This window comes from Zingiber officinale, chromosome 5B, assembly GCF_018446385.1.
Source record: "Zingiber officinale cultivar Zhangliang chromosome 5B, Zo_v1.1, whole genome shotgun sequence".
Lineage (NCBI taxonomy): Eukaryota > Viridiplantae > Streptophyta > Magnoliopsida > Zingiberales > Zingiberaceae > Zingiber > Zingiber officinale.
In genome coordinates this window covers 59,863,099-59,935,187 of record NC_055995.1, presented here as the reverse complement: position 1 = coordinate 59,935,187, position 72,089 = coordinate 59,863,099, and the positions used below count along the sequence as shown (strand labels likewise).

Genomic DNA, 72,089 nt, shown 5'->3' with positions numbered 1-72,089 from the left:
CCTCTAGGTTCAGACAACCTAGTTCTAGGTTCAGACAACCTAGATTCAGCAAAATAGTATTAGCTATTTCAGTATTTTACTTTTCAGTGGCACTGTACTGGATTAGATATCCATTGGGTTGGGCTCCCATAGTCGTCCCTAGGTTTAGCTAACCTAGTAAACCCTACTAGATTCGGAACTTGCAATCCCGAGTCTAGTTAGGGATGCGCGCACAACAAGTACAGTTGTCAGGGCCCATCAGCAGCATGTTTAGTATTTTCACTTACTATATGTATATGGTTTTCAACCTTTCACAAATTAGTTCGTGAATTCAGTACAGTCCTAGCATTAGCTCAGTATTAGCTTAGCTCAGTTTTTAGCATCAGTTTAGTTCTTCATTGATACAATGTGATTGATATCATGTTCAGCTTTAGATATGCCATGATTGTATGCTTATATGCCATGTCATGTTTAGTTTATTCAGTATACTTAGCATATCCTTTCAAACAGCATGATTTAAAATCATATTCGCATCGTATGCATGTTTTAGTGAGGTAGATGGTTTCTTACTAAGCTTTTTAGCTTACAGATACTATTTTTCTTATACTGCAGATACAGGTAAAAGGAAAATGGACTAGCAGTGGAGGCTGGAGGTCAATGCAGATCAAGATGTGTGTGGAAGGAACTGGAATAAAGATCCTAGGGATCTAGTTTTATTTTATTATGCATTAGAACGTGTTCAGTATGCATTAGTACTTATAGCAAGCGTTATCTTATGTTTCTGTTAGTTAGCATGAGAACAGTTTAAAACCTTGTTAGTTTTGGTTTCCATATGTTTACATGCCATGAATTAGTATTCTATGCCTTAATCATGCTTAGTATGTTAGCCATTACCTAGTAGAATGTTTCTCTTAGCTTTTATAGTGTTGTGTAATGACTTGGGCACGCATCAGTGCTGATATCAGGGGCCTGATACGAAATCAGAAACCCCTGATCGGTCAGCAGACCGATCAGGGAGTCTCTGATCGGTCGGTAGACCGATCAGGGACCTGGGTTCTGCGAACAGAAGCTTCTGTTCGTTCCCTGATCGATCCGTGGATCGATCAGGAGCTGGGTCGCGAAAAATGGCTCACTGATCGGTCAGCAGACCGATCAGTAAGCCACTGATCGGTCAGCAGACCGATCAGTAAGCCACTGATCGGTCTCATTGACCGATCAGGGACCAGCTGGATCGGTCGGCAGACCGATCCAGCAGCGTACAGAATTGCAGCGTAGTTTATGGATCGGTCGGTTGAACGATCCGGAGTTTCCTACCGTGCCAGTGTCAGTAGATCGGTCTGTGGATCGATCCGAGGTTTATTATCAGTTGTAAACACCTCCCCTAGCATGTGTACAACACCTAGGTACACCCAGAACACTAAGTTAAACTTTACAGCATTTAGTTCAGTAAAATTTTAAATTAGCCAGTTTTCATTCCGCATTAATAGTCCAGCACAGCATAACTGTAGCGATCGACCTCGCAGCCTAGCCAGTAGGAGGCGGGTCGTTACAGAGTGGTATCAGAGCAGTGTTCCATACTTCCTACACACACATCAGCATTGAACCTACAGCTTCCAAGTAATAATACCTCTGCTTTATTTATGTTTCTTGCTTTCTTGTTATAGCTCATGTTTATAAATAATTGATGCATGTTGGTATGTGATAGTATATAGCATGATAGCAATAGTTATACAATTATGATTATAATAGTTATTCATTTTCTGTCCTCTATGTCTTTAGCAATGGCACGAGGACGCCCTGCTAGAAGGGCACTAGCTACTGAGCCCCAGCAAGAGGTAGGCAGTTCAGTGCCTCCTCCAGACCTTACAACGTTAGTGGCTCAGTTACAGCAGCAGCTAGCTGAACAGCAACAGGAGATAGCCACCCTCAGGGCTAATCAGCAGAGTACCCCCACAGTCACCCCGGAACCGAACATGACGACTCCAGAAGTCTGTGGATCGATCCGAGGTTTATTATCAGTTGTAAACACCTCCCCTAGCATGTGTACAACACCTAGGTACACCCAGAACACTAAGTTAAACTTTACAGCATTTAGTTCAGTAAAATTTTAAATTAGCCAGTTTTCATTCCGCATTAATAGTCCAGCACAGCATAACTGTAGCGATCGACCTCGCAGCCTAGCCAGTAGGAGGCGGGTCGTTACAGAGTGGTATCAGAGCAGTGTTCCATACTTCCTACACACACATCAGCATTGAACCTACAGCTTCCAAGTAATAATACCTCTGCTTTATTTATGTTTCTTGCTTTCTTGTTATAGCTCATGTTTATAAATAATTGATGCATGTTGGTATGTGATAGTATATAGCATGATAGCAATAGTTATACAATTATGATTATAATAGTTATTCATGTTCTGTCCTCTATGTCTTTAGCAATGGCACGAGGACGCCCAGATAGAAGGGCACTAGCTACTGAGCCCCAGCAAGAGGCAGGCAGTTCAGTGCCTCCTCCAGACCTTACAGCGTTAGTGGCTCAGTTACAGCAGCAGCTAGCTGAACAGCAACAGGAGATAGCCACCCTCAGGGCTAATCAGCAGAGTACCCCCACAGTCACCCCGGAACCGAACCTGACGACTCCAGAAGTCTTAGAGGTTCCACCAGCCCAGCCTACAGCGCCAGCGCCAGCAGTCCCAGCAGCTGAGCCAAGAAAGGAAGCCTATCTGATCCAGTGGCAGCGAGTCAAGCCAGAGAACTTCTCAGGCACTAGTGAACCATGGGATGCACAAGCCTGGTTCAAAACACTGGAGAGCACGATGGAGCTTCTGGACTGGCCAGAAAACGAGAAGGTGAAGTGTGCCTCCTTCTGCCTGACAGGAGACGCACGCATGTGGTGGGAAAGAATCAGAACGAAGCGCCCAGTGAACCAGATGTCATGGGCTGACTTCGAGAAGGAATTCTTCGATGAGTTCTTTCACATATGGGTTACAAACCGCCACTACGATGAGTTCACTGAGTTTCGTCAGGGCAACCTTTCAGTTGAGGAAGCCGTGAAGAAATTCAACTGGTTGGCTCGTCTATGCCCAGAGCTAGTCAGCACAGAGAAGGAACGAATCTGGTTGATGCTCAAGATGATGAGGCCAGAGATAGCAGTGAACGTGGCTGGTGGCATACATAGGCCACAAACCATAGAGGAGTTAGTGAGCAGTGCCTTGACCACAGAGCATTACCAGAACAGCATAAAGCAGCAGAAGCAAGTCTCCTCAGAGTCCAAAGGCCAAGGAAACTCTCACACTCAAAAACAGCAAGGCCACAGCTCTAACTGGAAAGGGAACTCCAACAGCAAGCGCAAATCAGGGAGTGACCCAAAAGGAGGACCATCTAGCAAGCGACCTAGTTATCCAAAGTGTGCTACTTGTGGGAAATTCCACCCAGGGGTTTGTCGCAAGGGCACACGAGGATGCTTTGAATGTGGACAAGAAGGGCACATGGCCAAGCAGTGCCCGAACAAGACCGGTCTTCCTCAGCCACAGCAGATTCAGTATGCAGGCCAGCCAGCTCAGTTATATCAGATGCAGGCCGCTCTAGAAGGTCCACTTATCAGCCAGGGCAGATTAGAAGCCCCTCCAGCTACGGCGAATGCGATGATCTACTCACTCATCAGAGAGGACGTAGCCAATGCCTCGACAGTTGTCACAGGTCAGATTAGCATTTTACAGCATAGTGCTACTGTTCTATTTGATACTGGGGAAACTCATTCTTATATAGCCAGGATGTTCTCCGAAAAATTAAAAATACCCCCAGAGGTACTCAGTGGTCAGTTTTTGACGGCACTACCTTCAAGAGAGATCATGGCATCCACGCACTGGCTCAGAGCAGTGCCGGTCATTATAGCAGACAGAGAGCTCTTTTGTGATCTGATAGTGCTAGAGATGACCGACTATGACGTTATCTTTGGAATGGACTTTCTGATCAGATACGGTGCTACCATAGAGTGCCGTAAACAGAAAGTCATCTTCCAACCTGAAGCGGCAATGCAATTTGAATACAGCGGGGAACCAAAGAGAAAGGCCAAGAAGTTCCTCTCAGCTATGAAAGCACAGAAGCTACTGGATTCAGGATGTACAGGATTCCTAGCACACGTAGTCAACGCCAGCCAGGACAAGAACCAACAGCTAGCAGAGGTTCGAGTCGTATGTGACTACCCAGCAGTCTTCCCTGAAGAGTTACCAGGCTTAGCACCAGACAGGGAGATTGACTTTGAGATAGAGCTCATTCCCGGTACAAACCCTATCTCCAAAGCGCCTTATCGCATGGCTCCAGCAGAACTGAAGGAACTTCAGGAGCAACTACAGGAGCTGCTTGACAAGGGTTTCATACGCCCGAGGCATTCACCATGGGGAGCGCCTGTATTGTTCGTGAAGAAGAAGGATGGAAGCATGCGACGGTGCATAGACTACAGATCACTGAACCAAGTCATGATCAAGAACAGGTATCCCCTTCCCAGAATCGATGACCTTTTCGACCAGCTGAAGGGAGCAGCAGTGTTCTCCAAGATAGATCTCAGATCAGGTTATCATCAGGTAAAGGTTAAAGAAGGGGATATACCCAAGACAGCATTCAGAACCAGATACGGACACTACGAGTTCGTAGTCATGCCCTTTGGCGTGACCAATGCTCCAGCTACCTTCATGGATCTCATGAACAGAGTATTCAGGGAGTATTTAGATAAGTTTGTTATTGTGTTTATCGATGACATTCTTATCTACTCAGGAACTCAGGAAGAACACTCAGAGCACCTGAGACTAGTATTGCAGACCCTTCAGCAGAACCAGCTATACGCCAAGTTCACGAAATGTGAATTTTGGCTAGATCAGGTGTCCTTCCTGGGTCACATCATCTCAAGGGATGGTATTATGGTAGATCCCAGCAAGATAGAAGCAGTAAGTAACTGGAAGAGACCTAAGAACGCTAGCGAAATCAGGAGCTTTCTGGGATTAGCAGGATATTACAGAAAGTTTGTAGAAGACTTCTCCAGGATTGCCTCCCACCCATGCTCTTACCGTAAAGAACAGGAATGGACAGAGGACTGTGAGAACAGTCATGAGCTAAAAGAAGATTGACCGGTGCTCCCATTTTGGCTCGCCACAACACCAGCTTTGACATCTATAGTGATGCCTCTAAGTTGGGACTAGGAGCAGTACTGATGCAAAACGGCAAGGTGATCGCCTATGCCTCCAGACAACTAAAGGATTATGAGAAGAATTACCCTACTCATGACCTTGAGCTTGCAGCAGTAGTGTTCGCTCTCAAAATTTGGAGACATTACTCAGTTCAGAGTGTATATAGATCATCAGAGTCTGAAGTACTTCTTCACTCAGAAGGATCTGAACATGCGACAGCGCAGATGGCTTGAGCTGGTCAAAGACTACGATATAGACATCCTCTACCATCCGGGGAAAGCCAATAAGGTAGCCGACGCACTTAGAAGAAAATCCAGTGCTACCTTATTATCTCTTACAGCCATGTCACCGGCCCTACAGAAGGAGATCGTAGATTTCAGTCTCGAACTCATGGTTGGACATCTCTCTACTATGACCTTAAAGTCTACCTTGCTTGGTGATATTCAGTCAGCTCAGGAGCAGGACCCTGAAATTCAGAAAATCAAGCAAGGGCTAGCAGAATCAGAAAGTAGAGAATTCAGAGTGTCCGATAGCGGGGTGTTGTATTTTGGTGACAGACTCTTTCCAGATCAGGAGGAGCTATGGAGACATATTTTAGATGAGGCTCACAAGACTCCCTATGCGATGCATCCAGGTTCCACCAAAATGTATCAAGACATGAAGAACCAGTTTTGGTGGCCCGGGATGAAGCGAGACATCGCCAGATATGTTAGCATCTGCCTCACCTGTCACAGGGTCAAGGCAGAACATCAGCGACCAGGAGGAGTACTGCAGCCTATACAGATTCCAGAATGGAAATGGGAGGATATCTCTATGGATTTCATAGTGGGACTGCCCAGAACCACGAATGGTTTTGACGCCATCTGGGTAATAGTCGACAGGTTGACTAAATCAGCCCACTTCTTAGCTATCAAGATATCCTACTCCATGGAGAAGCTAGCTCAGTTGTATCTCCAGGAGATCGTCAGACTACATGGAGTCCCACGAACCATCATTTCAGACAGAGACAGCAGATTCACATCACACTTCTGGGAGTGTGTACAGTCAGCGTTAGGCACTAAGTTAAAGTTCAGCACAACATTCCATCCTCAGACAGATGGTCAGACGGAGCGAGTAAACCAGGTACTCGAAGATATGCTCCGAGCGTGTGCCCTAGACTTCAAGGGAAGTTGGTGCAAATATCTGAGCTTAGCAGAATTTGCATACAACAACAGCTATCAGGCCACTATCGGCATGGCACCTTACGAGGCTCTCTATGGGCGGAGGTGTAGATCTCCAATCTGTTGGTATGAGAGTGGTGAACAGAAAGAACTAGAACTTCAGACAGATCTAGTAGCAGATACCACAGCAGCTATACAGCAGATCCGCCAGAGGATAGAGACAGCTCAGAGCCGCCAGAAAAGCTATGCTGATACACGGCGCAGACCCTTAGAGTTTTCAGTCGGGGATACAGTGTTCCTCAGAGTAGCTCCCATGAAGGGAGTGATGCGTTTTGGGAAGAAGGGCAAACTTAGTCCCAGATATGTGGGACCATACCTTATCAGCAGAAGAGTGGGCAAGGTAGCATATGAGCTAGAGCTACGCCAGGAAATGTCAACTGTCCACAACGTATTTCATGTCTCTATGCTGAAGAAGCATACCCCAGATGTCACCCAGGTGATTGAGCCCCAGTCGGTACAGATCCGCGAGGACCTCAGCTATGATAGTCGGCCTATTCAGATAATAGACCGAGCAGTTAAGAAATTACGGAACAAGGAAGTACCATTAGTCAAAGTCATTGGGCACAGTCACACAGCAGAAGAGGCAACTTGGGAGACAGAAGCCAGCATGAGACAGAAGTACCCAGAATTGTTCTAAGTTCGAGGACGAACTTTTTATAAGGTATGGGGGATTGTAACGTCCGAAAATTCTCAAACTTGTTTTAGAATTATTCTATGATTTTTCTGGAATTTTTAGATATTTTTCTAGAATTTTTCGAGTAGCGGAAGTAGCAAAAATAATTAGAAGAATAAAAAGGCTTAAGCGGGAATCGAACCCGGGACCTCTCGGATCCGCTAAACCTTTAGTTAGCCTTAGTAACCGGTGAACCCAGCAGGGCCGTGCTGAGAGAAAGGAGAATCAAATATATTTATAATTGAGTTGGGCCAAAATACCCACTTAATATAAATAGGAAAACATAAGTTGGTTTGGTTTATTTTGGGAGTTGGGTTCGGCAACTTTCCTCTCCACCGAGACCTCACGCCGCCTCTCCTCCCTCTTCCTCTCGGTGCCCAAACAAACCACAAGGAGACCTAGGGTTCTCTCCCTAGGGCCCCAAGGACACCTTTCGGCGACAACTCCGGCACGAGGACGTTCCCCTCCGCGAGTAGAGCACGTGGACGCGAGCGAATCGTCGAGAAGTCATCTCCACCGGAATTTCTAGCGATTAGATTTGTAAGAAATCTAGCACACAAGGTAAGAAACCCCTCACCTGCAGTATAAGTAGCTCTCGCGTGTTTTCTTTTATGCATTAGATTAGTTTTATTGAATTTTGTCAGCATATAGTGTGTATTTCAACTCTTCTCACAGATTTAGGGATTAGTGAGCATCTCTAGATGGGCCGAGCACGTGTATCCTCTGTAGATAGGGGTTTAGACGCTGCTGGGTGCCTAGAGGTGGTCTCCCTGATCGCAAGGAGAGTTAGAGAGCGCCAAATGCTCGACAAAATGCCTAGCACAACCTTATGATACAGTGGGCATGTAGTTAAATGCCATAGAACATGTTAATTAGCATGATCAGTTTTATTTCAGCTTTTACGAGACTAGATGTCCCAATGGGTGGGCTCCCACAGTCGCCTCTAGGTTCAAACAACCTAGTTCTAGGTTCAGACAACCTAGATTCAGCAAAATAGTATTAGCTATTTCAGTATTTTACTTTTCAGTGGCACTGTACTGGATTAGATATCCATTGGGTTGGGCTCCCATAGTCGTCCCTAGGTTTAGCTAACCTAGTAAACCCTACTAGATTCGGAACTTGCAATCCTGGGTCTAGTTAGGGATGCGCGCAAAGCAAGTACAGTTGCCAGGGCCCATCAGCAGCATGTTTAGTATTTTCACTTACTATATGTATATGGTTTTCAACCTTTCACAAATTAGTTCGTGAATTCAGTACAGTCCTAGCAGTAGCTCAGTATTAGCTTAGCTCAGTTTTTAGCATCAGTTTAGTTCTTCATTGATACCATGTGATTGATATCATGTTCAGCTTTAGATATGCCATGATTGTATGCTTATATGCCATGTCATGTTTAGTTTATTCAGTATACTTAGCATATCCTTTCAAACAGCATGATTTAAAATCATATTTGCATCGTATGCATGTTTTAGTGAGGTAGATGGTTTCTTACTAAGCTTTTTAGCTTACAGATACTATTTTCCTTATACTGCAGATACAGGTAAAAGGAAAATGGACTAGCAGTGGAGGCTGGAGGTCAATGCAGATCAAGATGTGTGTGGAAGGAACTGGAATAAAGATCCTAGGGATCTAGTTTTATTTTATTATGCATTAGAACGTGTTCAGTATGCATTAGTACTTATAGCAAGCGTTATCTTATGTTTCTGTTAGTTAGCAAGAGAACAGTTTAAAACCTTGTTAGTTTTGGTTTCCATATGCTTACATGCCATGAATTAGTATTCTATGCCTTAATCATGTTTAGTATGTTAGCCATTACCTAGTAGAATGTTTCTCTTAGCTTTTATAGTGTTGTGTAATGACTTTGGCACGCATCAGTGCTGATATCAGGGGTCTGATACGAAATCAGAAACCCCTGATCGGTCAGCAGACCGATCAGGGAGTCTCTGATCGGTCGGTAGACCGATCAGGGACCTGGGTTCTGCGAACAGAACTTTCTGTTCGTTCCCTGATCGATCCGTGGATCGATCAGGAGCTGGGTCGCGAAAAATGGCTCACTGATCGGTCAGCAGACCGATCAGTAAGCCACTGATCGGTCTCATTGACCGATCAGGGACCAGCTGGATCGGTCGGCAGACCGATCCAGCAGCGTACAGAATTGCAGCGTAGTTTATGGATCGGTCGGTTGAACGATCCGGAGTTTCCTACCGTGCCAGTATCAGTAGATCGGTCTGTGGATCGATCCGAAGTTTATTATCAGTTGTAAACACCTCCCCTAGCATGTGTACAACTCCTAGGTACACCCAGAACACTAAGTTAAACTTTACAGCATTTAGTTCAGTAAAATTTTAAATTAGCCAGTTTTCATTCCGCATTAATAGTCCAGCACAGCATAACTGTAGCGATCGGCCTCGCAGCCTAGCCTGTAGGAGGCGGGTCGTTACATCCTCCATCACGTAGTCTAAGCTTATGGTGAAGATTTCCCACAGACGGCGCCAAATTTGATACTATCTGAGAACTTGCGGGATGAAGCGATGGGCAATGATGGGCGGTGATGAACAATAACTCTGATGTCGGCGAATAGAGGAGGATCCGAAAAAACCACAGCGGACCTCACAAGAGCCTAAATGTAGAATAATATATCCGAGATTACCAAAGTAGATTTGTGAACAATACCTCGCAAAAATGAACTCCGGTGAGGTACACCCGTGGAAAGGCGAACTCTGATGAGGAACAACATGGATCAGCGAAGGCTCAGCGATCCAATGGATGAGCTCCTCTTCCTGCGCACTATGAGACCAACCAACAAAGCATTAGCGACCTAAGACCGGAGTGGGAATCCCTAGCTAGGCCCTCCGATGCTCAAGTTAGTCTCTCGGAGAAGAAGAAGGATCATAGGAAAATGGAATTAGGGTTTGATTCTGATGCAATGCGTATGTTTGTGTACCTTTCCAGTGGAGAGGATTCCTCTTTTTATTCCACCTCATCTAACCTCCACAGTCATGAGATGCACCCCGGTTCGTTAGAGTTTGTTAGGAGATAATGTAATTCGAAACTGCAATAATAGTTTAAGGAATCTTTTTCTTACCCCAGATGTACTTTCTTTATCGTTTAGCATACTTGTGGAGACTTCTAGAAGCTATTTGCCACCAAATTAAGTTGTCATATGTGTTGGTTGGTCCTAGGAAGATCATACCGGTTCCACTGTATAAAAATTTTGTACAAGTGTCGAACCTTTCTTAAACAACCTATTGTGTTCTTAAGAAGCTAAATTAGGAATCGCAAACGAAACTTAACATTATTGATTTCAAATTTAACTTTTTTGTTCTTATTGATTTAGACTTAGATCGCAAGCAGAACTTAACACTATTGATCCAAATCAACCTATGTTATAAATTTAATTCAATATTAATTTCCAAAATTGGCTTCCAGGACTGCATGGTGAGGCACATGGCCTTCTTGGATATGGGGGCATCCACCACCGCCTAGACAAAGCCTTTTAAGGAATGCTAATATTTAATTTCCTTATATAACTCTAGGTTTAACCAAAAAGAACAATCGAATCACAAATTCAAAAAACAAAGAAAAACACAAACTCAAATTACAAATCGAAAAACTAGAATCTAATGCCTCTTTTATTTGGAATTCTTACAAAGAAAAATAACTAGTATGATGCAGAAAATAATTACTAGTTATACCTTCTTTTGTATGCAACAACCTCTTGATCTTCTACTGTATTCCTCTTCTTATCCCGGACGTTGTGTGGGCAACAATCTACCGAGATGAGAACCCCCAAAGCTCCTTCTTCTCCTTGCAAGATTCGACCACCACAAGTACTCCAAGAATAGATGAGGTTCGGCCACCACCACTAAGCTCCAGAATTTTTTTTTAATTAAAAACAATTTCCTCTTCTTAATTATAATGGTCGGCCACCTATAAGCTCTAAACAAGGAGAGTTTTAATTATCACAAGAATTAAAACTTCCTAATTTGCTTCTGAAAATTTATAAAAAAATTCTCCAATAATTTTTCCCTTCATGGTGGATTGTAAAATGAAATTTTATAAATTAAAATCTTTCTTTTAAACATGTGGATGATTTCCCAAAAAGGAAAATTTTATCTAAAATTAAAATCTCCTTTCAATCTACAAATAAGGAAAGATATCAAATCTTCTCTTAATCTTTTGTAGATACTTATGAAAGAAAATTTTTAATTTTAAAACTCTCTTTTTAAATCATGAACATGGTTACAAAAAAGGAAAGTTTTAACAAAATAAAAATCTTCTTTCAATCTACAAATAAGGAAAGATTTCAAATCCTTTCTTAATCTTTTGTAGACACTATTAAAAAGAAATATTTAAATTTTAAACTCTCTTTTATAAAATCATGTTATCCACATAAGAAAAGTTTTTAAATAAAATCCTTTTAATTTTATTAGGGTTGGCCACATCATGCTTGGGCTCCAAGCATTGGCCGACCCCTCCATCTTTGCTCAACCCTTTGCTTGGCCGGCCTAAGATTGGTCTCCAAGCTTGCTTGGCCGGCCCCTTTGGGTTGGGTAAGGAGCGGGTATGCGGTGGATATAAATCTCTATATACAAGAGGCTACGATAGGAACCGAGAGGAGGAATTGGTTTTGGTTTCCCGATGAAATTAAGCTTCCCGTGTTCGCCCCGAACACACAACTTCATCAATAATAATTCATACCACTAAAGAATTATTATTGAACTACCGCACCAACCACAAATTACATTTTGGGCTCCTTCTTATTATGAGTGTGTTAGTCTCCCTGTGTTTAAGATGTCGAATGTCCACTAATTAAATGAGTTACCGATAACTCCCTTTAATTATATCTTAGTCCAAGAGTAGTACCACTCAACCTTTTCGTCACGTCGGACTAAGTCCACCTACAAGGTTTAACATGGCAATCCTTATGAGCTCCTCTTGGGGACATTATCAACCTAGATTACTAGGACACAGTTTCCTTCTATAATCAACAAGATACACTATAAGTAATATCATATCCCAACTTATCGAGCCTTTTGATTTATCAAACTAAATCTCACCTTTTGATAAGTTAAAGAAATGAATACTAAATATATGTGCTTGTTATTATATTAGAATTAAGAGCACACACTTCCATAATAACTAAGGACTTATTCTTTTATTAAGTCAGTATAAAAAAAACTTTCCTTAAATAGTCCTGCTCAATACACTTAGAGTGTACTAGTATAATTTATTAGTCAAGATAAACTAATACTTAATTATACTATGACTATTCCAATGGTTTGTTCCTTTCCATCTTAGTCGCGAGCTACTGTTTATAATTTATAAAAAACTGATAACACGATCTCCTGTGTGTGACACCACACACCGTGTTATCTTTAATATAAACTAATTGAACGACTACACTCAGTATATATAAATGTAGATACTTGACCAATGTGATTTTTATTTTTAAATAAATGTTTATACAAAAGCTAGGCTTTTAGTATATACTCTAACAATATGATCTCATATTCTTATGGTTCACCTGTTACATACATTTGGTTAGTCACATAAGCCCATTTTGTATATATGAGGAATATCTTCTGTTGTACTAGTCTCGACCGGTATTTTATACTCGATCTGCTATTTATACCAGACCAGGATTCTACTATTATAAATATGCCAGAAATCATGTAAGGTTGCAAACCTTTATGCTTGATCGACTTTCCATGTTTGGCAAGTCTATTGTGCCCAACCGATCACACATTATCGTTTGAGATTAGCTAATCAGGCGTGTACAAACACTATTACCCGATCAACCTTCCCTCGGTCGACTGTATACTAAGGGTCATGCGAGACTAAATGCCTCTATGCTCGCCTGGTCTATTGAGCTCGGTCGATCATACATTATCGACCGAGATTAACTAATCGGGTGTGTACAGACACTATTGCTCAGTCGGCCTTCCCTCGATTGGCTGTATGCTAAGGGTCGTGTGAGACTGAATGCCTCTGTGTTTGGCCGGTCTATTTGTTGGGTTTTTCGGGCCGCAAAAATTATTTTTTTGCATTGCGAAAACCCTGAATCCCATGTCACCGGATCCGTACAAAGTTATAAAACAAAATTTTTCTACGTGTACGAGTTTCTCTAACCCAGATCTACACTAGATCTACAAAGAAAAAGAGATTACCCTTGATGCGAAGCCATTCGCAAATCTCGCTCGTCCAAGGTTCGCCGGATCTCAAGGTTGTCAAGTGTACAACCCTCTATGTGTATCCACACGAACAAATCGATGGAGAGAACCTCTAAAGATGTGCTAGCAACCTTAGAGGATCAGCAATAGTGGAGGAGAGGGAGAGAAGAAAGGTAGATAGGAAGAAGAAGGAGGTTACAAAACCAAATGAAACTCACCATTGAGTTAAAGTGATCGGCCACTTCAAGAAGGCTTTTAAACCTCCATGGGATATCAAGATTCACAACTCTTGATCTCCCGCATGAGGTGGCACACACATGTGCTAGCCTTGATGATGTGGCACATCATCATTAGTCTACTTAATGCCAACTCACAAATGAGGTGGCAATGGTCAAGTCAAACTTGACCTTTCATCTTCCTCTCAAGTCAAGTCAAACTTGACCACTTCTCTCCCATGGTTGATCAAATCTAACCATTGGTTCAAGTCAATTTTAATTTAATGAATCTCTATTCATTGAATTAAATTGGCTCAATGAGTCTAAGTCCAAATTAGACTCATTTAATTCATGAACCAAATTGAGTCCAACTCAATTAGTTTACTTTGGATTACTCTTAATCCAATTTGGTTCATCACATGAACCTAATCCTATTGGTTCATCAAATGAACCTAATCTCCATCTAATTGCCCTTTGTGTGTGACCCTATAGGTTCTTGTAACGTTGGCAATACTCCTAAACCCATTTAGAAGCATAAGTAATGAGCGGTATCTAGCAACACATCATTACTACCCAAGTTACAAGAATGTTGAGATCCAACATCACCTTGTGACTACTAATTGTGACTCTTCACAATATGTGATAATGTCCTTCTATCCTAGACATCTAGATTGATCAATGTAAGGCATAGACCGTGTCATCCTCTAATCAATCTAAATCTTGAACTCCAAGTAGACTCACTGAATCAAATGAGCTCAACATCTCATATTGACTCATTTGGCCATGGCCATGCACTTAGTGGTCTCACTCTATCAAGAATAATGATGTCACTCCCGTCATATAGGAGGGATAGATCCCATCTACATCACTCACATCCCTCCGCATAATTTGTTACATACCCAGTAATCGCATTTATAGTCCACCCAGTTACGGGTGACGTTTGACGAAGCCAAAGTATGTAACTCCTTGTGTAGGGAGCCATGGTGACTTCAGGTCCAAGGACTAATAGTCATACTAATAGCCACATGAGAAAGTATATGACACTCATATAACGATCCATGATACTTTCTCATGGCGGGTCATTCAGTATACATTCTCCAATGCATACCCATGTGTCAACTTGATATCTCTATATCCATGACTTGTGAGATCAAGTCATCGAGTTGACTTACATGCTAATCTCGTCGCATTAACATTGTCCCTGAATGTTAATACTTGACTAGAAATGATTAAGAGTAGTGTTCCCTATATCATCTCATTATCGTTTCAACCAATCGATTGATATAGGTAAGAACCTTCTACTCAAGAACGCTATTATACTTAGTTATTTGACACCAATATAAGTAAGTTTAATAACCATAAACAAATGCCCTTATATACATAAGAAATATGATACAATGAGTCCATACAACAATCATCAAATGATTGGCTCTAGGGCTCTAACTAACAATCTCTCAATAGCACTAGTGCCAATCATTATAGGCTCTAAGGCCTAATGACCTAGTGTGACCATCATGCTTCACTACAACAAAAATATTAAAAGACAATGGCTAAAAACCGTTGTCGTAGCCCTTTAAACCCGTTGTAATTGGCAGTGTTGTTAAAAGTGGGGGGCTACGACAACGGTTTTAAACCGTTGTCTTTGAATGAAAAGACAACAGTTTTGCAACGGTTTAAAACCGTTGTCTTTGAATGAAAAGACAACGGTTTAAAACCGTTGTTATTTAGAGCATTTTTCTGCCAATTACAACCGTTTTTGGGGCTACGACAACGGTTTTTAACCGTTGTCTTTGAGGGTGATAGACAACAATAGCAGTTTTAAATCGTTGTCTTTTAATTTATTATCTTTTAATACCAATATATCATATATCAATTTAAAATATAATAAAGAATCATAATCAAGAAAGAATATTTCCCACATCAATATCATTCAAAATGTTAGTTATACAAGAATTACAATCACAAAAGAAGAAACATATCTCATGTTCAAATAAAATTTATCCCAATACAAATAAATAAATAAACTCTATTTACAACTAATGAACAATAGCCAAACGACTATTTCATGATGATTTAGTCACTGCCTATTTCATGATTTGAACCACTGTGGTAAAAGTTCTTCTAGTTGAGCTGGATCTCTACCCTGCTGGTTGTTGCAGCTACAAGATGTTGATCCCCTATCAAGTGCTACCTCAGTTTGAGTACAACTCATGGTGGCCTGGCTGGAATATTCCTCTAATCCGAGAGTCTGCATGGGGTGGATGACTGAATCATCATGGTTCAATGTCAAGTGAGGTGTGGAACCATGACCATTTGGATTTTCCATCGAGGGCAGTAACCATCTCATCCAATCCTCTCGTCTTCTAATTTCCTCTGCTTGTAGATGATTGCAGGAACATGTTTTGAAGAAAAATACCAAAATGAATTATTTAAGAAACATAGCTGATAAGAGTAGAATCAAGAGGGGAAATGATGGGGGTGAAGTACCTGTATTTCAAGTTCTGTCGAATCTCTTAGAACATTCAATATCACCGCTATGCTCGTGGTCACCCTTTTGACCTGCATATATTGTGATGTGTTAGGAAGTAGAGGCAGTTAAATTTTTTGAACATGGAATTACTCCTCATATCCATAATCACATGGATTACTCACCATGTTAAAGGTAGCAATCAATGAGACGGGAACCCAACCATGATCATCCATCTTGCCACGAAGAAAAATATCCTTACAGAGATCATCCACGCTGCAGCAGAAACAATTTAATTTATTAACTGCCTGAAAAAAATACCTTACAGATATTAAGGTACCTAAAATAGTATTCAATATCTGCCGCTTCAATCTCAGTTTCTGATTGTCAACCAGACAATGAATCCTGATTGTGGAAGGATAAAATCCATTATCTTTTAACAGTTTTAAACAGTGGGAAAATTAATAATACCTTAATCCAATGATAGGCTTGCTGAACTAGTTTTTCACTTTTGTTCTAAACACCAAGAAAAGCTGGAGACTATAAATGCAAGAATAATGAAGTTTTAAAATGAAAGATTTCATTTTGGTATTTTGTTTCTCTTCTTCTAAAACCATTGGATAGCATGAACTGCTCCAACAGAAAAATCAAGCAGAAAACATTATGCCATGCAAGAGAAATCAAAAATAAAAACAAGAAATAAATTTCAGACTTAAAACTAGAAGACATTATTTCCTTTATTTATTTATGTTCTGGAGAAAAGGAAGTCACATAATATATATTACTTGTCCGGTTCTTGATCAGCCAACCATTCCCCTGCAAGAAAAATGCCCATTACACATCTAATGGGAAACTATATCCATCACATTTGGCTGCAGATTATTACCTTTAACTTATAATAATCGAGCTTGATTTGATCCATCAAAGGGGAGCATTGCAAGCTTTCCAACACAAGTTGGTAATTTTAAGATTATTATTTTGTTTTAACCTTTAATAATAGTACATTTGCACTACAACACTATAGAACTGTCTTATATTAATTATGTATTTCCCTTTTCATTGTGCTTCTTGTGCAAGTAGGTCATCAGTATTACTTCGCCCACAACTACAGAGCGTCCAATTCTTTAAGAAGAAGGCAGTTGAGCAGAATCTTAGAAGCAGTTGCAAAAGTCATGACCAATTCAAAAGTTATCAATTGGAAAGGGAAAACAAAATTTAATCCTTGTTCTAATCGATCTTGATAAAGTAAAGTAGTTGAACGAAGCATGATGATAAAAGGAAGTCACACAGTAAAGGCAGACACATCAAATACAAACTAATTACCTGACAGGGAATTAGTTTAATTTATCTTATCTTTGTTGAGCTCAAAAGCACCAAACATACATTCTTTAATTTATTAAAGTTTCTACCTTTCATTGGAGCATAGCATGGTGAAGGTAACAGAAGAGAAATATAAATCTTAGGCCAAAAATACCACAAATCTTAGGCTTAAGAATTATATAATAATAATAATAATATTATTATTATTATTATATATATATATAGCAAAATTTCAAAATAATCAATTTGCTTAATCTGCTATGCATGGAATGTATGAGCTGGGCATGAAACCAAACAAAAAAAGAGTACCTCTAAATAAAATGAATCTGAAAAACCAGACATGATGCGACAGACACTTTGAAATTCTTCAGTATCTGGATTGTAGCACGCCACGAGGAAAGGACTATACTTGAACAATGGAATCCACAAATATGAAATATCCTTGTGAAATGTCAAATGCCATGGATTTCATAAAAAATGACAGCAGAACAAAAAACTCAAAATTTGTACCATCCAACTTTTCTTCCATTTCCATGCCAAGCACTAATAAGAACAAGATCAAGACTGTCACCTATTCCTTCAACATAATCACGCTTTACCTAAAAGAAAGAAAATTAAAGAAAATTAATAAAATGATTGTCTATATAGAACAGTTAGAAACTAGGATACCTTCAGCCATGCCTCACAACGTTTTGATGCAGAATACCCAAAATCAACTAGAGTCTTCACCATAATTCCTTCACAAGAAGAATTCTGTGCTTATTCAAAGAATAAATTAGTAAAAGGGTCAAAATAAGCACAGAAGCAAAAAAAAAATAGAGTCTACAAGAAAATCTTACTCACAAATGTCCATAAAGGAAAAGAGATCAGGTATGCAATGCACAGAGGGTTTAGGGGCAACAAACTGCCTATTCTTAAGACACTGACCACAATAGAATTACACAAGCACCAAACAGTTTTCAAGCAAATGCACCGTGATCCAATACATCTGCAGCTTTACAGAACAATGTCATACAATTTTCTTTGTTGATCCAATAATCTATTACGAAACATCATTGAAAAAAAATTCAATAGAACGAAAGAAAATAGCAGGATAGAACATAGAAGACAAAAGATAGTCACACGACATGGACACATATACCAAGAAAGGAGAAGTAAAAATTTTAAGCAAGAAGTGTAAGAGAAAATTCAAGATTGACCTCAATGGACTGAAAGTTCCGATCTTGAACTCCCAATCTAACTGAATACTATGAGAAAAACTAAAGGAAAAAGAAAAAAAATCTACTCGAACAGTTTCCAGTGGAACCATCTCACAAAAACGTAGTAAAACAACCGATTTAGTAACCCTAGGTTGGAAAATACAACATAAGATCAGAAAGAGAAAGAAACGTTTACCTGCTGAAATTGAAAAGGAATCAAAGGAGCCGGGAGGAGAGTCGACAAAGATCGTAACTTTGGTACTCGTAGAAGAAACAAAGAGGAAAAAAAAATCAGTACCCGAAATCCAAAGAAACCCTAGAGACGGATGGATGTGGTGGGAGAAGAGGCCACGAGGCCCCTTGTTGTAGTAGGAAACGCCGAGGAAGGTGACATCATAGAGGAAGAGGTTGACGGGGTTGATTGTGTCACGGATGATGGACCGGGAGAAGGCAATGAGGATCCCATCCTTGATGACGCCGGCAACGTTCATAGTGAGAGAAGTGGTCTTCACGTCTAGCAAGAAGATGGTGAGGTTGAGGGTGAAGGTGTAGAAGAAGTTTGTGCCAAAGATGAGAAAATCGGAGTGGAAGTCAGTCTAACCATGGATGAGGGGCAACTCGATCAGAGACCAAGGAAGGAGGAGGAAAACAGCAAGGGTTCATTGCATGAAGAGATTTTATAAGGAAAGGGAAAGAAAAATAGGTTAGGGTTCGAGAAGGCTAAGGGGGGAAAAGATGGCGCTAAAAATTTTTGGCAGAAAGGGAAAGTAAAACACAGTTGCAATAAAAATGTGAAGGGGAAAACAATGAAAGAATAAAGTCAAAGACAACGGTTTAAAACCGTTGTCTTTGACTATATAAAACAATATAAAAACACAACGGTTTATAAAACTGTTGTCATAACCCCTAAGAAGTATTTAAAGACAACGGTTTTAAATAATCGTTGTAAAATGTGTCGTTGATTTAAAATAAAATCGCTCAACAACAACAGTTTTATCAAAACCGTTGTCTTTTATATTTTATGGGAGCTCAAAGACAACGATTTTGTCAAAAACCGTTGTCTTTTATCAAATTCACAACAGTTTCTTCCAAAACCATTGTCTTTGCAGTGTTGTCTTTTGACATTTTTGTTGTAGTGCTTTCTCTATGCCAAAGCCTTGGTCAAGGGATCTATGATGTTAGCCTCTATGGGTACTCTGTAAATCTTCACATCTCCTCTATCGATAAGCTCTCGAATGAGATGGAAGCGTCGTAGTATGTGTTTGGTCCGCTGGTGTGAGCGAGGTTCCTTAGCCTGCGCAATTGCTCCATTGTTGTCACAATAGAGCTCTATGAGATCTGCAATGCTAGGAACCACCCCAAGCTCAGTAATGAACTTGCAGATCCAAACTGCCTCCTTTGCTACTTCTGATGCAGCAATATACTCGGCCTCTGTTGTAGAATCAGCAATTGTGTCCTACTTCGAACTCTTCCAACTCACAGCACCACCATTCAAGAAAAACATGAACCCAGACTGCGATCTATAATTATCCTGGTCAGTTTGGAAGATGGCATCACTGTAACCCTTTACAGTTAGCTCATCATCGCTCCATATATCAAGAAATATTCTTTAGTCCTTCTCAAGTACTTAAGAATATTCTTGACCGCAATCCAGTGACTTTCACCTAGATCTGACTAGTATCTACTTGTCATGCTCAAAGCATACGAGGCATCAGGGCGAGTACATAGCATGGCGTACATGATAGATCCTATGGCTGAAGCATAAGGGATCTGATCCATGCGGTCTCTCTCCTCTCTAGAAGAGGGACCTTGAGTCTTCGAAAGACTCACACCATGTGATATCGGCAGAAATCCCTTCTTGGAGTTCTGCATGGAAAACCGAAGTAATACCTTGTCAATGTATGTACTCTGACTTAGGCCAAGCAATCCCTTCTTGCGGGATGCTTCACCTAAGTCCTTCATTGAGAAACAAGTCCCTAGCCAAGTCTTGACAGACTGCAGCAAAGGGATGTCTTTCCCAATGAGTAGTATGTCATCCACATACAATATAAGGAAGATAACTGTGTTTCCTACAACCTTCTTGTAGACACAAGGTTCATCTTCATTCTTGATGAAATCAAACTGTTTAATCGCATCATCGAATCGAAGATTCCAGCTCCAAGAAGCTTGCTTTAGTCCATAAATGGACCTATGCAGCTTGCATACTCTGCCAGTATGCTGTGGATCTACAAAACCCTCGTGTTGTATTATGTACACATCCTTGAGCAGGTTACCATTCAGAAACGCGGTTTTGACATCCATCTGCCAGATCTCATAATCGTGATACGCTGCAATAGCAAGCATGATCCGAATGGACTTAAACATCGCTACTAGAGAAAAGGTTTCATCATAGTCAATACCATGAATTTGCTTGAAACCTTTAGCTACCAAGCGACCCTTATAAATAAGTTCATCCATGTCAGTCTTTCTCTTAAAGACCAACTTACACCCAATGGGTTTGACCCCTTCATGTGGATCAACCAAAGTCCATACTTGGTTAGTGTACATGGATTCCATCTCGGATCTCATGGCCTCTAGCCATTTCTCGGAATCTGGTCTCATCACAGCGTCCTGATAGGAGGTAAGCTCATCCTCAATGAGCACAACGTCATCATGGTCAGACAAGAGAAATGAGTATCTCTCAGGCTGATGACGTACCCTATCAGATCTGCGAAGAGGTAGGTCTACTCGAACTGGTTGTGGTTCCTCAACTCCTTGTGAAACAACATCATCCACAAACTTTGTGGTTCCAGTTCAACTTCCATCGAGGCTTCAGTGCTATGGTCCATATCTTGAACTTCTTCAAGATCGAACGTACTCCCACTAGTCTTTCTAAAAATAAAATCCCTTTCTAGAAATACCCCAGTCTTAGCCACAACTATCTTGTGTTGACTTGGAATGTAGAAGTAATATCCCTTCGTTTCCTTGGGATATCCAATAAAATAGAACTTATTAGATTTGGGTCTCAATTTGTATGAGACTGACGTCGAACGTAAGCCTCACAACCCCAAATCCTCATAAAAGACACCTGGGCATATCTCCTAGTCCATATCCTATATGGTGTCTTTATTACAGCATTAGATGGAACTCGGTTGAGAATGAAGGCTGCTATGTCTAGAGCATAGCCCCAAAGATACATGGGAAGATCTATATGACTCATCATAGACCGTACCATATCTAATAAGGTACGATTCCTCCTTTCGGATACACCATTCCACTGTGGTGTTCCAAGAGGAGTGAGTTGAGATAGAATCCCACACTCATCTAGATAGTCATGAAACTCATGGCTAAGGTATTCACCACCTCGATCTGATCGGAGTGTCTTAATACTCTTGCTAAGCTGGTTTTGTACTTCATTCTTGAATTCTTTGAACTTTTCAAATGATTTTGACTTATGTGTCATCAGTTACACATAACCATATCTACTGAAGTCATCAGTAAATTTAATGAAGTACCTCTAACCACCGCTGGCAGCGACATTGAAAGGGCCACATACATCACTATGTATAAGTCCTAACAAGTCAGTCGCTCTCTCGCTGTGTCCACTAAAGGGAGTCTTGGTCATCTTGCCCAGTAGGCATGACTCACATGTCTCATAAGATTCAAAATCAAATGAGTCCAGCAAACCATCTTTATGGAGCTAGGATAAGCGTTTGTCATTTATATGACTTAAGCGACAGTGCCAGATATAGGTTTGGTTCATGTCGTTTGACTTGAACCTCTTGGTACTTATGCTATAGATAGGGTTTTGAAGGTCTAGAATATAGAGTCCATTCATCAGAGGTGCACTACAATAGAACATATCATTTAAATAAACTGAATAATATTATTTCTTTATTATAAATAAAAAGTCTTTCTTATCTAAACAAGAAACTGATATAATATTCTTAGTCAGAGCAGACACATAACAACAATCATCCAATTCTAGTACAAGCTTAGAGGGCAGAGATAGAGAATAAGTTCCTACAGCAATAGCAGCAACCCGTGCTCCATTGCCTACGTATAGGTCCACCTCACCCTTCGTCAATGCCCTGCTATTTCTCAGCGCCTGCACATTAGTACAAATGTGAGAAGCACATCTGGTATCTAATACACATGATGAAGAAATAGATAGATTGACTTCTATAACATATATACCTGAAGTGGAAGTCTCACTTCTCTTCTTCTTAAGATCTTCCAGGTACACTTTGCAGTTTCTCTTCCAATGCCAGTCTGACCGCTGTGGAAGCAGGTAGCATCCTTGGCAACCCCTCCTTTGGGTTTCAGTGCCTTACCTTTGCCCTTGGCTTGGGACTTTCCCTTACCTTTGGGCTTGCCCTTGCCCTTGTGTTTCTGAACCATCAGAATAGAGTTGGGCTTAACCTTCTTAAGGTTGAGCTCAGTAGTTCTTAACATGCTAAGCAGCTCGGGCAGTGGCTTTTCAATTTCGTTCATGTTGTAATTTAGAACAAATTAACTATAGCTATCTGGCAAGGATTGCAAGATCAGGTCAATGGCCAGCTCTTGGCCAAGTGGGAATCCCAACCTCTGTAGGTTTTCTATGTACCCAATCATCTTGAGTACATATGGGACTACGGGAGTCCCATCTTGCATCTTGCACTGAAACAGTGCCTTAGAGATCTCGAATCTCTCGTGCCTCGCTTGTCCTTGATATAGTTGACGAAGATGTTCAACCATATCATAAGCACCCATCAACTCATGTTGCTTCTGAAGCTCAGAGTTCATGGTCGCGAGCATTAGACAGGACACATCTAATGCGTCATCTTGATGTTTCTTGTAAGCATCTCGGTCAGCTCGTGTGGCAGTGGCAAGAGGTGCCTCAGGAATGGGCTGCTCCAGGACGTACAGTTTTCGTTCCTGTGTGAGAACGATTCTCAAGTTCCTGTACCAGCCCAGGAAGTTAGCTCCATTGAGCTTGTCTTTATCAAGGATAGAACACAGGGAGAAGGAGTTCATGTTTGACGACATGGCAATCTACAACATTAAAATGCAAAAAATAAATATCATATTCTATTAATCATTTAATTAGGTCTTTAGCTAAATGATGCTCCCATTGAATTATAGAACTTTTGTAGAATCAAGTCATGGATGTGGTCAAACCACACCTACTAGATTCTAACCAACTATAATTCGTGCGGGACAAGATCCACATCTTACTATGCCTTGTGTTAGCTTTGGCTAAATCGCCCAAGACTTAGTATGATCAGTAGGTAACTAATTACCAATTACATCTCTATCCAACTCTTGTTTATAGGATCAAGATCCGCATGTATATTAAAACTTGAGTTAGCTTTGGCTAAATCGCCCAAGAGTTAACATAAATGTGATTTTGACCTATCTACCAACCATTGGAAAATGCCTATAGTTAAACTCGATCCAATTGAGTTAACTAGTTACTCAATCTAATTGAGTTGTACTCACCCATGCGTTGATAGGCGGGACCAAGATTGTCCCTCCGCACCCTACCAAGATAATATGCGTTGCTCTTCTTTGGCAGATTCAACAATAACATGTGATCGATATAGTGATTGGTATCATGGCATGGTAGGCATTTCGGGTTGACGTGATTGAGATCTAATTTAATCGACGATGTGTATCAAGTACGCGATTTAGATCGAATCTAATCGTTAAGGCACTAATTAATTACTAATCTAGCATGCATCACATACACACACACAAGCAACTAATTAAATTTTGTAATTAGTCATGGCCCTACTACAATCTTCTCAAGTCAATGAGAAGATCGGATGGTCAACCTAGGGTCAATAGCTTCCTCAAGCTCCTCCCTTTGACCGTCATGTGTTGCTCGCACACTCCTCGTAACTCCGTCTCGAGTGGACCTTCCACCGCTCCAATTTTGTACATTACAAAAGGTGAAACTCGAGTTATATTCGAGTCTAAAAACAATTTTACAACAGGAATATAAATAGAAGGGCACGACGCGCAAGTCGCGAATCAAGTATAACACGCACAAACACATAAAATGGCACGCAGGCCATATAATGAATTACAACACATATTTACAATCAAATTGGGTTCTTTGGGCCATGACCATCATAAAATGATACATAATTCTAAATTATGTGATTTTCATAAATTTCTGTAATTTTTCTAATATTTTTATGATTTTATGAGTCGCTACTTCCCAGCGGTCCTGATTAGCGATTTTCGGGCGCAATCGCGGAACAAAGCCCCTTGCGGGGTTAGGGGCAGCACCCTTACTTGCAATATAACCATCGCGAGTGTTCCTAAGCGATCCTACAGCGCCTTAGCCCACTGTCCCAAATTATTTTGGGCCACACATTGCCGATTCGGAAGGTATTTCTCGGTAGTCGAAGCCTACAAGTGTTCAAACACTTGTTGCTTCGCTTCTACGAGAAAAATACCCATAAAATACATAAAAATCATAAATTTACAGAAAGTTACAAAACTGATATTTTTCATAAAAATACAAAAGAAACTCGTGCATGCCTCGCACGTGACTCTGATACTATTGTTGGGTTTTTCGGGCCGCAAAAATCATTTTTTGCGTTGCGGAAACCCTGAATCCCATGCCACCGGATCCGTGCGAAGTTATAAAACAAAAATTTTATACGTGTACGAGTTTTTCTAACCTAGATCTACACTAGATATACAAAGAAAAAGAGATTAACCTTGATGCGAAGCCCTTCGCAAATCTCGCTCGTCCAAGGTTCGCCGGATCTCAAGGTTGTCAAGTGTACAACCCTCTATGTGTATCCACACGAACAAATCGATGGAGAGAACCTCTAAAGATGTGCTAGAAACCTTAGAGGATCAGCAATGGTGGAGGAGAGGGAGAGAAGAAAGGTAGAGAGGAAGAAGAAGGAGGTTACCAAAACCAAATGAAACTCACCATTGAGTTAAGGTGGCCGGCCACTTCAAGAAGGGTTTTAAACCTCCATGGGATATCAAGAGTCACAACTCTTGATCTCCCTCATGAGGTGGCACACACATTTGCTAGCCTTGATGATGTGGCACATCATCATTAGTCCACTTAATGCCAACTCACAAATGAGGTGGCAATGGTTAAGTCAAACTTGACCTTTCATCTTCCTCTCAAGTCAAGTCAAACTTGACCACTTCTCTCCCATGGTTGATCAAATCTAACCATTGGTTCAAGTTAATTTTAATTTAATGAATCTCTATTCATTGAATTAAATTGGCTCAATGAGTCTAAGTCCAAATTAGACTCATTTAACTCATGAACCAAATTGAGTCCAACTCAATTAGTTTACTTTGGTTTACTCTTAATCCAATTTGGTTCATCACATGAACCTAATCCTCTTGGTTCATCAAATGAACCTAATCTCCATCTAATTGCCCTTTGTGTGAGACCCTATAGGTTCTTGTAACGTTGGTAATGCTCCTAAACCCATTTAGAAGCATAAGTAATGAGCGGTATCTAGCAACACACCATTACTACCCAAGTTACAAGAATGTTGAGATCCAACATCACCTTGTGACTACTAATTGTGACTCTTCACAATATATGACAATGTCCTTCTATCCTAGACATCTAGATTGATCAATGTGAGGCATAGACCGTGTCATCCTCTAATCAATCTAAATCTTGAACTCCAAGTAGACTCACTGAATCAAATGAGCTCAACATCTCATATTGACTCATTTGGCCATGGTCATGCACTTAGTGGTCTCACTCTATCAAGAATAATGATGTCACTCCCGTCATATAGGAGGGATAGACCCCATCTACATCACTCATATCCCTCCGCATAATTTGTTACATACCAAGTAATCATCTTTATAGTCCACCCAGTTACGGGTGACGTTTGACGAAGCCAAAGTATGTAACTCCTTATGTAGGGAGCCATGGTGACTTCAGGTCCAAGGACTAATAATCATACTAATAGCCACATGAGAAAGTATATGACACTCATATAACGATCCATGATACTTTCTCATGGCGGGTCATTCAGTATACATTCTCCAATGCATACCCATGTGTCAACTTGATATCTCTATATCCATGACTTGTGAGATCAAGTCATCGAGTTGACCTACATGCTAGTCTCGTCGCATTAACATTGTCCCTGAAAGTTAATACTTGACTAGGAATAATTAAGAGTAGTGTTCCCTATATCATCTCATTATCGTTTCAACCAATCGATTGATATAGGTAAGAACCTTCTACTCAAGAATGCTATTATACTTAGTTATTTGACACCAATACAAGTAAGTTTAATAACCATAAACAAATGCCTTTATATACATAAGAAATGTGATACAATGAGTCCATACAACAATCATCAAATGATTGGCTCTAGGGCTTTAACTAACATTATTTAGCCCAGTCGATCATACATTACTGACCGAGATTAATTAATCGATCATGTAAAAGCATTCTGGACAGCTTAAAGCTAAGTGTTTCTACATTCAGTCGGTGCCTTCCACTCAGCCGATCTTTGCCTGCCGAACTTATATGCTCGGCCGGTCTATTACGTTCGACCGATCTTTGCCTACTGAACGTGCTATGTCTTCATTCTGAATGAAGCTAAGTACTTCTTGTTGGTGCATTTAGCACTAACGGTCTAACTCAGGTTTTGATGAATGACAAATTAGGTTAAGTTACGTTTGTCGTTGTCTAACACTCTGATCGAGTGTGCAGGCGAAGTCCAGACAGGTCGACAGGTTGACCGGATGTCTAGCACGAAGCCCAGCTAGGTCAACGGGCCGACCGGATAGCTGGCGAGAAGTCCAAGAGAGTCGACGGGCTGACCGGACGCTTGGCACGAAGTCCAGCTAGGTCAACGGGTTGACCGGATAGCTGGCGAGAAGTCCAGATGGGTCGAAGGGCTGACCGGACGTCTGGCAGGTGAGTAAAGGTAAGTCACTGGAAGGGAGTGACTGTGAGGATGCATTCCCGATAAGGGAACTTAGGCGCCGATCTGACTTAGAACCATTTCGGAACTCTAAGTCGAGATCTTGACTAGATTCCGGTCTCGGAGAGACGGAATCTAAGTCATACTCCTTCTATCTAATTATAAACTGTGCTAACACTTTGTTTTGTAGGATATACATTATTTATTTGCCTCGGATTAATCTTGTCTTGCAGGAGAAGATGTTTTCTGGTGAAAGGTGGTCTTGGCGCTCGGAGGTCCGGGTGCCCGGAAGGGGTCCGGGTGCCCGGAAGGGATCCGGGCGCCCGGAGGCAAGTATTATCCTCTAACGCGACATCGACACGTGGAGCACACTGGTTGGATCAGCCACATCATGATCGAGGGGCCCTGAAGTTTCCAGGTGCCCCGAACCCTCCTATATAAGGAGGGTCAAGGCTGAAGCTTCAACAACAGCTCTGAGAAATGAAGATCTGCTCTCCTGCGCTCCTGCGACATTGCGACGCCACTCGGACAAAGCTCTGTTCCTTTCCTATTGTTTTATATTTGTCGATATTTCATTTCTAGCTTTTCTGTACTTAATTCTTGTAATCAATTATTCGAATTGCTAGTGGATTGCCCAACGAAAGCATTTGACGAGTGCGGACCTTGGAGTAGGAGTTGACACAGGCTTCGAACCAAGTAAAAAGAACCTGTGTTAGCCGTGCTCTTTTCTACTTTACTTTTCCGTTGCGTTTACTCTTCTTGAACGTTTTTCGATATTCACCCCCCCCCTCTATCGATTCATTCATGATCCAACAAGTGGTATCAGAGCAGGTACTGCTCTGATTTAGTGCAACCGCCAATCAGACAAAGGGGGGATCTATTTTAAATTTTTTTTCTCTTCTTTTCGCATTCAATTTTTCGTATAATTCTAAATTGGTATTATTACCTTTTTGGAAAAAAATTTCGTTGCAGTTAATCTAAATTGGTGCAACACCAATTTAGTTTTCTTTATTAATTCTATTCCCTCCCGCACTACTAAATCCAAGACCAAGTCTTGGAATTTTTTTGTCGCTACTCTCTTGTGTGTAGGATGTCTCAGATCGAAGGCTTTAGGATAGTGCGACCTCCCCTATTCAACGGGGATGATTTCCCGTACTGGAAGAAGCGGATGGAGGTGTATCTCAAGATGGATTTCGACCAGTGGCTTAGAGTCACAAAAGCCTACAAACCGCCAGTTGACAACTCCGAAAATTTGCTTGATCCAGAACAATGGACAGCAGACATAAAGAAGAAGGTGTCAACGGAGAACAAGGCGATCAATACATTATAATGCGGATTAACAAGAGAAGAGCTGAACCGGGTCGGACCGCATCAGAACGCTAAAGAGCTATGGGATAAATTGATCGAGCTGCACGAAGGAACTAGCGACGCTAAGGTAACAAAAAGGGATTTATTATTAAATAAAATATTTAATATAAAAATACAGGATGGAGAAACAGCGAGTCAGCTGCACGCGAGGATCAAGCATATCCTCAACGGGCTCCACGCGATAGGCCACCAGATAGACAACAGAGACCTAATCAGGTATGCATTAAACGCGTTTCCACGTAATAGTTTGTGGGCATCCATCGTGGATGCCTACAAGATTTCTAAGAATTTATCTAAGCTCAAATTAGATGAATTATTTTGTGAATTAGAGCTACATGAGCAAACTAACGCTGGAGCCGAGAAAGGTGTTGCTTTATTTGCAGGTTCCTCCAAGAAGAACAAGCCTGAACCAGAAGAAGACTCTAACCAGAGCTCTGAAGATGAAGAGCACCTGGTGAACCTGGTAAGGAAGATGTTCACCAGGAGGAAGAGGAGCTTCAGCAAGAAAGATCTACAAAAGATCAGTTCTCCAGCCAATTCGAGGAACACAACATGCTTCAGATGCAACAAAAAGGGGCAATACAAGAACGAGTTTCCAAGACTGAAGATCGACAAAACGAAGCCGACCAAAAAGAAGGCCCTTAAAGCGACGTGGGGTGACTCATCCTCAGACGAATCGGAAGCCGAAGATCAAAAACATCAGAGCCACCTCGCACTGATGGCCCGCGAAGCAGAGTCAGAAGACGAATCGGAAGACGGGTCCAAACCCGAATCGAGCCACGAGTTCGTACTCGTTTCCGAAGGTTCCGAAGAGGTATACCTAAACTTAAACCGAAAGTTTTTTAAAATTATTTCTTGCTTAAATAATAAGTTAGTTAAATTAGAAAATGAAAACAAATTGCTCCTTGAGGAAAATCAAAACATCAAGGAACAAATCATAAATAACAAACCAACTCAAGATCTAACACCTGAGGAGGAGAATTCATCATTAAAATTAGAAATTAACAATTTAAAAGGTATGTTAGAAAAATTTACTACCAGATCAAAAAATTTAGACTTAATCCTAAATAATAAAAAAGCATGTTATAATAAAACCCGACTCGGATATAAGTCAAACTCAAATAAAACTTTTAAATCATTAATAACACAATACAAACCAACGAGTAAAGCCTGGGTTCCGAAAGCATGTTTGATCACGCAAGTAGGACTTAACTAATACTATATACCTAAAGAAAAAATATATTATATAAATCCGAATAAACCAAATCAAAACCCAAAATACAAACCTAAACCAAAAAATTCAAAATTTAAATATTTTAAAACTCACCAAAACTTAGACTATCACCAAGTAAATTATAACTATAAAAGAAATAAACATAAACCTATAACTAAAAATTAAATTAACGGCCAATAATTCAAGGGGAGGTTCCAGAATTGCTGGCACATCCAAAACTAACCTACCCGGCAGGGTAATTAGGACTAGTTAAAAAGGGTTCAAGTTTAACTTGAAAAATGGTACTGATGAAGTTTTGGATGATAGTATGTTAGGGAAGCTTAGTCTATGCATGTCTAGGAAGATATGGCTTCGACCTGGTGCATTTGGCTAAGTGGAACTGACCGAAGCTACCCTTTATAGATCCTAACCAGTTAGACCAAGGTTTTGTACTAACTCCAGTGGATAGGACTATTTGGAAAACCTCGAAGGCATGGTTACTCTAATGATGTCCAAGTGACTCACCATAGCCCAGAAGTTTATCCAGAGAACGCCTATTTGTTGAACCCAAATCTAAACCTGAATCTAACACAAGTTAAAACCAAACCTTAAAATTGAATCTAACTCATCTCACAAAATAATAGGATTCCCTGATTCAAAACATAAATCGGGTGAGATAACTAAGAACTCACTTAAAATTAAAATTAAATTAAAATTAAATTAAAAATTAAATTAAAATTAAAATCAAATAAAATTAAACCTAAATTTAAAAGTTTTTTAACAATTAACTTAAATTTTTTTTAACTTAAATATTTATTTTAAAAATTAAACTTAAAATGTTTTAACTTAAAAATTTATTTTAAAAATTAACTTAATTTTTTTTTACTTAAAAAATTATTTTAAAAATTAAATTTAATTTTTTTTAACTTAAAATTTTATTTTAAAAATTAAACTTAAATTTTTTTAAAAAAAATTGTTTTAAAAATTAAACTTAAAATTTTATTTTAAAAATTAACTTAAATTTTTTTAACTTAAAAATTTATCTGAAAAAATTAACTTAAATTTTTTTTTTAACTTAAAAATTTATTTTAAAAATTAAACATAAATTTTTTTTAACTTAAAAATTTATCTTAAATATTAACTTAAATTTTATTTTAACATAAAATTTATTTTAAAAATTAAACTTAAAATGTTTTAACTTAAAAATTTATTTTAAAAATTAACTTAATTTTTTTTAATTTAAAATTTTTTTAAAAAAAATTAACTTAAATTTTTTTTAACTTAAAAATTTATTTTAAAAATTAAACTTAATTTTTTTTTAAATTAAAAATTTATCTTAAAAATTAACTATAATTTTTTTTTAACATAAAAATTTATTTTAAAAATTAAACTTAAATTTTTTAAAAATTTATTTTAAAAATTAAACTTAAAAATTTATTTAAAAAATTTACTTAAATTTTTTTTAACTTAAGAATTTATTTTAAAATTAAACTTAAATTTTTTAAAAATTTATTTTAAAAATTAAACTTAAAAAATTATTTTAAAAATTAACTTAAATTTTTAACTTAAAAATTTATTTTAAAAATTAAACTTAAAATGTTTTAACTTAAAAATTTATTTTAAAAATTAACTTAAATTTTTTTTAACTTAAAAATTTATCTTAAAAATTAAACTTATTTTTTTCTTAAGAAAAATAATTTTAAAATTAAACTTAATTTTTTTAAAAAAAAATCATTTCAAAATTAAACAAATTGTTTGACTTAAAAATTCATTTTAAAACTATACTTAATCATTTTTTAAAAATTTATACTCAAATTTTAGGTTACTCTAAAAGGACCCTTTCATAAATCCTTTTTTTGTTTACTTAAAATTCCTTTTCAAAAATTTCTTAAAAAAAAGTTTTAAAAAAAAAAGGCCGAGTCTAAAACCAGGGGCGCCCGCCCCTGGTATACTGACCCGGGGCACCCGGAAGAGATTTCGGGTGCCCGCCCCACTTGACCCCGAGCGCCCGGGAGGTACCCAGGCGCCCGGACCACTCTATATAAGAGGGACAGTGGGCGCCCCCTCCCTTTGCCCCTCATCTCTTTCAGTCTCGCCAAGTTCTAACCGAACTTCACTGTGAGAGCGATTAAATTCAAAATTTTCGTTCGGTTAACACGCTGCTGCGAATCAACCGAGGCCGTCATTTTTAAATAATATTTTGCGATGGCTCCTCGGTAAAATTCTTTCCCCTTGTCTAAATATTTAATTTGTTGCATGCTAGTTTTTGGTTACTTAAAAATATTTTTTTATAATGTAGAAAACGTTCTAGATCTGGTGTTGGGCCCTCGACTACTAGCATAGATCCTAGGTTTCCCACCGACGAACTTAGGATTAAGTTTGAGTCAACCAGTTATGTAGCCATTAGGACTAAGTGTCTAGATAACGCTTTCTTCCTACGTTCTTGTGTTCCAGTTATAGAAGTGATTAGCCACTATAACTTACAGAACCTTGTTTACTGTACTAATTCAGTAAACATAGATTTATGTGCTGAGTTCTATAATAACTTAGTAAGGGTAGATGATCTCACTTACGTTACTAGGGTAGCTGGTACAGATATGACCCTATCCCCTGCCATTATCCAGGACTTCTTAGGATTACAACCATCTACGTGTCGGTTTCAGTGTTACCCCCCTAGGGATCTACCATTTGGTAATCCCTACTCACACATCACCCTAGATACGATTTATTCATATTTTTTTGGAGAGGAGCGTGTACCCACCGTCATGATGTTTAGGTCAATTGCACTTCGAGTTCATGACTATGCACTGTATAGGGTCTTAGTTTATTGCATTTTACCACTATCCACTCGGGACATTGCGATGATGCGTCCATTCCACTCCTTTTCGTTGTACACACTTTGCCATAGACTAGATATAGATATTAGTCTACATATATTTCTGACCATTATCTACGCAGCTGGATATGTTACCAGCGCTCGGGTTCATATGTCATATTGTCATATCTTGATGGCATATTTTGCTCACTGCGAGATTAACGTCACCCGAGGTAATGTTCGGGCCATGACTGAGTTCGACGTCATAGGATCTAGGAGCTTCTCACCGTAGGAGATTAGCGGGTATCCACGTAGATGAGGATGACGGCGTCATGTCTTAGCGGAGGGGGCCACAGCACCAGCCAGACCCAGATGCCCAGGAGGTAGCAAAGCATGATGAGTTTATAGTTGCATTGTTCGGCGACGACGCTCCAGCTCCGACACCAGCTCCACCACTAGGCCGAGCACCCCGTCTTGCACAGCGCACTCTAGGAGATCGAGTTGCTGGACTTGAGTTATCCATGACGACTCTTCAACAGGAGGTCTTGGACCTGAGACGAGACGCGAGACAGGACATCTCGGACCTGCGACGAGACGTGCGACAGGATATCGTGGATCTTTGACACGATCTATCTAGTTCCCACGACGATGCCTAGACTCGTCACACTGAGTTGATTGAGATGTTCCATTCCTTCGGAACCATACCACCCGGATCACACCCATCCTCTTCTTCGTGATAGACATCCCGACCATTATGTATAGTTTATCATTGTATCTTGACCTTGAGTTATGGCATTTTGGAATTCACCCTTATCTCCTAATATAATTGATTCTAACTTATCTTATAGACTAGGAATTTTAAAACTATTTTCAAAATGGTTATTTTCAAATTCTAAGGCTAAATACTTTTATGTTTTCAAAATTTCCTATTTTTAGAATTTCAAAAAGGTTTTTAGCCTTAGACTAGAAATATTCCCTAGAAATCATGTTCCCCTAGGACTAGTACTTGAGCATCTCACCAACACCCTAGGTTTACCTTGCTTGTGATTGACAAACATAGAAAGGGGTGAGATGCATAGGCCAGTTGCCTGGAGTTAAGATGCTTATGTCAATGCATCGATATAAGTCTAGGTGTTAAATACAAAACAGACATTGATCAAGTTAAGTTATTCAGTTTAGTCAAACACTAACTGATTACAATGCACTTAACTTGACTAACCAAGTGAAAGTTGCTATCTTCTGATAGTTAGTAAGTACCTAATTGGTTAGACAGTTATTTTGAATGTCAGGTTTAGGGGGAGGATTAAATCAACTTATTTTCACACTTAACACCAAAATTATTTTCTCCGCCTTAAAAATAATGTCTTCTCTTAAAATTTCTTTTTAAAATCTGATCTTTGAAAATCTAATTTGATATATCCATTTTTGAAAACTAGCTTTTATAAAACTAAGCTTTAAAATTGGATTTTATAAACTAAGTTTTTGAAAATTGAATCTTTTGCAAACTTAGTTTTAATTAGTTTTGAAAAGTAGATTTTTCAAACTTAGTTTTGAAACTTTGGTTTTGAAAACTCTTGTTTGTAAAGTGTTTCAAAGTTGAAACTTATTTTGAAAATTTAAAAAAATTTTGATCTTGAAATTTGGAACTTAAACACTTATGTTTGAAAATTAGACTATCTAAACTTAGCCTTCCTAAACTTATACTTGAAAATTAGCTTTTAAAAAAAAATTCTTGAATTTGAAAATTCATTTAATTTTGCAAAAAAATTATCTTTCAAAATTACTCAAAATGTACTAAATACTAAGTTATGTTGCTAAATTAGTTATTGTTCAAAACTTAGTTATTTTACAAAAGTTAAGAAATAAAAGCTAAAATACTATGTATTAAAATTTAAACTCCCCCAAGTTAACTTAACATCATTTCTTACAACTTTTACTTTGTCTGTATTCTGTATTACTGATTGCTTGACTTATATCATTATTTGATGAATGACAAAGGGGGAGGGATAGGTGGTTAAGTTAGAGCAACAAAATGTCAAATTTAAGAAAACTAACTTAAACCTTAAAAACCATGCTTGTTTTTTTTACTTCCATATTTTTTTACTACCTTAACCAGGTTGTCATTCTATCAAAAAAGGGGAGATTGTTGGTGCGGTTAGCACTAACGGTCTAACTCAGGTTTTGATGAATGATAACTTAGGTTAAGTTAAGTTTGTTGTTGTCTAACACTCTGATTGAGTGTGCAGGCGAACTCTAGACAGGTCGACGGGCTGACCGGATATCTGGCACGAAACCCAACTAGGTCAACGGGTCGACTGGATAACTGGCGAGAAGTCCAAGTGGGTCGACGGGCTGACCGGACGCTTGGCACGAAGTCCAGCTAGGTCGACGGGCTGACTGGATAGATGGCGAGAAGTCCAAACGGGTCGAAGGGTTGACCAGACGTCTGGCAGGTGAGTAAAGGTAAGTCACTAGAAGGGAGTGACTGTGAGGACGCATTCTTGGGAAGGGAACTTAGGCGCCAATCTGACTTAGAACCATTTCGGAACTCTAAGTCGAGATCTTGACTAGATTCTGGTCTCGGAGAGACGGAATCTAAGTCATACTCCTTCTGTCTAATTATAAACTGTGCTAACACTTTGTTTTGCAGGATATACATTATTTATTTACCTCGGACTAACTTTGTCTTGCAGGAGAAGATGTTTTCTAGAGAAAGGTGATCCGGGCGCTCGGAGGGGATCCGGGCGCCCGGAGGGAATCAAGGCGCCCGGAGGCAAGTATTATCCTCTAACGCGACGTCGATACGTGGAGCACGCTGGTTGGGTCAGCCACGTCATGATCGAGGCGCCCTGAAGGTTCCAAGCGCCCCGAACCCTCCTATATAAGGAGGGTCAAGGCTGAAGCTTCAACAACAACTCTGAGAATTGACGATCTGCTCTCCTGCGCTCTTGCAACGTTGCGACGCTACTCCGACAAAGCTCTGTTCCTTTCCTATTGTTTTATATTTATCGGTATTTCATTTCTAGCTTTTCTGTACTTAATTCTTGTAATAAATTATTCGAATTACTAGTGGATTGCCCAACGAAAGCACTCAACGAGTGCGGACCTTGGAGTAGGAGTCGACACAGGCTCCGAACCAAGTAAAAAGAACCTGTGTTAGTCGTGCTCTTTTCTACTTTACTTTTCCGCTGCGTTTACTCTTCTCGAACGTTTTTCGATATTCACCCCCCCCCTCTATCGATTCATTCATGATCCAACAATTCTATACTCGGTCGACTATTTATACTTGACTGATCTCTGTCCGTCGAACTTATACGCTCGGCCAGTCTATTACGCTCGACCGGTCTTTGCCTGCCAAACGTGTAGCAACTCTCTTACCTGGTGAAACCTTTTTCGAGCGGCCTACTATATCCTTATCCCGCTCTTTTCAACCTTTCCTGTCCTTATTGCCCCATTTTCTCTCCTTATTGCCCCCTTTTCAACCCGTATCAGCTATGATGAAGAGGGAGCATCAAAATATGATGTAAGTTAGGTACTTGCCTTATCTCCTAAAAAGTTATTTAAATTTATTAAGATTTTTTCCAAGGATTTAGTAAAATTAGAAAAAAAAATATATAGACTTAAAAAGATAATTAGCTAATGCATGCCCCTTAGATTTGTTTGATAATTTAAAATTAGAAAATAATAAATTAAAAATGTAAATTGAAAGTTTGAAAAATGAACATGCATGTTTGAAAATGAATAACTTTCAAAAACCAAAATTTAGAAAGTATGGAAGGCTAAACTAGTACATTAGAAGACACCATGGATAAATTAGAAAAGTCCCCAAAAGTTATGTCCCTCCCAAATTTTTAATGAATCTAGTAAATAGGAACCTGTACTGGGTTCCAAAATCATTTTTGGGTTAACTATTTTTCTGGACATAGGGCTACTCAGAAAGAAGATTAAATGTTTAAATTCTTTTAAAGTCTTTGTCTAGAAGTGGTTGATGATCCAATAACTAAGAAGGCCTAGTGTCTCACCATAGTCTGGAAGTCAATTACTGAATTGAATATTTAATTGACTTACTATGAAGCATTCAACTAATGCTTCAAATTCTTTTGTTAGAACAATTTATTTAAAAAGGGTCTAATCTGTTGGGTTTTTCGGGCCGCGAAAACCGCTTTTCGCGTCGCGGAAACCCCGAATCACCCAAGGCCAACGGATCCGTGCAAGGAAAAACAAAAATAAATACGAGTACGAGTTTAAAAAACCTTTTAGATCTACTCCTAGATCTACATGTTAAGAACTTTACCCTTGTTGCGTGCCTTTCGCGTTCCCGCTCGTCCAAGGAGTTGCCGGATCTCTAGACCGTCAAGTGTCGGTCCTCTAGAAGTATCCACACGGACACGTAGGTGGAGAAAACCTTACACAAAGGTGTGCTAGCACCTTGGTAAGATTCGGCCAAGGCAAGGAGGAGAGGGAGAGGAAGAGCTTATTGAGGAAGAAGAAGAAGATACACCACTTGAAAAATGAAATCCACTCTAATCACAAAGTGGCCGGCCACTCTACCTTGTGAAAACTCCCAAAGTAATTGCATTAATTGCAATTAATATGAAGTTATTATGAAAATGGCTTTGTAACTTCCATGAGGTGGCACCCATGATGATGTGGAACATCATTATTGGTCCACCTAATGCCAACTCACCAATGAGGTGGCAAAAAGTCAAGTCAAAATTGACCTTTGGTCTTCCTTCTCAAGTTAAGTCAAACTTGAACCAATCTCTACCATGGTTGATCTAATCTAACCATTTGATTCGAGCCAACTTAATATAATGAATCTAATTCATTAAATTAAATTGATTCAATGAGTCAAAATCTAAATTAGACTCATTGAACACATGAATCAACTTGAGTCGAACTCAAGTTAGCCCAATTAGGATTACTCTTAATCCAATTTGATTCATCAAATGAATCTAATCCTCTTGGTTCATCATATGAACCTAATCTCCATCTAATTGTCCTAAGTGTGTGACCCTATAGGTTCTTGTAACGTTGGCAATGCCCTAAACCCATTTAGGAGCATAAGTAATGAGCGATATCTAGCAACACATCATTACTACCCAAGTTACAAGAATGTTAACATCCAACATCACCTTGTGACTACTAATTGTGACTCCTCACAATATATGACAAGTGTCCTTTTATCCTAGACATCTAGATTGATCAATGTGAGGCATAGACCATGTCATCCTCTGACCAATCTAAATATTGAACTCTAAGTAGACTCACTCGATCAAATGAGCTCAACATCTAATGTTGACTCATTTGGGCATGGCCATGCACTTAGTGGTCTCACTCTATCAAGAATACCGATGTCACTCCCGTCATATGGGAGGGATAGATCCCATCTACATCACTCACATCCCTCTACATAATTCGTTATATACCCAGTAATCGCCTTTATAGTCCACCCAGTTACGGGTGACGTTTGACGAAACCAAAGTACATAACTCCTTATGTAGGGATCCATGGTGACTTCAGGTCAAAGGACTAATAGTCATACTAATAGCCACATGAGAAAGTATATGACACTCATATAACGATCCATGATACTTTCTCATGGCGGGTCATTCAGTATACATTCTCCAATGTATACCCATGTGTCAGCTTGATATCTCTATATCCATGACTTGTGAGATCAAGGATTCAGATTTATGTGTCATCAAATACACATAACCATATCTACTAAAGTCATCAGTAAATGTGATGAAGTATCTATAACCGCCTCTAGCAGCAACATTGAAAGGGCCACATACATCACTATGTATGAGTCCTAACAAATCAGTTGCTCTCTCGCTATGCCCACTAAAGGGGGTCTTGGTCATCTTGCCTCGTAGGCATGACTCGCATATCTCATATGATTCTAAATCAAATGAGTCCAGCAAACCATCCTTATGGAGCTGGGATAAGCGCTTGTCATTTATATGACCTAAGTGACAGTGCCAAAGGTAGATTTGGTTCATGTCATTTGACTTGAACCTCTTGGTACTAATGTTATAGATATAGCTCTCAAGGTCTAGAATATAGAGTCCGTTTATTAGTGGTGCACTACAATAGAACATATCTTTCAAATAAACAGAACAACTTTTGTCTTTTATTATAAAAGAGTATCCTTTCTTATCTAAACAAGAAACTGAAACTATGTTCTTAGTAAGAGCAGGCACATAACAACAATCATCTAAATCTAGTACAAGCCCAGAGGGCAGAGATAGCTGATAAGTTCCTACAGCAACAGCAGCAACCCGTGCTCCATTGCCTACTCGTAGGTCCACCTCGCCCTTTGCCAATGCTCTGCTATTTCTCAGCCTGCACATCAAGACAAATGTGAGAAGCACATCCAGATCTAATACCCATGATGTAGAAATAGATAGATTGACTTTATAACATATATACCTGAAGTGGAAGTCTCACTCGCTTCTTCTTAAGATCCTCCAAGTATACCTGCAGCCCTCTTCCAGGTCTTGGCCCCGACCACGGTGGAAGGTGTAGCATCCTTGGTGACCCTCCTTTAGGCTTCAAGTGCCTTGCCTTGCCCTAGGTTTGGGACTTTCCCTTACCTTGGGCTTGCCCTTGCCCTTGTGCTTCGGACCATCGAATGGGCTTAACCTTCTTAAGGTTAATCTCAGTAGTTCGTAACATACTAAGTAGCTCGGCAGTGACTTGTCAATCTCGCTCATGTTATAGTTGAGAACGAATTGACTATAGCTATCCGCAAGGACTGCAAGATCAAGTCAGCTCTTGGCCAAGTGGGAACCCAGTCTTTGTAGGTTCTCTATGTACCCAATCATCTTGAGTACATAAGGACCTACAGGAGCCCCGTCTGACATCTTGCACTGAAACAGTGCCTTAGAGATCTCAAATCTCTCATACCTCGCTTGTCCCTGATATAGTTGGCGAAGATGCTCAACCATATCGTAAGTTCCCATTAACTCATGTTGCTTCTGAAGCTCAGAGTTCATGGTCGTGAGCATTAGACAGGACACATCTAATGCGTCATCTTGATGCTTCTTGTAAGCATCTTTGTCTGCTCGCAAGGCATTGGCAGGAGGAGCCTCCGGAATGGGATGCTCCAGAACGTACAGTTTACGTTCCTGGGTGAGAACTATCATGTACCAGTCCAGGAAATTCGCTCCGTTGAGCTTGTCCTTCTCAAGGACAGATCGCAGGGAGAAGGAATTCGTGTTCGACGTCATGGTTATCTACAACAAAAATTTGCAGAAATAAATATCATATTCTTTAAAAATCATTTAATTAGGCCTTTAAATAAATGATGCTCCCACTGAATACTATAATTCATGTGGGACAAGATCCACATCATACTAACCCTTGAGTTAGCTTTAGCTAATACGCCCAAGGCTTAGTATGATCGGTAGGTAACGATTACCAATTACATCTCTATGCAACTCTTGTTTATAGAATCAATATCCGCATTTATATTAAAACTCGAGTTAGCTTTGGCTAATACGCCCGAGAGTTAATATAGATGTGATTTTGACCTATCTTTTCCAACCGTTGGAATAATGCCTATAGTTGACTCGATCCAACCGAGTAACTAGGAATACTTAATCTAATTGAGTTTGTATTCACCCATGCGTTGATAGGCGGGACCAAGATTGTCCCTCCGTACCCTACCAAGATAATATGTATTGCTCTGCTTTGGCAGATTCAACAATACATGTGATCGAGGTAGTGATAGGTATCACGGCACGGTTAGGCATTAGAGTTGAGTCGATTGAGATCTAATCTAATCGAAAAGGATGCATCTTGTGCACGACTTAGATCTAATCTAATCGCAAGGGTGCATCATGTGCACGACTTAGATCTAATCTAATCGTAAGGCACTAATTAATTAACTACTTATTAAATATGCATCACATACACAAGCAATTAATTAATCTATTTGTGATTTAGTCATGGCCCTACTACGATCTTCTCAAGCCAATGAGAAGATCGACTGGTCAACCTAGGGTCAACAACTTCTCCAAGCTCCTCCCTTTGACCACCTTGTGTTGCTCGTGCCCGCCTCGGAACTCCGTCTCGTGTGGACCCTCCACCGCTCCAATTTGTACATTACAATTTGAAACTCGAGTTACATTCGATTCTAAATCTAATTTACAACAAGAATATAAGAGAAGGCACGACGCGCAGGTCGCGAATATAATACAACACTCGCAAACACATAACGGCACGCAGGCCGTATTATGAATTACAACACAATCCAATCATATTGGGTTTTTGGGCCATGACTATCACAAAATTAATATATAATTCAAAATTATATATTTTTTCATAATTTTCTGTAATTTTAAAATTAATTTTTACAATTTTTACGAGTAAAATTTCCCGGCGGACCCGTTTAGCGGTTTCGGGCGCAATCGCGGAATGGATCCCCTTGCGGGGCCAGGGGCAGCGCCCCTACCCACGATCTAACCATCGCGAGGGTTCCTTTGCAATCCAACAGCGCCTAAACCCGCTGTCCCAAAATGATTTGGGCCGAGACATTGCCGTTTCGGAAAAATCTTCCCGGCGAGTTCGTTTTTAGCGATTTCGGGTGCAACCGCGGAGCAAATCCCCTTGCGGGGTTAGGGGCAGTACCCCTACCCGCGATCTAACCATCGCAAGTTGCTCCTAAGCAATCTAATGGCACCCAAGCCCGCTGTCCCAAAAATTTTAGGGCGAAACGAAGCCGTTTTGGAAAATTCTTTCCGGTAGCCGAAGCCTACAAGTGCCGAGACACTTGTGCTTCGCTTCTACGGAAAAATTACCCATAAAAACTCGAAAATCATAATTTTACAGAAAATTACAGAAACTTTAGTTTTCATAAAACCAAAAAAAACTCGTACAAGCCTTGCACGTGGCTCTGATACCACTGTTGAGTTTTTCAGACCGCGAAAACCGCTTTTCGCGTCGCGGAAACCCCGAATCAACCAAGGCCAACGGATCCGTGCAAGGAAAAACAAAAATAAATATGAGAACGAGTTTGAAAAACCTTTTAGATCTACTCCTAGATCTACATGTTAAGAACTTTACCCTTGTTGCGTGCCTTTCGCGTTCCCGCTCGTCCAAGAAGTTGTCGGATCTCTAGACCGTCAAGTGTCGGTCCTCTAGAAGTATCCACACGGACACGTAGGTGGAGAAAACCTTACACAAAGGTGTGCTAGCACCTTGGTAAGATTCGGCCAAGGCAAGGAGGAGAGGGAGAGGAAGAGCTTCTTGAGGAAGAAGAAGAAGATACACCACTTGAAAAATGAAATCCACTCTAATCACAAAGTGGCCGGCCACTCTACCTTGTGAAAACTCCCAAATTAATTGCATTAATTGCAATTAATATGAAGTTATTATGAAAATGGCTTTGTAACTTCCATGAGGTGGCACCCATGATGATGTGGAACATCATTATTGGTCCACCTAATGCCAACTCACCAATGAGGTGGCAAAAAGTCAAGTCAAAATTGACCTTTGGTCTTCCTTCTCAAGTCAAGTCAAACTTGAACCAATCTCTACCATGGTTTATCTAATCTAACCATTTGATTCGAGCCAACTTAATATAATGAACCTAATTCATTAAATTAAATTGATTCAATGAGTCAAAATCTAAATTAGACTCATTGAACATATGAATCAACTTGAACCCAATTAGCCCAATTAGGATTACTCTTAATCCAATTTGATTCATCAAATGAATCTAATCTCTTGGTTCATCATATGAACCCAATCTCCATCTAATTGTCCTATGTGTGATTATAGGTTTTGTAACGTTGGAAATGCCCAAACCCATTTAGGAGCATAAGAGGCGATATCTAGCAACATCATTACCTGCCACAAGAACAACATCAACATCACTTGTGACTACATCAGGACTCACATATATGACAAGTGTCCTTTATCCTAGACATCTAGATTGATCAACGTGAGGCATAGACCATGTCATCCTCCCACCAATCTAAATATTGAACTCAAGTAGACTCACTCATCAAATGAGCTCAACATTCAATGTTGACTCATTTGCACGGCCATGCATTAGTGGTCTCACTCTATCAAGAATACCGATGTCACTCCTGAGGAGGGATAGATCCCATCTACATCACCACATCCTCCACATACCGTTATATACCAGAACGCTTTATAGTCCACCCGCAGTGACGCCGACGAAACCAGCATAATCCCCATGATCCATGGTGACTCAGTCATACACAGCCACGAGAAAGACACTCATATCGATCCATGATACTTTCACGGCGGTCATTCGCGATACATTCTCCAACGTATACCATGTGTCGCCGATATCTTCATATCCATGACTTCAGAGATCAAGTCATCGAGCTGACCTAAATGCTAGTCTCAATTGTCCCGACAATACGACCAGGAATGATTTAGAATAGTGTTCCCTATATCATCTCACTATCGATCAACTAATCGATTGATATAGGTATGAACCTTCTACTCAAGGACGCTATTATACTTAGTCTATTTGGCACTAATACAAATAAGTATAATAACCAAACAAATGCCTTTATTAATATACAATAATATGATACAATGAGTCCATACAATCATCAAATGATTGGCTCTAGGGCTCTAACTAACATAATCATTAAAATTTATTTAAGTTTTTTTAACAATCTTTTAAAATTTTGTATGTGTTAGCTAGAGCCCTAGAGCTAATCATTTGATGATTGTATTATGGACTTGTTGTATCAGATTCTATATATAAATAAAGGTATTTGGTTTTTGGTTATTATACTTACTTGTATTGGTGCCAAATAAACTAAGTATAATAACGTCCTTGAGTAGAAAGGTTCTTACCTATATCAATCGATTGGTTGAATCGATAGTGAGATGATATAGGGAACACTACTCTTAATCATTCCTAGTCGAGTATTAACATTCAGGGACAATGTTAATGCAATAAGACTAGCATGTAGGTCAACTCGATGACTTGATCTCACAAGTCATGGATATAGAGATATCAAGTTGACACATCGGTATGCATTAGAGAATGTATACTTAATGACCCGCCATGAGAAAGTATCATGGATCGTTATATGAGTGTCATATACTTTCTCATGTGGCTATTAGTATGACTACTAGTCCTTAGACCTGAAGTCACCATGGATCCCTACATAAGGAGTTATATACTTTAGTTTCGTCAAACGTCACCTGTAACTGGGTGGACTATAAAGGCGATTACTGGGTATGTAACAAATTATGCGGAGGGATGTGAGTGATGTAGATGGGATCTATCCATCCCATATGACGGGAGACACATCGGTATTCTTGATAGAGTGAGACCACGAAGTGCATGGTCATGCCCAAATGAGTCAATATGAGATATTGAGCTCATTTATTTTAGTGAGTCTACTTAGAGTTCAAGATTTAGATTGATTAGAGGATGACACGGTCTATGCCTCACATTAATCAATCTAGATGTCTAGGATAGAAGGACACTTGTCATATATTGTGAGGAGTCACAATTAGTAGTCACAAGGTGATGTTGGATCTCAACATTCTTGTAACTTGGGTAGTAATGATGTATTGCTAGATACCGCTCATTACTTATGGTCCTAAATGGGTTTAGGGGCATTACCAACATTACAAGAACCTATTGGGTCTCACACAAAGAACAAGTGGATGGAGATTAGGTTCATATGATGAACCAAGAGGATTAGATTCATGTGATGAATCTAATTGGATTAAGAGTAATCCTAATTGGGATAATTGAGTTGGACTCAAGTTGATTCATGTGTTCAATGAGTCTAATTTAGATTATGACTCATTGAATCAATTTAATTAAATGAATTAGATTCATTATATTAAATTGGCTTGAATTAAATGGTTGGATTATATCAACCATGAGAGAGATTAAGTCAAGTTTGAGTTGACTTGAGAGGAAGAGGAAGAGTCAAGTTTGACTTGACTATTTGCCACATCATTAGTGATTTGGCATTAGGAGGACTAATGATGATGTGCCACATCATCAAAGTGTGCCACCTCATGGGGGTTACAAATTTATTCTCTTTAATGGCCACATTTAATGAGAATGGGGGTTACCTTTTTGGTTTTGAATGAGAATGAATTTTTCATTCACTCACATTCACATCATCTTCTTCCTCAAGCTCTCTTTTTGCTCCTTCTCTTCTCTTGGTCGTGGGTTTCAAGCAACGGAGAAGAAAGGAGAGTGAGTCTAATCCAAGAAGAAAGGTTAGTGAAAGTCACATAGAGATTTTTTAGAGGAGTGTGTTCTCTTCTTTTCCTTTCTTCTTCTTCCAATCCCATCCGAGAGCATCAAGAAGTGCTAGCACACTTGTGGTGTTCTCTTCTCCATCCTTGTGTGTTAGAGAACACATCTTGTTTGTGTGGATACTTCTAGAGGATTGTCTACGTTGACAATCTTGAGATCCGGCACTTCCTTGGACGAGCGAGATTCGAAAAGGGCACGCATCAAGGGTAATTTTCTAAACATATAGATCTAAGAGTAGATCTAGTTAGTAAACTCGTACATGTAAAATTTTGTTCTATACTCTTCGCACGGATCCGTTGGCTAGGGAGTTTCAGGGTTTTCGCGGCTCGAAAAGCCCAACAGTATGAACTACTGATCAAAATGTAATTTTATTTTAAATTTTACTAAAAAAAAATTTTTCCCCATAGACTTTTTTAGACCTTCCAAGTTATATGTTTAACATACCCCACTTTTAATATTATCAAAAGGAGGTGTAGTAATCTTTAAGTCTAAGGGGGGTTGTACAATTTTAATTTTTAACTTTTGTACTTAATTTTTATACTTGTAATTTTTTATAAAAATTATAACTGTCATTTGTTTATGGTTTACCCTAACTTAGCTTGGATTTGATCATATCAAAAAGGGGATGATTGTTAGTACCCAAGGTAGTTTTTGTAGGAACGTTGGGCCGGCTAGAAGGGGGGGTTGAATAGCCCTAAATAAAATACAACCCTTCCTCGAACAATTAAGCTAACACTTGAAAAATAGATTAAGCAGAAAATAAAGCATAAAAACGAGGCACCGGATTTGACTTGGTTACAACCGGGGAGGTTGTTAATCCAAGGAAGATGGTTGCACTAAGAACTCCTTCAGGTGGAGAAGCCTCGTTTACAGCAGTGTAGGCACAAAAAGAAAGAAGCTAATCAAAGTAGTGGAAGCACACAAGTGTTGTTACAATTTCTGAACTGATGAAAAGCTTCTGGACCAAGGCTATATTTATAACCTTGGTCGGGGCGCCTGGAAGGGGTTCCGGGCACCCTGGGGGAGATAAAACTTTATCCCCAACGTTCAGATCGCGTAAATCGTGATCCTGGTCAAAATCAGGGTCCGGGCGCCCAGAAGGGTTCTGGGTGCCCCGGGCTGCTCCGGGCGCCCCGGACTGTTCCGGGCGCCCCGGAGCCCAAAGTCAACCAACGTTGACTTTTTCATCCGGGGACCACTGCTCCAGTTTGGTTCGGCTCGGTCCGGGTCTTCTACTCCGGATCCGCTTGCTTGGGTGATCTCTGTCATCCGGAAAAGGGCTCACCCGAACCCAACTTCCGGTCTTCTCGAGCGAGCTTCCCTCCGGCTTCTGGTCCCTCGAAATCGCTGCGTGTTTCCTTCTCGTCTGTCGGTGTACTCATCCGCAGTCTTCGTCCCTCGGACGCACCGCGTGCCGTCCTTCTCGCTAGCTGCGTCTCTTGCTCCCGGAGCAATCTTCCGCTCCAGCTTTCGTCCCTCGGAACCACCGCACGCTTCCTTCTCGTCCGCCGGTATACTCTTCCGCAGCACCTTGTCCCTCGGACTGCCGTCCTTCTCGCTAGCTGCGTCTTCCGCTCGACTACCTGTGTTCCTAAGCTCCTGCACACTTAGACACAAGGTTAAAACAAACAGGGTCTACCTTAACTTGTTGATCACACCAAAACAACCTTGGGGTTCCAACAGTTTTGATGTGATCAACCAAGTCAGGTTAGCTCCTGTTGGTTTTTAACTCTATGTCTAAGTGTGCAGGAACTTAATAGCACAGGAAGTCCAGCGAAAGATGCAGCTAGCGAGAAGGACGACATAGAGAGAGTTGATGGGCTCGGTGAGTCCGAGGGGCGAGGTGCTGCAGAAGAGTACGCAGGCGGACGAGAAGGAGGCGTGTGGCGTTTTCGAGGGATGAGAAGTCGAAGCGGAAGATTGCTCAAAGATCGGAAGTTGGTTTCGGGTGAGCCCTATTCTGGAAGGCCGAGATCACCCAAGTGGAGCCGAAGCCGAAGAGGAAGACCCAGACCCAAGCGAGCGGAGCTGGAGCAAGAACCTAGACCAAACAGTTAACTTGTTGTTAACTTAGGCCCAGGCGCATAGACGGTCCGGGCGCTTGGACGGTCCAGGCACTCGGACCAGAATTTTTATCCGGATCTCGTCAAACACAATCTGTTGCAATGAGGATAAAGTTTTATCCTCCTCCAGACACTTGGAACACTTTCAGGTACCCCGATCAGGGCTATAAATACAACCCTGGTCCCAGAAATCTAAATAGAACTCTTGTTATCTTTCCTTTTGAGTTTAGCTTTCTAATTGTGAGATTTAATTGTTGTAAGAGGCTTCTACGCCCAGAGGTGATTTTTATTGAGCTTTTCATATTCCTTGGATTAACAACTTCCCCGGTTGAATCAAATAAATCTGTTGTGCCTCTTCTTTTTAGATTCTTAATTTTTTATTTATGTAAGTGTTAATTTTGTTAAAGCTATAAAAGTTCGAGGAAAGTTTTTCATTTTTATTTGTAGGGCTCTTCACTCCCTCAAGCCGATCGCCAAGACTCCCAACAAATACTTGTAATATAGAGTGACACTGCACTATGGGTTCATCGTTGTTGTTAGTTAGGATTTCATTCATCACATTAGGTTTAGAGAACAATCTCAAAACAAAACCCCCTCTATTCGATTAGGTCTGGAAACAAATGTCCTGCCATTGGTTCTACATGAGAGACGACACGGGCCCTCTGCTATATTGCCTTAGTGTAGACTAAGAGATTCAGTTGATTATAAATTATTAATTTGATTTGTGCAAGTAACAGTTGCGATGCACATCAGATGGCCACCACGAGCACAGGGCACTATGCTTGCAAGGCCAACCACCATGAGCACAGGTCGCGATTGGGCTCGCAAGCATAGTACAAGGCTGTGACCACCCTCACGAGTATAGTGGGAGGTCGAGGCAGCCTCGCAAGCACATGCAACCTCGGCAAGAGCCTGCGGCCTTGCCAAGGTCAAATAGGAGAGGAAAGGGGATCGTGCTCGAGTGAGAAGAGGAGAGTTTTACCTGGCATCGAAGATATCACACTAGAGAGCACTCGCGTCTAATGCGGGGGATTGGAGCAGATGAGACTAGAAAAGGGAGAGAGTGATTGGGAGAAATCGATCGGATCCCTAATTTTATCTTAAATTAATTCTATCACTTATTAGAATGGATAATTAGTTTAGTCTCTAATTAGTAACCGAATTAATTTTCCATTGCTAATTCTATCACTATTTGCTAGTTCTATCATTATTTGCTAGTTTTTTTTGGTGACGTGTGCTATCCATATTCAATAGCTCAAACTCCTTTTAAGTCACCATGCATTAATCTCTTAATTAAGATTTAATCTTAATGACAATTATTATCACATATTTGCCAATACTTAATCCTTTAGTAACAGGTACTCAATAGGTGGAGAGTACTTAAGAGATCGAGCACTATAGAGGTCGACTAACGTGGCGAGGCATCCTTTATCATCAAGCGTGTTGATTTGGAACATCTCAACAACATATCCATCTTGTTGAGTTGGAGGAGGGGCTTATTTGCACCCCTAGTTATCATTGCCATAAAGTCTCATCATTTATGAAAGTCGAAGTTTACTTCAAGAGTAATTGTTGGTAGTTGATGAATAGCTTGGAGCACATGACATAAAACTAGATGTTTTATATTCAGCCAGAGCCTCAACAATTGAAGAGATATGCCTTCACAAGTAAGTTACGTTTGGTTGGATGTAATATATAATTAAGATTATAATATAATTAAATTTTAATATAATGTAATGTAATATTTGATCTTTGATTATAAGGATGATTATATTTTTTTTCTGTGTCCATTATTTCTTATAAAGAATATAATTCGTATTATTATAAAATAATAAAAATATTCTGTGATTTCTACCATTGACTGTTGCACCTCTACCGGAACTTGCAGTAGCCACCGGCAACCAGGAGCAAAAAAACTTAGGATTGAATTTGATGAAAAATTTAGGATTGAACGATCTTAGGGCTGAGTAACGAAGAGCAAAAAAAACCCACAAGTCTACCGTCACAAGAACATTCGGTTCTGTGTTAGAATGCCTTTAAAGGTACGACGGAAGCTATGAAACTCAGCTGCCAACATACTACTATTACCATTTTCGAATGTATAAATAGTATGTCTTTTTAATCAGGCTTTGAGTATAACTCACCTCATAGTTTTTGTTTTAACTATTGTTTGTCAATATAATTTTATTTAAATATCATTAATCCAAGTTTGTTCAAAACATTATATTAATAGTATAGGTGTTAGTTTATGAAATAGTATATTTTTATTGTTAAATATATTATGTTTATTATTTTATGTAAAGGTAATCTTTAAACAACTTCTTCAAAAAAAATATTCTTAAAATTTATTAATATTAAAATGGATTCTAAAATTTTTTTTTATCAATAAGTGGGTAGTTTAGTGGGTAATTTAAAATTTTTAAAATAGACATTTTAATCTTAAATAGAAGGTATTTTAACACTAAAATGAAGTATTATATGTATCTTAGTAGTAGTAAAATTTTAAATGAATTATTAAAAAATTAGTGACTGAATTTGCCGTTTCAAACGTAAAGTTTTTCCTTTTTTTCAGGGAAAGAAAAAGAGACATCTGAGAATCGTGATCCGTGAGCAAGTTTATAGGAATGCGAATTTGTGCATCACTACCGCCTCTTTCATCTTCCATGGATTACCACCGCCGTCGCTTCTCCTTCTCTAGCCTTCTCTATCTATTACTGCTCCTCTTAACCAACCTCTTCACCTTCCTCCTCTTCTCCTCCTCTTATTCTTCTTCTACTTCTCCATGCCTTCCCTGTTCTTCTTCTTCTTCCCTTTCTCCTCCTCCTAGCAATGTCGCTCTTCCACCTGAGTTCGTGGCCTTCACCTCCGCCCAGACACTCCCCTTCGGCCACAATCGCAACATGGGCTCCGACACGATCTACCCCCCGGGGGGTCTCGCCTGTCCTCTCTTTCCTGACGACCTCGCCGCCTTCATGTCATACCCCGTCAACGGCTCCTGCCCCGATGACGAGCCCCTCTCCCAGCGCCTCCTTCTCCGAGGCTGCGAACCCCTCCCGCGCCGCCGCTGCCGCCCTGCCGCTCCGTCAGACCCCGCCCCTCCCCTTCCCTTCCCCGCCTCCCTCTGGTCCCTCCCTCCTGACCGATCCATCCACTGGTCTCCCTACTCCTGCAAGTCCTTTGCCTGCCTCCTCAACCGCAGGCACTCCCCCTCCTTCGACGACTGCAAGGACTGCTTCGACATCCTCGACGGCAGCCGCGAGCGCGGCCGCTGGGTGAAACCCTCCGGCGACAATCCCCTCGATTTCTCCATCGACGAGGTGCTCGCGGCCGCCGATCCGCTCGGGTCCATCCGGATAGGCCTCGATATCGGCGGCGGATCAGGGACCTTCGCGGTGCGGATGCGGGAGCACAACGTCACGGTGGTGTCGTCCACCATAAACCTGAACGGTCCCTTCAGCAGCTTCATGGCGGCGAGGGGGGTGGTGCCGCTGTATCTCAGCGTCTCGCAGAGGTTGCCCTTCTTTGACAACACGCTCGATCTGGTGCACTCGATGCACGTGCTCAGCAATTGGATCCCCACCACACTGCTCCACTTCATCTTCTTCGACGTATACAGGGTGCTGCGCCCCGGCGGCCTCTTCTGGCTCGACCACTTCTTCTTCGCGGAGCCGCAGATGGCAGCGTACGTGTCACTCATCGACAGCGTGGGGTTCGGCAGAGTGAAGTGGGAGGTGGGGCGGAAGCTGGACCGTGGGACTGAGCTGGGCGAGATGTACCTCTCCGCCCTCCTCCAGAAACCCCTCAAGAACTCCTGGTAATTTCTGAGGTTGCTCTCGCCCATTAATCCTTTCTGCCTCCTCATCTACTTTCACGCTGCAAAAGGTTGGATCCGCCAACCTAAACGGTCCTCATCTACTTTCACGCTCCAGCACGAGGAGAAACAACAGCAACAAACAACAACAAAAAATACGACATTTCGTTTTGTTTGCATTGTGCAGGTGACGAAAATCAGCGAAAAAGCCATAATTCACTGAATTGCTTGATAAAGTTCTGAAAATACTCAAATCACATATGTTTCAAAATTGTCAAATCATATGGTCAATCGATTTGAAACAGTATGACAGCCATGAATAAATTTCTTGTTCTGGAGGAGTCTTGTCCGATAAACAGAAAATATCTCTGTATTATGATAATATCTAAAATTAGATACATCATTACATGATTTTCAAACATAATAAGCTACCGTCCACATGATTAAAAGCAACACAATAAATTATAATCCACACGGTCGGAATCAAATCAATAGTGAAGAATACAACACACCACACAAAACTGAAAACCAATAGACTGTGTGATAACATGATTTACATCACAATAAAATCCTAAAAACAAATAAAAGTGATTATAAGGCGTAAAACCATAAACAAGACAACTTATTATAATACTGAGTTTGAATACAAAGTGCAAATAACACAGTGTAAAATAGTAGGAAAAATCTCTCCCAAATATGATGTGGGAATAGCAGTCAGGATTCTCGAAGCAACTATTCGAACATCTATCTGTTACATGACGAAAATAAAACATATATAGGGTGGTGAATTCGGATGACTCAGCGGGTAATAGATATGATAATACATGAGCAACATAAAACATGAAGATCAAAACATACATTCTCAATAGAAAAATAAGAATATCATCATATATGATACAAGAAATGCACATATCAACACACGTTATAATGATTAGTAAATCATTAGGGATCAACAACAGATTTTCTTATAACACCTGAGTAATATATATGACAGTATATACAAGTATGATAAATGAACATGTATGAATCATAGCGAGCATATGCAATATGCATGTACAACATAAGCAACCTATTCAACTGTAAATAATGAACGAGCAAAGCCAGATAATGATCAATATGGGTACCATAAAACTTAAGCATGTGTAAATATATATAACTGTAATATATTATCATATGTGGGAGCAACACTCCACCACAAGCAAACCATCATATGTAGGAGCAATGCTACACTATGAGCAAAACATCATATGTGGGAGTAACGTTCCACCACATCAATATATCATATATGGGAGCAATGCTTCACCACAAGCAATTCATCGTATGTGGAAGCAACACTCCACCATAAACAATCCATCATATGTGGGAGTAATGCTCCACCACAAGCAATCTATCATATGTGAGAGCAACGCTCCACCACAAGTATTTAAATGACCAAGACATATAACTATCTAACTATGAACCGCGAGAGATCACTCTACCATAAATAACCTGTGGGTAGTCCGAAATGTCAGGCTCTCTATCTGCGTGAGATTACTCTACCACAGATACCTATGAGCCGACAAGAAGTAACTATCTAGGTATGGGTTTCACGAGATCACTTTGTCACATATCACTATAGTATCCCAGAATATAACAACCCAAGGATAATAACATAGCAAGCATATCACAACCACTGTCAACTCTCTCAACATCGTAGTGGAGACACAATCATCAACCAATCGTACGAGACTTAGTTGACAGGGTATATTAGTCACTGTCTAATCTGTTAACATCATAGTGGAAACACAATCGTAAACCACTCATAGGAGACTTAATTAACAGGATATTGATGTGCGTAAATATTATGATCGTTTATCCATGTTTTAACGCATATTCACTTACTTTATACGTATATATTCTTTGCATGATCGTCTCTTTTATCGTATACTCATCATATATACAATTTTGTTCGGATATTTGCTCTTTATTTAATTTTGTGTTGACAGAGACAACTTTCGGAGCAAAAACAGCGATTGTCGACGCATCGGAACGAGCCAGAGAACACGACCGTGCAACCTCGCACGACCGTGTGGCCAAATAACAGAAGAGAAGTGCATGGCCGTGGAACTCTCCGTGCAACATGACAATAGGCAAAAGAAGGCACGGTCATGCCACATCTGCACGGCCGTGCAACACAGCCAGGAGCAGAAGAAGGCACGACCGTGCCACATCCACACGGTCGTGCCACCACAGCCGTACCCTAGCCTATAAATAGGGTTTTCAACCTTTCTCCAAGGGGGGGAGAGCCGAGAAGTGAGCCGTCAGCAGGAGAATCACCTTGGTGTCGTTCCACGCCGTCTAGGACCTCTATCCAGTGATCTTTCATCAACACATCAACTCCAGAAGCAAAGGATTGGATCCGAAGATCACTCGTCATCGTTGGATAAGCATACTTCTTCTTTCTCTCTTCTTGTTTGAGGATTGTATGCTTAATTACATTATGTCTTCGGGTTTTTCTCTGGCGTCTGTGGAGTAGACTCCTTGTTCTAGGATTAGAGAGTAGTTGTGGATTGGTTTTGATGTAAGACTCACATTTATGCCTTTATTCATTGGATGATTTCGCTAGCTTTGTTTTAACTATTATGCATGCTTGTTGCGTATTAATTGATTGTATAGGAATTACTAACCTCGTAGAGAGAGTATCTTAGATCGTACACCCGAGGGACCCTAGTGACAGGGGTAATGCGTTCACGGACATCTAGGGTACTTCCTTGAAAGGAGAGGCAACTTCTCCACAAGGAAGTAAGAGATCAAACTAAGCTCCTTATTTCTATCCTTAATGACGCCAATTAAAGTTGTGTTCTTATGATCTACTGAGGTACCCTCATGACAGGGGTTAACCGTAACAGGATTTCATAGGGATCTTCTTTATTTGGTACTTAAGGATAGATGCTTCAACTTCCGGCGAATGCATGCTGATGGACAATGAGTAAATGATAGAATGTGATATATCAATACCATCACAATGAAATCAAACTCCAAAAACTATTCATAAACCAAGTTAATTACTTCTTCTTTTCTAGTTCTCATTTCTGCTTCCCAATCTCTTTTCTTTAGATAACTTACAACCATCGGTAGTTTAGCTAAACCTAAGTGAACCATTGCTAGTGCTTATAACCAGTCCTCGTGGGATCGATAATCTTTATTACTGATAATGAATCCATGCAATTGCGGAAGCGTAACAAGTTTTTGGCACCGTTGCCAGGGATTGCGTCTATAACATTAGCGAAAGTCATATTGGATTAGACTAGACTTAGTTTCTTTTTCCTTTATCTTTCCTTTTTCTAATATTTTGCATTTTAGAGATAAATAATTTTATTTTTCCTTTTCTTTATTTTCTGTATTTTTTATTAAAATGCCTAAAAAAATATAATATTATTTCACTCTCTTCTTTACTATATTCCGTAGGTTGTTCTTGTATGCAAAGAGTTAACCTTGTAGGAGTTTCAACTATCCCACATGTCTGTCTATTTCACGCTCTCGGTCTGTTTGGATAGGACATGATGTTAAGACCATTAAAGGATTATGGAGCCCCGAAGTCTGCTAAAGAGCTAGGGCCCATTGTGTTTCCAGAAATCCCAGCAAAGAATTTTATGCTCAGACCTTCATTCATCTCTAAAGTTCAAGAAAATTAGTTTTGGGGATTAGATTCAGAGAATTCTTACTTGCATCTCCTAAATTTCCACAGTTATTGCAATATGCTGAGAGTTGAGGGGGTTCCGGCTGATTCAATACAACTTATAGCTTTTCCATTCAGCCTCAGAAGTAATGTGAAGGTTTGGTTCAACACTCTGCAACTGGGAAGCATCAGGACATAGAATGAATTAGAGAGAAAATTTCTAAATAGATACTTTCCTCCAAAAAGAACCGCTCAGTTGAGAGATCAGATTCTACACTTCAAGCAACGTGATGAAGAAGCATTGCATCAAGCCTGGGATAGGTACTTATCAATCCTATATCAGTGCCTGCATCATGGTATTGAGAGTTGGTTGATTCTTCACGTATTTTACATTGTACTCTCGTTCCAGAACAAAAGCCTTCTGGACGTAGCGGCTGGGGGGCACTCATGAAAAAAGTTTGGATGAAGCACAAGAAATAATCCATATGGTGGTATCAAATCTCAACGAGTGGTCAGGACAAGATGTGCTAAACTTATTTCTACATCCGATCGAAGCAAGAGAGGATATGGTAGTGCAGATGGACGAAAAGAAGTTAAGATACGCAAGAAATGAGGTTCAGGAAGAATTAGAAGAATCCATCAGTGTACGGTGCAAGTATGTACAAAAACTGTTTCCTTGGTGCGGAGAGGTCTTATTAAAATTGCTGGGAGGTTTGATATCTACCTCAATATCATTTATAGAGGAGGACTTGGATGATGATGATAATATTGAAAGAATGACTCAATAAATTGAGGAAGCGCCAGAAGAAGTCGTGGTGAATAAGGAAATACAATTATTAGAATAGGAACCAACCTTGTCTGAGATTGTGCCACCTCAAGTGGAGTTAAAACCTTTACCGCCTAACCTTAAATATGTGTTCCTTGGTCCAGATTTCACCTTCCCAGTAATAATTAATGTAAATTTGACTGAGATGGAGACACAGAAATTGATCAAGGAGTTGAGAGTACACAGAAAAGCAATCGGATACACCATTGACGACATAAAAGGGATCAACCCTTCAATCTGCATGCACAGAATTCTGCTCGAAGAAGGATATAAAAATTTGATTGAGCATCAAAGAAGATTAAATCCAAATTTGAAAGAAGTTGTGAAGAAAGAAGTATTGACACTTCTTGACGCCGGAATCATTTATCCTATATCAGATAGTGAATGGGTAAGTCCGATCTATGTGGTCCCCAAGAGAGGGGGAATGACGATCGTTAAAAATGAAAACAATTAATTGATTCCAACAAGGACAATCACAGGATGGCGGATGTGTATTGATTACAGGAAGCTAAATAAGGAGACTAGGAAAGATCATTTTCCCTTACCATTCATTGATGAGATGCTAGAAAGATTGGCAAAACATTCCTATTTTTTCTATTTGGATGGATACTCTGGCTTCTTTCAAATTCCAATACATCCCCTAGATCAAGAAAAGACCACCTTCACATGCCCTTTTGGTACCTATGATTATCGATGAATGTTGTTTGGACTCTGCAACGCACCAGCTACATTTCAGCGATGTATGATGGCAATATTTTCAGATTTTACAGAAAAAATTATGGAGGTATTCATGGATGACTTCTAAGTCTATGGGAATGACTTCGACTCCTATCTTCTGAATCTTTCTAAAGTTCTCCAGAGATGTGAAGATGTGAACTTAGTTCTGAACTGGGAAAAATACCACTTCATGGTCAAAGAGGGAATTGTTTTAGGCCATAAGATTTCAGAACGAGAAATTGAGGTAGATAAAGCCAAAATAGAGACAATTGAGAAACTACCTCTACCTCTTAACGTAAAAGGGGTTAGGAGCTTTCTAGGGCATACTAGATTTTACAAGCGTTTCATCAAGGATTTCTCAAAAATTTCAAAGCCACTAACTAACCTGTTGATCAAAGATGCTGAATTCTATTTTGATAATGGCTGCAATGAGGCGTTTAAGAAAATCAAGAGTGCTCTCATCTTAGCTCCCGTAGTTCAAGCTCCAGACTGGGAACTCCCATTCAAAATCATGTGCGACGCTAGTGACTTTGTGGTGGGTGCAGTTTTAGGACAAAGAAAGAGCAAAGTACTACATGCAATCCACTATGTGAGCAAGACATTGGATGCAGCCCAAATGAATTATTCTACCACTGAAAAGGAATTATTGGCCATAGTGTTTGCAATCGACAAGTTCAGGTCTTATCTAGTGGGCTCAAGAGTGATAGTGTATTCTGATCATGCTGCCATAAGATATCTGCTTAATAAGAAAGATGCCAAACCTCGCTTGATTTCATGGATCTTGCTTCTCCAGGAATTTAATCTGGAAATTATTGACAAGAAAGGGGATGAAAATATTGTCACAGATCATCTATCCCGAGTATAGCCAAATGGGCAGAAAGATGTGGATTTTGATCCGCCTATAAATGATGTTTTCCCTGACAAACATCTATTGGCAGTAAGTTCTGGAGGGTTCCTTGGTATGCAGATTTTGTTAATTATCTTGCAAGTGGAGTACTTCCCCCAAAATTTACCTGGCAGTAGAAGAAGAAGTTTTTCTCAGATGTCAAACACTACATATGGGATGAACCACTGCTTTTTAGGAAATGAGGAGATGTAATCTACCGAAGGTGTGTGCCGAAACACGAGATCAAGGACGTTTTATTTCACTGTCACTCATCATCTTACAGTAGACATCTCGGAGTGTCAAAAACAACTGCAAAGATTTTACAAGCAGGATTTTTTTGGCCAAGTCTATTTAAAGACACGAAAAATTTTGTGCAGTCTTGTGACCAATGTCAAAAGATCGGGAACATTACTAGGAGAAATGAGATGCCACTGAATTGCATCCTCGAAGTGAAATTGTTCGATGTATAGGGAGTAGACTTTATGGGACCCTTTCTTTCATCATGTGGAAATAATTATATTTTAGTGACAGTGGACTATGTATCGAAATGGGTAGAAGTCATAGCTTCTCCTGCCAGTGACGCCAAAATAATAATTAAACTATTTAAAAAGGTAATTTTTCCATGGTTTGGTGTGCCTAGGGCAGTTATTAGCGACGAGGGTTTGCACTTCATTGAAAGACAGTTTGAAAATTTGTTAAAGAAATACGGAGTGAGCCATAAAGTAGCAACACCCTACCATCCCCAGACCAATGGACTAGCTGAGATTTCCAACAGAGAGATCAAATCAATATTAGAAAAGACAGTGTCCAATTCACGCAAAGACTGGTCATTGAAATTGGATGATGCTTTATGGCCATATCATACTGCCTTCAAGACTCCAATCGGTATGACCCCATTCTGACTTATGTATGAGAAGTTGTGTCTGTTAGGATGTATACTAAAAGCCTAATTTTTTGTATGAATATTTATATTTTGAAATAAGAATGACATTGGTCAAATGTCTGCATTTATGTTAAATGCAATTGTCCATTTAATTTATATTGTAGATAACATGGTGTTTGGTGTGACACAGAAGATCATGTTATCAGTTCCTTATAAATTATAAATAGTAGCTCACAACCAAGATGGAATGAGACAAACCATTGGAATGGTTGTAGTGTAATTTGGTATTAGTTTATCTTAACTATAAAATTACACTAGTACACTATGTGTGTATTGAGCAAGACCATTTGAGGTTGTTTCTTTTTATATTGACTGCATAAAAGAACAAGACCTCTGTTATTATGAAAGTGTGTGCTCTTAATCCCGATATAATATTAAGCACATATACTTAGTATTGATTTATTTAATTTGTCAATAGGTGAGATTTATTCAGTTGGATCAATAGGCCCGATAAGTTGGGAAATAATATTTTTATATGGTGTGTTGTTGATTATAGAAGGAAATTGTGTCCAAGTAATCTAGGTTGATGATATCCCCTTGAGGAACTCATAAGGATTGTCATGTAAACCCTGCAGGTGGACCTAGTCCGACAAGACAATGAAATTGAGTGGTACTACTCTTGGAGCTAGTTGTTAATTAAGTGAGTGACAGTAACTCAATTGATTAATGGGCATTCGATATCTTTAACACAGGGAGATTAACGCACTCATGATAAGAAGGAGCCCATAATGTAATTTGGGATTGGTGCGGTAGTTCAATAATAACTCTTTAGTGGTATAAGTTATTATTGATGAACTTGAGTTGGGTGTTTAGAGCGAGCACAGGAAGCTCAAGCTCATCGGGAGACCAAAATCAATTTCTCCTCTCGGTCCCTGTTATAGCCTTTATAAAGCCTTGTATCCATAAAATCCACTTCTTACCCAAGTAATGGGCTGGACACATCCTTGCTTGGAGCAAGGGGGGCTGGCCAAGCATTGTTTGGAGTCCAAGAGGTGGCCAGCCCAAGCATATCTTAGTGTCCAAGATGTGGCTGACCACTAGTGGAAGAAAAGGAAGTTTTGTTTTAAAACAAAATTTTGTTAAAATCTTTTCTTTTTTTAGTTATCTACAATAGTTAAAAGAAAGATTTTAAACTTTCCTTTTTTAGCATCCACTAAAGAAATAAAAGGAAGATTTTTAATTTTGTTAAAATCTTTCCTTTTATAACCATCCTCATGATTTTAAAAAGAGAGTTTTAAATTTTATAATCTTTCCTTTTATAGCTATCTACAAAGGATTAAAGATAGATTTTAATTTTGTTAAAATCTTTCCTTATTTGTAGCTATCTATAATGTTTAAAAGAGAAATTTTAATTTTTGAAAAAACTTTCATTTTTGTAACAATGTTTTTTAAAAGAGAAGTTTTAATTAATCTTTCCTTTTTTATAGTTGTCTACATATTTTAAAAGAGAGAGATTAATTTTAAAACTTTCCTTTATTGTCATGTACAATAGGAAATTTAAAAGAGAGAGATTTTAATTATTATTAAAATTTTCTTTTTTGCCAAGACCAAGGATTATAAAAGAGAGGTAGAGGGTGTCTTATGAAACTAACCTAGCCTTGCCTCATCTTCTATTTTTCCATGTGGCCAAAACTCTCTCTTGTGGTCGGTTCCTCTTCTTTTCCTTTGGTGGCCGGCCCTTGCTTCTCTCCTTTCTCCTTGTTTTCTTTCTCTCAAGGTCGGTGGCACATCAAAGAAGTTCCATCCCCTTGGTGGCCGACTACTTGTAGGAGAAGAAGAAGAGAAGGAGTTTCCTATTTTGGCATCCCTTGGTGGCTCGAGAGTCTTGGAGGAAAAGAAGTGGTTAGGGTGGAGTTATCTTGGTAGATCATCGCCCACACGACGTCCAAGAGAAGGAGAGAAATACAACAGAAGATCAAGAGGTCTTTAGCTACAAAGAAAGGTATAACTAATTAATGGTTTCCGTTTCGAATTAATTAGTTAGTTTTCTTTGCATGGATTCTGAAACACCAACACAAGAGGCTAGCGATTTTATTTTTCGATTTTATGTTATCAATTTTGTATTTTGATTTTACGTTTTGATCTTGTGTTTCTATTGTGGTCTTTGTAGTTAAACCTAGGGTTACTGTAAGAAGTTAAATATCCAATTTCTTTGAAAGGATTTGTCTAGGAAGTGGTGGATGATCCCATAACCAAGAAGGCCTAGTGCCTCGCCATGTTTAACCTGGAAGCCAATCTTTGAAATAGATATTTAATTAACCTCTGTAATATGGTTTAACTTAGGAAGATCACATCGGTTAAACTTGGAGTAAAAATGTTAAGTATTCATTTCCAATCCAAGTTTAACTTCTGAAGAGCAACTTGGGATAATAATGTTAAGTATCATTTGTAATCCAAATTTAACTTCAGTAGAGCATATGGGTAGCTAGGATAGTTCTATGCTTGTACAAATTTTTGTATAGGGGAACTAGAACGGTATTCCGAGTAGCAACCAACAATTGGTATCAGAGCTAGGTTTTTACCTCTGTGTGTTTGGTTTTCAATTAATTATGCACTTTTCATACATAAGTTTAGGCAGGATAATAGTAGGATGTGTAAATAGATTAACTCTATGGTTGCAAGCTCCAACTATTATGGCCTATTGTGATTGTGTGTGATTGGACCCTCAGATATGTCGAGGGCATTTTATATGTGTGCATGATTGTAATTATTTAATATAGCAGGAGCTGTATTAGTTTTAGGATTTTACATTTTTGTTCGATCTAGATTACATGTGCATTCCTTCGTGGAGTATAGGATCAATAAATCTAAAATTTTATTTTTGTCGCGGATCATATTCTTGCAAGGCGTGGTGCTTTTTGAGGACCAGAGGCTTAGCGGAAAAAAGAAGCATGATGGGCGCGACAATGTAAACCCCTTTGGCGGTAGCTAGGGTTGGTAGCATACGAAGGACAGCATTAGATAAGGCCATAATAGTTGGAAAATTATTTTTCTTATTTATTACCTTTTATGCTGTGTGTGCTTGTGTTTGTGTGCTTGTGTGCATGTTAAAATTCCTCGTCTCTAAATAACTAAGTGGGAGAGGAATTTTATTTAAATTCCACGGTCCCCATTACTGGTTTGTAAGTGATGCATTCAAACTTGCATGTTGGCTCTGAGTACCTTCCTCCACAACGGATGAGTTTTTTTGTGGATTACTAGGTCAAACTTCCTTACTGGATAGTTATAGGAAATTATTTAGGAGCGTACGATCTTCTCCAACTGAAGGGGCACAATCCTATTTAATAGACTAAGTATCAAGTAATGGTATACACTTAGGTACATTTAATAGTATCCTCCCCATCAGAGTCACTGCTATAATTTGTGTGACCGAAGAAAAATCAACTATTAATTTGTCATAAAGTTAGGTTGACAAGATAATAAAATTAATGGGTAAAATCCCCTCTTACAAATGTTTGAATTTGTATACCTCTACACTAACGTGACATACAAAATTCACGGTGTTTGAGGTAATTTTATTTGTCATAAAGTTAGGTTGACAAGATAATAAAATTAATGGGTAAAACCCCCTCTTATAAATGTTTGAATTTGTATACGTCCACACTAACGTGGCATATAAAATTCATGGTGTTTGAGGTAATTTTATTTGTCATAAAGTTAGGTTGAAAAGATAATTAATGGGTAAAACCCTCCTCTTACAAATGTTTGATTTTGTATACGTCCACACTAACGCGGCATACAAAATTCATGGTGTTTGAGGTGTTGGTGAATTTAAATGATATTGTTTAAGGAATCAATATTATTTTAAATTCTAAAGTATTGACCAAATATTTTATGATTCTTAGGATTTCAAATGACCTTCAAACGTCCTGCTGTTGTATTAGAGAATATATTTACTAGTACCAATTATAATGATTGGAAACAAAACTTAGACACTAAGGTGGACTGTCCTCTCAAAAATGATAACAATAATGGTGTATCTTATTCATTAGTCGTTGAAAACATGTTTAGTGGTGTTATCTACTGGTACCTGGTGTGTAGATACGGGAGCCACTGATCATGTCTGCAATTCATTGCAGGGGTTCCAGGAAACCCGATGACTACATGAAGGGGAAATCACCGTTTACATGGACAATGCTACGAAAGTGGTGGCTGTTGCAGTGGGAGATGTTTAGTTGTCCTTTGATAGGAATAAAACATTGATTTTGAGAAATTATCTTTATGTACCAAGTTTTAGAAAGAATTTGATTTCAGTTTCTAAACTATTTGAGGATGGATATTCTATTTCTTTTGATGACAAAGTAGTTGTCAAGAACAATAGAGTGGTTATCTGTTCTAGTACATTGGTTGGCAATTTGTATTCTCTAAATCCAATGACTCACACGATGCAACAAATGGAAATTAATAACATATCTTCTAATTCTAATAAGAGAAAGCATCCTTCGGAAATGAACTAAACATATCTTTGGCATCTAAGACTAGGTCATATTAACTTGAGTAGGATTCAAAGGTTAATAGCCGATGGATTTTTGGGTTCATTGGTGGTGGAAAACTTTCCAACCTGCGAATCTTGCTTGGAAGGAAAAATGACCAAGAGACCTTTTAAGGCCAAGGGGAGTAGAGCCAAAGATGTGTTAGAATTGGTTCATTCTGATTTGTGTGGACCTATAACTATCTAGGCAAGAGGTGGTTTCGAATATTTTATCTCTTTTATAGAGGACTATTCGAGATACGAGTACATTTACTTGATGCGCCGCAAGTCTGAGCGCTTTGATAAGTTCAAAGAGTACAAGGCTGATGTGGAGAAATGTCATGGTAAAAGTATCAAGACACTACGGTCTGATCGTGGTGGCGAGTATCTCTTGGGAGAGTTTAGGAATTACTTATCAGAGGACGGGATTCAATCCCAACTGTTTGCACCTAGTACACCCCAACAGAATGGTGTGGCAGAATGAAGGAATATGACTCTTATGGAAATGATTAGATCAATGATGAGTTATTCAGAATTACCAAATTCGTTTTGGGGATATGCTCTGGAAACTACAGTGTATATTCTAAACATGGTACCTTCTAAGTCAGTACCCTCTACTCCCATAGAATTATGGAATGAGCATAAGCCTAGTCTGAAACATATTCAGATTTGGGGTAGTTCAACACATATGCTGAAGGGAGACACTGATAAGTTGGAATCACGTATAGAAGTTTGCTTGTTTGTGGGTTATACTAAAGGAACAAAAGGTGATTTATTTTATAATCCTAAAGATCAGAAGGTCATTGTTAGCACCAATGCTCGATTTTTAGAAGAAGACTATGTAATGAACCACAAGCCCATGAGTAAAATTATTCTTGAGGAAATTAGAGAAGACACATCTAATTTAGTACCAACTGTACAAGATGAGATACTACAAGAAACTGCAATAAGTGTCACAAATGATGCACAATTACAAGTAGTGCCTTGTCATAGTGGGAGGGTTGTTAGGTAACCTGAAAGATTCATGTTTTTAGGAGAGTCTTCAAACTTAATCCCTAGTGAACATTAACTTGATCCCCAGACATATGATGAAGCACTCCAAGATAAAGATGCAGCATCTTGGCAACGTGCAATGAACTCCGAAATAGAATCTATGTATTCTAATCAGGTCTGGGAGCTTGTAGAGCCACAAAATGGTGTAAAAGCTATTGGATGTAAATGGGTCTACAAAAGAAAAAGAGGGACAGACGGGAAGGTGGAAACCTTCAAAGCAAAGCTTGTTGCAAAAGGGTATACTCAGAAAGAGGGAATCAATTATGAGGAAATCTTTTCATCGGTAGTCATGCTTAAGTTTATCCGGATTCTTTTATCTATTGCCGCTCATATGGATTATGAGATTTGGCAATGGATGTCAAGATAGCTTTCCTTAATGGAAGTCTTGAAGAAAACATCCATATGAAGCAACCAGAGGGATTCATTGCGAAGGGCAAAGAACATCTTGTATGTAAGCTCAACCGGTCTATTTATGGACTGAAGCAAGCTTCGAGATCTTGGAACATCTAGTTTAATGGAGTGATCCAGTCTTATGGATTCATTTAGTATCCGAATGAGTCTTGTGTATACAAAAAGTGTGACGGAAACGAGGTGGTATTTCTTATACTATACGTAGATGATATTTTGCTCATTGGCAACAATGTCAAAGTATTGTCAGACGTAAGGGTATGGTTGTCCAAGCAATTTGATATGAAGGACTTGGGAGAATATGGTCATATTCTTGGGATCAAGGTAATAAGGGATCGCAAGAAAATGATGTTGTGCTTATCCCAAGGTTCATATATCGATACTATCCTTGCTCGTTTTAGCATGCAAAACTCCAAGAAAGGTTTCTTACCCTTTCGACATGGAGTACCTTTATCAAAGGAGATGTCTCCTAAGACATCAAAAGAGATAAAGGATATGAAGGTAGTTCCTTATGCTTCAGCTGTAGGAAGTCTGATGTATGCAATGCTATATACGAGACCTAATATCTGTTTTACCGTGGGCATGGTTAGCAGATATCAAAGTAACCCTAGACAAGGACATTGGACTGTCGTAAAGCATATATTAAAGTACCTGAGAAGGACTAGAGATTATATACTAGTTTATCAAGCAAATGATTTGCTCCCTATGAGTTACACGGATTCATATTTCCAATCAGATAGGGACAATAGTAAGTCGACCTCGGGGTATGTGTTTACTTTGGGAGGTGGAGCCATAACATGGAGGAGTGTTAAGAAGAAATGCGTTTTAGACTTCACTATGGAAGCTGAGTATATGGCAGCCTCTGAGGTAGTCAAAGAAGCAGTATGGCTCAGAAACTTTTTGATGGACTTGGATGTGTTTCCTGGTTTGCCCAAAATTATCACAGTTTATTGTGATAATCGTGGTGCAGTAGCAAACTTGAAGGAACCATGATCCCATAAGGTAAGTAAACATATAGAGTGCAAGTACCACCTGATACGAGACATCGTGAAACGAGGAGAAGTTGTTGTCGTCAAGATTGCATCAGAAGATAACCTGGCAGATACTTTCACTAAGGCCCTTCCAGCGAGAGCTTTTGATCGGCATGTTGAGGGGATGGGAATCTGATGTATGGCAGCATTTGAGATTGGTGTGGTAGTTCAATAATAACTCTTTAGTGGTATAAGTTATTATTGATGAACTTGAGTTGGGTGTTCGGGGCGAACACAGGAAGCTCAAGCTCATCGGGAGACCAAAATCAATTTCTCCTCTCTGTCCCTGTTGTTGCCTCTATAAAGCTTTGTATCCACCAAATCCACTTCTTACCCAAGTAATGGGTCGAACACATCCTTGCTTGGAGAAAGGGGGGCTGGCCAAGCATTGTTTGGAGTCCAAGAGGTGGCCGACCCAAGCATATCTTGGTGTCCAAGATGTGGTCGATCACTAGTGGAAGAAAAGGAAGTTTTGTTTTAAAAGAAAATTTTGTTAAAATCTTTTCTTTTTCATAGTTATCTACAATGGTTAAAAGAAAGATTTTAAACTTTCCTTTTTTAGCGTCCACTAAAGAAATAAAAGGAAGATTTTATTTTTGTTAAAATCTTTCTTTTTATAACCTTCCTCATGGTTTTAAAAAGAGAGTTTTAAATTTTTAAAATCTTTCCTTTTATAGCTATCTACAAAGGATTAAAGAGATATTTTAATTTTGTTAAATTTTTTCCTTATTTGTAGTTATCTATAATGTTTAAAAGAGAGATTTTAATTTTTGATAAAACTTTCTTTTTTGAAACCATGTTTTTTAAAAGAGAAGTTTTAATTAATCTTTCTTTTTTTTTGTAGTTTTCTACATGTTTTAAAAGAGCGAGATTAATTTTACAACTTTCCTTTATTGCCATGTATAATAGGAAATTTAAAAGTGAGAGATTTTAATTATTATTAAAATTTCCTTTTTTGTCAAGACCAAGGATTATAAAAGAGAGGTAGAGGGTGCCTTATGAAACTAACCTAGCCTTGCCTCATCTTCTATTTTTCCTTGTGGCCGAAACTCTCTCTTGTAGCCGGCTCCTCTTCTTTTCCTTTGGTGGCCGACCCTTGCTTCTCTCCTTTCTCCTTGTTTTCTTTCTCTCAAGGCCGGTGGCACATCAAAGAAGTACCATCCCCTTGGTGGTCGGCTACTTGGAGGAGAAGAAGAAGAGAAGGAGTTTCCTATTTTGGCATCCCTTGGTGGCTCAAGAGTCTTGGAGGAAAAGAAGTGGTTAGGGTGGAGTTATCTTGGTAGATCATCGCCCACACGACGTGCAAGAGATGAAGAGGAATACAACAGAAGATCAAGAGATCTTTAGCTACAAAGAAAGGTATAACTAATTAATAGTTTCTGCTTCGAATTAATTAGTTAGTTTTCTTTGCATGGATTCTGAAACACCAACACAAGAGGGTAGCGATTTTATTTTTCGATTTCGTGTTATTGATTTTGTATTTCGATTTTGCGTTTCGATCTTGTGTTTCTATTGTGGTCTCTGTAGTTAAACATAGGATTACTATAAGAAGTTAAATATCCAATTCTCTTTGAAAGGCTTGTCTAGGAAGTGGTGGATGATCCCATAACCAAGAAGGCCTAGTGCCTCACAATGTTTAACCTGGAAGCCAATCTTTGAAATAGATATTTAATTAACTTCTGTAATATGATTTAACTTAGGAAGATTACATCGGTTAAACTTGGAGTAAAAAAGTTAAGTATTATTTTCAATCCAAGTTTAACTTTTGAAGAGCAATTTGGTTAATAATGTTAAGCATCATTTGCAATCCAAATTTAACTTCAGTAGAGCACATGGGTAGCTAGGATAATTCTATGCTTGTATAAATTTTTATACAGGGGAACTAAAATGGTATTCCGAGTAGCAACCAACAGTGTCATCTTCCAATAGAATTAGAACACAAGACTTACTGGCGATAAAACAACTTAACATGGACCTGAAGTTAGTAGGAGATAAAAGGAAAATCCAATTAAATGAGCTTGATGAGTTGAGGATGGATGCCTACGAACATGCCAAATCCTACAAAGAGAGAACAAAGAGATGGCATGATCAACATATCATGCGGAGAGAATTCAAGGAAGGGGACTCAGTGTTGTTGTTTAATTCAAGATTGAAGCTTTTTCATGGAAAGTTAAAATTGAGATGGACAAGACCATTCCAAGTCAAAAAGGTTTATCCATTCGGAGCTGTTAATATTTGGAGCAAGGAGCGTGGAGAATTTAAAGTAAACGAGTAGCGTTTAAAAAAATACCTCCACGATGTGCGGGCAGAGGAAGATATACTGATATACTTCTCGGATCCGCACCCACCTAAATGAGTTAAAATGGGGTTGAGCTAAAGACGTTAAACAAGCACTTCTTAGGAGGCAACCCAAGGGTTTTTCATTTTAGTTCATCATTCCGTTTATCATTTTATTTCTCTAGTAAGTTCAAGTTGAGTACTTTTATTATTTCTTTATTTTTGGGTATCCATTTTCAGGATGTGCAGAGCCTCCATGAGCTTGACGTGAGCATTTCATGGACGTGGAGGTGTCAGAGAAACCAAAATGGCGAAAGGTGAGTCACCGTGAGCTTAAAGGAGTCAGCCGTGTGACCCTACACGATCGTGCGAAGTTGACAGAGGGACAAAGGCCACGGGTTGTGCAACCTTGCATGGCTGTGTGGCCTATGTAGAGAGGAAGAAGACGCGGGTCGTGCCAATTGCACGGTCGTGCAAGAGGACTAGTGGAGCAAGAGACACCGGCCGTGCCCATTGGCACGGCCGTGCGATCAATGCAGAGCAGAAGAAGGCACGGGTCGTGCTAATCGGCACGGTCGTGCGACTTTGGCTGAGGGGAGAAGAGAGGGGGCCATGCCAATTGGCACGGCCATGCAGAATCACCAAGAAGAGGGCGTGTAACCCTACACATCCCAGCCCAAACTCCCTCTATATTAGGTCACGGGTGTGCAGAGGCTTGCATGCCCGTGCCACCACCTTCACCCCTTCCTCATACCTCCTTTCTTTTCCTTTCTTCCTCCAACTTCCCAAGGTGCTACCACCCCTTCCCCACATTCATTCCACTCAAGTCTACCTTTCTTGTCATCCGTGATGTCGAACTCCGTCAAAGGGAGCTATCGTCGAAGGAAATGAAAAGAATTGTTGGTTGTCTCAAACGAGGAGAATGCACGCTTCAAAGGTATATCGAACAACTTCGACATTATTTTCTCTAATGATGAACAATTGCATCGTTATCGTTCTTTATCTAAACGTTTCATTTTGATCACTAGGTTTATAGACCGAGAAACCTTAGAAGTATTGGGGTTTGGGAATGATATTGATTGGTTACTTGATAGAATAGGTTGGGCTAGCGTAATGGCCCTGAAGTAGCCAACTTATCCTTGTATCGTCTTGGAAATTTTAAGCTCCATCACTGTTGATAATGTTCAAGGAGGAAGAAAATTAAAATTTCGTTTATTTAATGATCACTATGAATGGAGTCTTGAGGATTTTAATATATGCTATGATTTGCCTATGGACAGAACTTATATAATCCTACCTACTTTTGAAAATTCAAATTTATGGGAGAAAATTGGTGGGCAGTCTTGCTTTAATCCACATGTTTCTAATGGTAGTAATATCATTAACCCAATTTTTCAATATGTGTATATGATGATGAGGAACACGATATTTGGAAGGGTCGTAAAGATGGAATTGTGAGACTTTCAGACTTATATTGTTTATGGGCAATGATAGAAAATGTGTCTATTAATTCTGGATATTTCTTTTTAAGACACTTGATAACATTAGGAAGGGCTTCTTCCTCTATCCCCATTGTCTTAGGAGGATTGCTTACTCATATTGCGGTTATACTAGGCTATGATCTGAGTGGTCTTGAAATGATTGAAGATGTTTATAGAATGGATTTAAATTTTTGTTTAACCAATCGTTTGATTCGCTGGGAGGAATATGGGTATAGTCTTGTGATTAAGGATAGTTTTCTCCTTAGATTGCCCACCTCGGCTTTGACCATGATTCATGTTAAGGAGAAATAGTGTTTGACTTTAGCAAAGCAACAGATTAACCTACCTCCAACCTCCCTTCCTAGAAATATGCCTTTGGTTAGTCGAGATATTTTGTGATTTGATTTTCAAGAATTTTGCCCTATCATTGACTCTCTTCATCATGACTTAGAACAAAATAATGGATTGCTCGCTAGAAACATTTGCATGAAGGATGATCAATTTAAGTGGTTGCAGGAGTGCTTTAAGAGTGAGAGAGAATTATGCACATAAATACTTGATTTATGGAAGCTCATAGAAAGAGAATGGTTTGGAACGAAGATTTTAGGTGGTATATGAGGAACTTTCAGAGTAGTATTGATGAGTTGTTCGCATATCATAAATAGGTAAGGGACCTGAGATGGGTAGAAGAGACTTATCCTGAGCTTCCAGACCTCCCCGACCTTTAGCCTCATCGACTATTTTGATTTCATCGGGACGATGAAAAGTTTAAGTCTAGGTGGGTGTTGTGTTTGCACAACCTGAGCCGAGTGTGTTGTGTCTGCACAACCTGAGTCGAGTCGAGTTTTCTTTTCTTTCTGCATATTTAATTAGTCCACTTTGTTTATTCGCATTTTATTAGTTTTATTTTTCTATTTGCATCTCATTTGCACCTTCTTACCTAAAAAAAAAATTTTAAAAATAGTTTTGAGGCATATTTGAGAACATCAAACCTTCTACTTTTTTTGCTACTTGTCTGATAGAAAAATGACTAGCATTTTCTTAGTTCATGTGCTGTTAAGATAGTGTTAGTATGTTTGGTGTATCTCCTTTATCTATCTTTAGTAGCATGAAATAAGCTAACTATTGTATGGAGTTTTGTTATGATTTTGCAAGTGTACGAATTCGTCATCAGTAATATCTAAGATTATTATATCCACAGGGACTGTTGATTAAGCACTAGTTAACTTCACACGGCAAATTATCTAGACGAATGTAAAAGTAAAGGAAAGAGAAGAGGGAAGAGAGAGAATAGATCTGGGAGGCAATGAGCTTCGGGAGATGAATTCTAGGATTTCGGTTTCATTATAATGCTAGGAGATATTACATAGATTACTTAGTTTCTACCCTCTATGTCCATACTCTTGCAAGAAGTTGAAATGGATAATACCCCTAAGTATCGAATAGAGATGATTCCTGTAAAATCCTATAATGGTTAACCCCTGTCACGAGGGCGTCTCGGTAGATCACAGGGTTGCATGTCTTGTAAATAACAATAAGGATAAAGGTAGAGATTTGGTACGATTTCCTACTTCCATATGGAGGAATTGCCTGTCCTTTCAAGAGAATATTCTAGATGTCCGTGAATGGGTTACCCTTGTCACTAGGGCCCCTCGGGTGTGTTGGTGCAACATCCCTCAGGTCAAGATTAACCTGGTTGACCAAGCTGAGTCTTGGTTTGAGTTTAGATGTTTGACAATAAGATGTTAATTGAAGAAGAGTCAAGTAGGTCAAGGTTGACAGAATATTTGACTGGGAAGTCCTAACTGGGATGTTAGGCAAAAGGAAAATCCTGGTGAGTGAAGCCAGGTGAAAGACCTAGTGAGTGAAGCTAGGCAGATGGAAAACCCTAGTGAGTGAAGCCAGGTGAAAGACCTAGTGAGTGAAGCTAGGCAGATGGAAAACCCTGGTCAGTGAAGCCAGGTGAAAGACCTAGTGAGTGAAGCTAGGCAGATGGAAAACCCTAGTGAGTGAAGCTAGGTGAAAGTCCTGGTGAGTGAAGCCAGGCAAGGGAAAATCCAGATGGATCAAGGATGATCGGACATCTGGTGTTGGGAAGTTCAAGTGGGTCAAAGAATTGACCGGACACTTGGTGGGAAGTCCTGGCAGGTCAAGGGAGTGACTAGATGCTAGGCATGATGTACCAACAGGTCAAGGATGACCGGATGTTGGTTTGGGAGTCTTGGAACTTGGCTTTGGGCAAAAACCAAGTGTTGGATCGATCAGGGGATCGATCCAGGATCTGGATCGATCAGTGGATCGATCCAGGAGCTGGATCGATCCGTGGATCGATCCAGGATGTCCCAATCGAATGGATCGTGGCTGCTTCGCGCGATAAGCGCTGGATCGATCCGTGGATCGATCCAGGCATTTTTCCTAGAGCACAGAGGCGCTCTGGATCGATCCGTGGATCGATCCAAAGCCTCCCCGATCGATTGGGAACATTTGAATCGATCGGGTTTCGACCGTTGGCGTCGATTTAAGCTGCAGGCGTGCGATGGCTGCGGTATCTCTTCACCGATTCACTCCAGATCTCTGGCCAACTCCTCCACAGCGCTCTCAAAGATCAGATCGCCAGTTCTTGAAGGATCTTGGAAGCTTTCCAAGTCAAGAGGCGGATCAAAGGCAAGAAGAGAAGCTAGGGTTAGGGTTTTCTGTACTCATTGTAAGCTTTGCGCTTATATTTTGTTTCCCTTTCCTTTCTTCTTGTACTGAGAGTCTTGTAGGGGCTTCTCCGCCCTCGGTAGTTACCGAAAAGGAGTGTTTTCATAGTGGAGGGTGCGTGCGTGGTGTGGATCCTTGGACTAGTCACCTCTTGTGAGGTGGATACCAAGTAAACCAACCTTGTTAGCGTTGTGTGATTTGTTTCTGTATTTTCCGCTGCACATCTTAGAAGAAACAAGCAACGCCGAGCAACGAGCACGCGACGAGCTATTCACCCCCCCCTCTAGCTACTTTTGGTATTAACAAGTGGTATCAGAGCAAGGCCGCTCTTCACCGGAATCATCGCCGGAAGGGTCAAGCATAACAAGAAAAGCTAGAGGGTGAAGAAGTTGGAGCAAATTCTTCAAGTTCAAGACTTTATCTAGCTCAACTTCAAGATGCAATTCCAAGATGGACTTGGATTTGACACAAGGGTGGCTCCACCATACACTTCTACGAGTTTCGATTCTTGGAAATCAAGACTCGAAAATTTTCTTATGATGGAGATAGAGCAATGGTTTGCTCTAATGGAAGGCTTCAAGGCTCCAAGAAATTCAAAGGGCGAAGTTCTCAAGAGGAGCAAGTGGAGCCAAGAGCAAGTCCAAAGGTGCGAGGCCAATGACAAAGTGACCAAGCTTTTGGTCAATTTATTGCCAAGCACCATCCTTTGCAAAATTGGAGAATTTGAAGATGCAAAGGAATTATGGAGCAAATTGGACAA

At 39.7% G+C, this 72,089-nt stretch overlaps 1 protein-coding gene and 1 long non-coding RNA gene across 2 annotated transcripts; one reads left to right on the top strand and one right to left on the bottom strand.

Moving 5' to 3' along the window:
* Positions 1 to 15,607: 15,607 nt before the first annotated feature.
* Positions 15,608 to 16,161, bottom strand: LOC121987434. The gene is made up of 3 exons (XR_006113587.1): positions 16,089 to 16,161; positions 15,924 to 15,995; positions 15,608 to 15,809 (listed from the first exon to the last, which is right to left on the bottom strand). It is a non-coding gene; the product is annotated as an uncharacterized LOC121987434 (long non-coding RNA).
* A 33,527-nt stretch (positions 16,162 to 49,688) lies between these two features.
* On the top strand, positions 49,689 to 51,033 carry LOC121986658 (probable methyltransferase At1g29790). The gene has a single exon (XM_042540611.1). It carries the CDS (start codon positions 49,689 to 49,691, stop codon positions 50,880 to 50,882), a length of 1,194 nt encoding a protein of 397 aa, XP_042396545.1. The 3' UTR covers positions 50,883 to 51,033.
* The last annotated feature ends 21,056 nt before the right edge of the window (positions 51,034 to 72,089 follow it).

Bases quoted from the DNA above. Each gene is read 5' to 3' on its own strand.
- LOC121986658 (XM_042540611.1), top strand. From the start codon at position 49,689: ATGCGAATTTGTGCATCACTACCGCCTCTTTCATCTTCCATGGATTAC.